This window comes from Amblyomma maculatum, chromosome 8 (genome assembly GCF_055883805.1).
Source record: "Amblyomma maculatum isolate TAMU_Amacu chromosome 8, ASM5588380v1, whole genome shotgun sequence".
Taxonomy (NCBI): Eukaryota; Metazoa; Arthropoda; class Arachnida; order Ixodida; family Ixodidae; genus Amblyomma; species Amblyomma maculatum.
The window spans coordinates 50,882,697-50,954,785 of NC_139351.1; the positions used below are offsets into that span (position 1 = coordinate 50,882,697).

Consider the following 72,089-nt stretch of genomic DNA (forward strand, 5'->3'; position numbering starts at 1 on the left):
GTTAATATAATAAGCCGTCGGCACGCAGAATTCTTGCCTACTCCGATGGCGAGAAAGTAACTAACTAGTTAGGCAATGCAAAAAGTTTATGCTCTAAAATAGGTTTCAATGAGCTAGGTCCCTAGCATGGTCCGTATGCGCAGCAAACATCACATTTCATTATTTATCGTCGTAACCATGAAAAGTCTCAGTGCGCCATCGCAATACGGTGACATGTGCACAATCATATTTTTTAAGAACCTGTAATTATTTGAATTTCTTGCCGCATTTTTAACTAGCATCATTCATCCCATCAAAACTCCAAAAGTTCCATACAACACTGAGCAATCTATTTGTGTTCATCAACTGATTTATATGCTGCTTTGGCGCACCACATCACTTCACAGTTCGTCAATCTCTAACGTAGATTCAAGAAAGCTGTTAACCATAAGTTTACCTATTTGTTTTGTATTGAATAAAATATACTTGGTGTTCTTTTTCCTTTTCTTTCTTTCTTTTCTTTTATCCGCAAGGTACAGTACAGAGGTTAAGAGAATTTCACAACAATGGAAAAAGAACATCAAGTATAATTTGAGAGAAAGGAAAACAGAAGTAATGGTATATATGAAGTGAGGAGGGGGGGGGGGGATTCATTGGGAGCTAGCAGAACCCAGTTAGAGGAAACTAAGAGGATCAAACGAGTGCGCATCGACAGGCCGAAAAGATAAGCGAGCACAGCGATGGGCGAACCAAAGATGCACAGTCAAGGAAAAAACGAAACGACCGATGGTTAATGCTTTGTTGTCAGTGTCGCCGCTTATTCGTGCAGCAGGTTCAAATTCCGCGCAAAACATTGTTCGCCTTCTGCACTTTTGTTTATGCGTTCAAGAAGCCACAGATTCACAAAACGACGCCTAATAATGGCCCTAGACAAAAACAATTCGGCCAAAAAAATTTTTCTCGCATAATCGGCCACAGTTTATGAGAAAATGGCCCTCAAAAAGTGTGTATTCACCATAGAAAAGCATTGCTTCCCACTACGTCACAGGCCGCTGAGCGAACTGCCATCTGGTATGGCTTAGACGAACTAGGGGACTTTATATGGAACTGGCGCGGTCCGCTGTGTCCCCACCTATATATCTTGCACCGTGACTGGAATGTAGGTTAAGAGGGGCACAGTCGTGGCGCACGATTGTGCCAGTCACGTGAAATTTTTTGTATTGTAGCTTGGAACAACGTACAAGTGAGGCTTTCTTTAGAGGAAATGAGGGTTTCAGAAGGTGGTCTAGAAATCTGCAAATAAATTTATTCTTTAAAGGAAATAGTCAACAAATAAAAGAATTATCTTAATTACTACTCAGTTACTTCCAATAAGTAAAAATTTCCCTGTCATGCGCGAGATCGCTGGCTGCTGTATACAGCAATTTCTGTAGCGCACCTCAAATGTTTTTTTTTTTTTTTTTTTGCCCATTGGCTAAAGTTGGCTTGGATACCCTGTATGATTGCCGAAATCGCCGCTGTCGGATCCGGCCGTGGCCACTGGCATCCTAGAAACACAATCTGCGTCTGTAGATGCCTCCCGCTTCTGAAAACCGCGGCGAAGTCAAATTCCTGTAACTGGAAGGAGCAGCGTGCGAGGCACCCACATCGTTCTCCATGGTTCTGCACCCAACAATATTTTCCATTCCTGCTTTCCTTCAAAACGCAAATTCTCAACAGTTTTTGAGGCGCAATTCTGCAGACGAATGCCTCATTTCGTTATTCTGTAACCGCCAGATTTTATATACGTATGCAGATAGATACATTGCGAGTGTACTCAACACACATATATATATACTGCAGGATTCACCCTTAGTGTCCAAGTTTGTTTGGCCACCAAATCCCCGTAACCTTCACAAAATATCAAAGCATTAGAAGATTGACCTTTCAAATACCAGAAAACACATTTGCACGAATTGTGCATGTTATTGAGAGAAAAGTAATTTGTATCCTGCGCTGGTTTCGGAATCCTTCGCCTGTCAACTTGCGAAAAAATTGCTGAAACTTCTCTCTTCAACGCATATTTCTGATTACATCTTCCCAGCAGAATACTCTCACAAACGCTCTAAAGCAGCAAGAAGACTTCAAAGACGCATACCAGATCAAAGCATCTGCATTCAAAAGACTCGTTTTATTATTGATATTTTATACGTGGAAAATGACAAGCTGTTCCCGCGCCTTTCACGCAGCGTGAAGGACGACCACGGTTGGCAAATTTGGGAAGACAAAAAAAAGGCCAGTTTTTCGGCGAAAGTTTGCCTACACAAAGTTAAAAGCTTGATATAATTAAAGCTTTAGGTTTGCGTTCCTCGCGCGCCGCAGTCTACCTTGGTATGAAAACGTAGGAAGAAGGCAGCGAAATGGGGAGAGAGAGTATGCAGTCGAATCAGAACAAGCAAGCAGCCCTAAGAACAAATAAAGGGAAACCTATCATAATAGATTATACGTGCATCATTGTAACCTAAAACATTTCGCCGAAGCACTGAAAAAATTCTAACTGATAAGTTTTACTCATTTTTAAAGTAATTCCGATGAGCAGTGCCCCCCCCCCCCCCCGTCCACCATTAAAATCATTGACTTACACTCCTATTTTTTTTTTGTTCGTTTGGCTTGTTTTTTCTCTTCCTGCAGTGAAAAATCTTAATTTTCGACAGTACATTGATTTATACTGTAATTGCCCACACAAAAACAGCTGCAACGCCACCAGAGCGGCGATGCGTAAAAACGGAAGCTTCGACATCCCACTAGCAAGACTAGGCCGTATGCTTGAACGTGAACGCTGCATACGCAGCCCTTGTGACGTGCATTCTTCGGAACTTGCTATGCGAATGCTGCGAAGCATTTCACGCTTACTTCTACTCTCGAGAAGAAAACACGTTTCTATTCTGAAAAATTACGTTTCCATGACAACAACGAGGTGCTTCTGCCAGGCTTTTTTTGCCTTGATGCCTGGTTTAGCATATGGAAGTTATCTGCCCTTGTCATCGAACCTTGCCAAAGGAAGGAGAAGACAGAAGGTAGTGCTGGCCACGGTGCAGTTGGTACAGATGCCGGTTACATTGCCACACTGTCTGAAGATTGAGCTTGAAATTCAATTTTCTTTTCATAACTCAGACGGTTACCATTAAGTGAGCAGTGAGGGCTAAAACATGAAAGCGTTATGGGTGTAGATCAGTGAGGCTTCCTTATTGGTGGTTTTGGCAAGCGGACACTACTTCGGTCATTATTCTGAGTAACGTAATGACACCGGATGCAGTAGCTGGTTTGGCAGTCGCAGCCAACGTAGCTCCTCCTATGAAACGGGAGCCTGGGTTCGGTTTACAGCAATTAACTTCCAAAGTGGCTCATGTTAGAGAGACTACAGTAAAATTCGTCGTAAATCTTGGCCATCTCAACTGTTTTAACGTGCCTAAAGTAATACTAATTTGGGGCATTTGCGGTACTAATAAATAAAGTGCCTTGCCATCGAGCGGTCCTTGGATCCTGAGTAGGCAGGCTACATCTTAGAAACATAGGCACTAGTCAATTCCAATAAATTTGTGGGAATAGATAATCACTAATTAGGAGCGGGATATAACGGGCGTGCATCTGAGATGGCAGTTTACAGGTGATCTCGGCGTTGACTCGCTGTTCATTGTGTTGTGTGACGTTGAGGTGACACCGCCGAGCTGGCAGGCATTGACAACGCGATGGTTTGCATTAGATATGGGACAGAGAGATTGAATTATAGCGTTCGAGGACCCTTGGATTCCGACTTACAATTTGGCCTAGCCGATGTGGCTCAGTGATTAAGGCGCTCGAGCGCTCTGCCCAAGAACGCGGCACCGAATCCCCGCCGCGGCGGCCGCTTTTCGACGGAGGCGAAATAGCAAGGCGCTCGTGGATTAAGTGATACCAGAGTACGTTAAGAGTCCCAGGTGGTCGAAATTTCCGAAGCCCTCCACTACGGCTTCTTTCAGAGCATGCGTCTCTTTCATATTTTAAACCCCATAAATCACAAAAAAGGAATCAATAATACAATCCAGCAAAGCACGACTAATGAGGATGTGTTGTATGATGCAGGTACAGAAAATAAAAGGATTAATTTTATACGACTAGCAAAGTTAATGCACGTTAAAGAGTATACGCCCGGAAATCAGAAAAACGGGAGCCATCAAGTTTTAGTCCCGCAATTAAAGATATTTGCATTCACCTTTGATTACATATGTTACTACATGCGTACAAAACAATAAAAACACATATTGCCGCATCTTTAGGTCTTTTCGAGAAGTGCATGTGTACATCGTGTTTATATTAAGTCCAAAAATTTAAGACTGCCAAAGGACAGCCTTCATTGAAATGAGCTTTTCACTGAGAGTTGAATCTGGCATGTGCCAGAGCAAAAGGCACGGACGCACTGCCATGTATCGATTCCCAAAATTTCGCCTGCCATCGCACTGTGAGTCAAAAATGCACATCTTGCTTTGAAACAGCAGCGCACATAACTCACGTGCGGCCACAAATGTGAACTCGAGAAAAGCGAATTTCCGAAAGTACTTGAAACTGATACACGACGATAAGTACCCCTTAGGCACTAATCTAAGGTCGGAATGCAAGAGCGGGCGGTACCGCGCCTATGTATCGCTGTTCAAGAACCTTTTTGCGCAAACCGGGTACTGTTTTGCTTGATTCCATATTTTAGCTATGGCCATTCTCGAAGTCAAGAATATTTGTGCACGTCAGTGCTCCTTAGAGGGCTGCTGAAACGTCTACGATAATGGCTGTTTAGCTTAGATGGGCATCCTCTGCGACAGGTTTGTGCTGAAAGCGATATTATTTTTCAATTCATTGTCACGGTGAAAACGGCGGTGATGGAAACGGGACTAGGTGACGCCTACTTGTTCTTGTTGTTGTTCTTGTCCAAATAACTTATGGCACATACCCACAGAGGGGGATCGGCCAAGAATTGGGTAGCAAAGAATTTTTTTTTTAATATACTTGTATTAAAAAAAATACCATAGTAAAGGAAACAAAACGTGAAATAAGTGAAATATAAAATGAAAAGTGGTAACACTCACGGGAGATTGACACTACAATTGTAGAACAAGTGATGTTTAAATATTTAGCAAGGCAAACGATTTGAGTCCAGTAAATAATTTTGCATGGCGGTAAACACAGACCTGTGACTGTGCCCAAGGATGGTGGCGCCAAATGATAACAATGTCGGGCTGCTAAAACTAAGGCCAAGCTGTTGCAATGGCCTTTCCATCAACTGTTTTCTCAGCGTAGTAAAGCGGCGGCAAAACAATAAAAAGTGATCTGATGTTTCTTGTTCACCGCAAAATGCGCAGACGGGAGACAGTGCCAAACCAGACCTGTAAAGATAGAAATTTAAAGGTGGGATACGGCATCGCAGCCTTGTTAGTGAAATTTCAAGTTGCCGTGAATGACATTTTTCTATTCCAAGAATAATTTAGATGCAGGTAGTCATCAGATCTTAAAAGATGTCCATTTTTCATATTTAATAAGACGTTTCTTCGAAACCTCGCTGCGGTGATGTACGCGGTCGCCGGAAGGATAGATAATACGGGGCCATTAAGGGACTCTTTTGCCAAATTGTCAGCATATTCATTTAAAGTCACATTGCTGTGGCCTGGTACCCATACCATATGTAAAATTTTCAAATGTCTAGGGATCAGGGAGACAAAGGTTTTTACTATTGCAGAATCCACCGACGAAGAGAGAGGTGAACACAAGGATAGAGAGTCGGAAATTACTGCCACTTTAGAAAAAGAGGAGTCTAATTTCCGTAAAGCGAGTACTACCGCCAGAAACTCCGCCTCAAAAATTGGGGTGAAGTCCGGAAGCCGGACAGAAAAAGACCAGTCTAAATGTGGACAATAAATACCCACACCCGCCTTTTCATTACTTTGAGATGCGTCAGTAGCTACAACTAAACTAGCAGAAAGACTTCTTAAATGATCTTCCAATAATCCGTTTAGAATAACGGATGATAAGTTTTTAGCATTATTCGGGAATATGTCGTCAAAGACAATTTTGGTCCAGCAAATTTTTGACCATAACAACCTGCGGAGTGTGAAATTTAGACCAATGGACACCGAAAAAGGAGGTCGGTAGACAGCAAAAAATAGACATAGATCGGTGAAACTCTGATTCATATATCCTTAAGTACGTCTGAACGGTTAGAATTTGTAATCTATATATCAAGGGTGGAATCCGGGCTTCAAGATAGAGCACATTGTTGACAACAAATTTTGGAAGTCCCAAACACAACCGAAGTGCTTCTCGCTCCAACAGAACAAGCGGTCGAATATTATAAGTTGCTGATCCAGAAAACAAGACTGAACCGAACTCTAAAATTGGATGCACATACATAGCATAAATCATTAAAAGGACATCTCTCCGCATTCCAGACCTGGGACGACTAATTCGGCGCAACATGCCCACGGCCCGAGCCCCTTTCGTAGCAATATGGTTAATGTGGGGCTGCCATGAAAGATTATCATCATAAGTGACCCCTAAATACTTTAATGATTTAACCTGTGGTATTATTTGCTGCTGATACATTACAGACAGACTTACAGAATCTTTTATGGTAAATACGAGGACTGCGCTTTTGTTGACATTTAATGTGAGACGCAAGCCACACAACCAATTCTTAATAGAGTTTAGGTACGTTTGCAAGTGGAGATAAAGGGATTGAATATCCGATGCAGTTGCAAAAAACGCAATATCATCCGCATATACGTAAGTGCGAACGTCATAATTAACTGGTATTGAGCTGAGTAGTATGTTGAAAAGGACTGGTGAAAGGACTGCTCCTTGCGGCACTCCCCTGGCTTGCTTATATCTGCCAGAATGGACGCTATTTAGTGCACAGTAAAACTCTCGGTTTTGGAGGAATTCAGATATCCAGGCTACTAAATAATGTAGAAACTGAAGAGATTTCAATTTTTGCAATAGAATGCTATGCTCAACGCTATCATAGGCCTTGGCTATATCTAGCGTTATCAAGGCAGCGTACATTTTTTTGCGTCGCGCTAAAAGAACTCGACTTTCGAGATCAGCATGCGCATTCCAGATGGAAGACTTTTGACGGAAACCAATTTGGCAAGGGCTGAGGATATTTTCTTTATTCATGAATTCCGAAACACGTATAAGTATGACTCTTTCAATTAATTTTACAATGTTTGATGTTAATGCAATTGGTCTAATATTATCAATGAACAAGGCACCGCCTTTATTCTTAAGTAAAGGAATTATTTTGGCAAGTTTCCATTCTGGGTGTATCCAAGCATGTTTGATGGAATAATTTACTAGCTCTAATAACGTCTGAGGTGACTCGTCAAAAAGAATTTTTAATATTTTTGAAGTTACTTTATCAGGACCGGGAGCAGCGGCTGGTAATCTCATAACTATAGGAGAAAGCTCAGAAACGGAAATTTGGGGATCATAATTAACTGGTTCCATTGGCATTACAGGTATCGAGCCCGAAGGAAGTGCAGACGAGAAACGCTTCTCCAGTCCTTTGGTAATTGTTTCAATTGTGTCTATTGATTGCTTCATGTGGAGTCAAAATAAAGGAATGTAGATTTTGTGCTTGCGGAATCTTTTTCCGCGAGCGTAAAAAACCAAAAAGAGCAGTTCGATTGCCAGATTTAGAGAGGAAATCAAAATGCTTAGCATCATACTCGTCCTTCGCTTTTGCAACTGTACGTTTAAAAGTAGCTGCAATGAACTTGTAATTTGCCAGTTTTTCGGGCACTGGTTGTGGAGCGCTTTTTCCATGCCGCCTTTCTACGTCTGTAATCTCGGGAGCAATAACAGCTGAAGTATTCCCCTTTGAGCTCCGTACCAAGATCTCAGACTTCTTACGGCAATCCTCAATCACCGAGCATAAGCGTTTTGATTTTTCTTCTTCATCCGTGTTAGTCAATGACTCAAGGTTAGAGCGTAACGTTGACTGAAAGTTATTATAGTTGATAAATGACTTCAACTGAGAAGTCGCTGGAGTTACAGGGTGATTAACCTCAAACGCAATCGGTATGTGGTCACTAGAGGTGCCACAATCAAGTGTCGACCAATTATTAACGAAGAGACTGGGAGAGGTAAAAGTTAAATCTAACACAGATTGACTGTGTTTTCTTATAAATGTGGCCGAACCCGAATTTCTACAGGAAAAGTTATTATTTTTTATCCAATCCCAAAGACGCTTGCCACAACTATCTGTCTTGTAGCCCCATGACACATGATGCGAATTAAAATCACCAGCCAGAAGAACTGAGTTTCGACAATTAACTAATAGCAGATCTAGAGGTTTTGTATCTTGTACACCGCTAGGGAAATAAGCATTCACTAAGGAAAACGGACAGTGCCTTGGAATTTCAGTCTAGGGCCAATAACTCACAATCTATAGAAGATAACTGGAAAGAAATCTTAGCCCTGTGACAGAATTTTGTACAGACAAATATAATTAAACCTCCTCCTTTTGATTGGCGATCTTGTCGGAATGAATGATAATTTTGTAAATAGAAATGCTTTTCGGCTGTTAGCCAAGTTTCTTGCAAAATAATTATGTGTGGATTATATTGAGAAGAAATGTAAACTAAATCTGTTGAAGCTGTTAGAATTGAACGACAGTTCCACTGGATAACAACTCTTAGTGCCCCTATGATTGTGAAATCTTGGCAGCCGCAACTGCCTGCCCCAAAATATTATCATTTGGCTTTAATGTATGCTGATGTTTCTTTGATTTTGGTTGGGATCGCGGAGAAGAATGATTGGACATGGGAGACCCACACCGTTTTAGAATTCTCACATCTGATTCTACCATCTCTGCGTCATCAATGTTTTCATCGTCATCTGGGAGAGCAGCCCTGTTAGGCGAAGCAACAGTGCTTTCAAGCAGTTGAGAGCTTTCAAAGGGCATATTTGCTATGAAAGGGGCTGTTCCTGATTGCAGGGCTTGCGTTAGCTGAACTGCCAGAACGTTAGAAAAACACTCTGTGACAGTAGCAACTATTCGGTCGACCATTTTATTCATTGGTGCTTCCACTGCAGTCATTATCGCCTTTGAGATTGATGCATCCAGAGGCACACCTTATCGGGCTGACACACCTGCATAACCGTGTAATCGGTCCTTAACCTCTATTACAGCGTCACGACGCGAACAGCGTTTTCTATCTATTACCTCTAGAATTTGCAGCTCCTGTTTTCGAGATGGACACTCCAAGGAGTTTGCAGCGTGGGCTCCACCGCAAAGGCAGCATTTGTCGTGTTGTTGTGAACATGATGACGAATGATGACCATCGCGACATTTGGAACACCGCACGGAGGACTTACAACCACGAGCACTGTGACCATATCGCCAGCAATTAGTGCACTGCAGTGGCTTAGAATAGAGAGGATCCACACGGAAGATCAATGGCCATGCTTTTATCTCTGACGGGCATGAAGTTCCCGCAAATGTGGCAATCACCGACTCTGTTGGTACCCGCGTATTATTAACCTCCCGGCTACAACGGTACACCGCTACCACACCAGCCGCCGAAAGAAGGTCGAGGGTCTCAGCTGGAGTTAATGAAGAGTCTACTCCTCGGACTAATCCCTTTGTGCATGCAAGATGAGTAGGGATAAAGCTGCTCACCTGAAGTGATCCAAATGAATTGCATTTAAGCAGATCCTTCACGCAATTGAGGTCTGGAGATCGGCACAGTATCCCGCCACGCCCAAACTGCCTCACTTCTGTGATCGAGTCATACAGGGTAGAGGCTGCCTGGAGAGCAGCTCGAACAGTCCCAGGGTTATTCATTTTAATAAATCCGCCATCCTTGGGCACCAGCGCCACAGGAATGTTTGGAACGCCAGATTGTTGGAACGTTTCCAGAGGTAGATCGTGAGGAGTAATGAAAGGCGACCAGGGGGAGCGCCCCTGGCCGGGAGACTGCGTAGACATCACTTTACAGTTACAATCTCTCTGCGAGCGTTATCAACACGGTGAAAAGCGCAAATGCGCAGGGGAAAACTGAAAAAAGAGGACTAGCCGCCCAATACTTAGCCGATTCACGCCTTCTGCTCGTAGCGGTGCCCTAATACTAAGCCTCTTCGCGTCGCTCTCGAGAGCGGCAATCACGGATGGCCTGCCTTCTTCTAGGACGTCTCATCGTCCTCTTCTCGATGCTCTCGAAAAGAAAACACCAGCTTCTGATTGAAGAGGCTTCTACACAAATTAAAAAACGCATAGACCTATGCTGTAAAGTGTGTATTTGCAAGCAGAAACAGGACAATGATTTCTTAGGGGCGTTTAGTGAGAGCAGCAGCTTGATATTCTTTCCATCGTCGTCTTTATAGCTTCAGATCATTCCGATTACTCTCTTATTAGGCCCTTGTACCTGCAAAATTCTGAGAGCATTGTATATTCCGCAGTGTAGACATTCGAAAGCCTAGGCGTCGCTGCTTCACACGGTACATGTCGCACCACTTGTCGAACGTACCCAGCGCTTCGCTGAATCCATCGAGTAGTAATAGATTTATTAAAACAAAGGAGTTTGGGACATGTATTCTCCTGGGCCCCCGCATGGCCTCACTACACTGATACGTTAATTTTCCAATGCTTAATGACATCGACAGCCTAGTCTATGACGATCTTCGGTCGAACTGCGTCATAAGAGTACAGCAGGGTCTCCCAGTCCTCCAAGGTGGTGAGGTGCTCCGGACCACTACAGGAGAGGATCTGCCGGACCTTGAAGCAGGCTGTGGTCGATGGTGGCGGTGGGTCGCTGTAAAGGGTGCAGGAGGGACCAATGGGGGTGTGGTGGTAGCGAGACGTACTATAAGGGGACAGGAGGATGCGCGTTTAGAGTCGTCGCCAGAGCATATGGTGGTTTCGCATAATGTGGATGTTTCTGCACCCCTTTTAAATTGACCGTTGACAAGTGAAACGGGCATTATTAGTTCGACGACTGACGAGAAGGTTCGTTGTTATCGCCGCCCTTTTACTACCACATGACGACTGCTAGAGGTGCTGCCTTTTGAGCTACGAGCTACCCTTAAACTGAACGCGTCAGTCCTGTTCCTTCCATCCTGGTGGACCCGCCTGCAGGTCACCCAGCCAGCCACCGACTTCAAAGCTCCTACCCGAACACATTTTGCTGCCGAACCCAGTTCGATCCCGGAAGGTCCCGACATCGACACTACGATACAGCAGCCTCGACAGCCTCTCATTTTCAGCGGCACCGCGGGTCAAGATACTGAAGACTGGCTGGACCAGTAGGCGAGGGTTGCCGCATTCAGCAATTAGGGCACCGTCTTCAAGCTTCAGAACGTATTCTTCTCTCTGAATGAAACAGCGCGGACGCCGTAGGAAAATCAAGAGTCCTCGCTAATGAAGTGGGAAAGCTTTACGAAAGAACTGTTGAAATAGTTGACGAGCGGGGTACGGAAAGAAAGATCAAAACTGCTCCATTAGGCCAACGCCCAACTCTCTAACAAGCCTCTGTCCTCGCTTACGTCGAGGAAATGAAGCTCCTCTTCCGCCGTGCTAACCCAAACACGACCGAGGAGGAGAAAATTAAACTGGTAATACGAGGCCTTAAAGAGTCACTTTTTGCAGGACTTGTCCGAAATCCGGCGGAACCTGTGAACAAATTTAACAGTGAAGTGTCAACTATTGAGAAAACGATGGACACCACGCCGTCATGCTCATGACACCAGATGGCCTCTTCTAGTTCAAGGTAACGCCCTTTGACTTTTGCTCCTCACCAGCCACGTTCCCGCGAGTGATGGATACTGTACTGGCTGATTTTAAGTGGCAGAGTATGTGTGGTCTACTTAGATGACGTCGCTGGCTTGTCTTCGAACTTTGAAGACCACCTGAAAACGCTGTAGACAGTGCTCGGCGTAATAACGTCGTCAATTTTAATTTTGAAATCAGAGAAACGTCACTACGCCTATGAGGAGCTGATGTTCCTAGGTCATATCGTAAACAAGGAGGCAGTTTGTCGAGATCCACAGAAAACCGCTGCGATGGCACAGTTTTAACCACCTGTTAATAAGAAAGCAGTGCTCTGATTCCTTGGGCTGTGCGCGTATTACTGACGATTTGTCAAAGACTTCGCACATCGCCAACCATTGACGCAACTTACAGAAGCAGACGTTCCGTTTGAATGGAACGACCACTAGCGGACGCCTTTGAGGAACTTAAGCGCCTCCTGCAGTCTCCTCCTCTCCTCGGGCACTTTGATGACAACGCTCAAACTGAAATTCATACCGACGCACGCCGCGTGGGCCTAGGCACAGTCCTTGTTTAGAAAAGTGACGGTATGGATAAAGTTATCGCGTATACTAACAGGTTTCTCTCAAAACCAGGAGCAATTTATTCGAGCACAGAGGAGTGCCTCCCGATAATTTGGCCCACGTCCAAGTTCCGTCCGTATCTATATGGTCGACCATTCAAGGTAAAGCGATCATGAAACACTGTGCGGGGTCTCTAGTTTGAAACACCACTCCCGCCCCTCCCGCATTCTTGCCCGATGAAGCCTACATTATGAAAACTTTGACGTGGCCGTAGTCTATACGCCGGGCCGAAATCGTTCCGACAGAAACTGCTTAGCCCGCGCTCTCGTTGACAATCCCCCGAAAGACGATGACGACGCCTTTTTCGGACCGGTAGCCGTCAACCGTTTTGGGTAGCAGCAGTGCTCGGACCCTGACTTGAAAGAACTAGCCCAATACCAGGAAGGCAAGAACGTTTTCCTTCCTGTGATGTTCAGGCATCATTTTTCATCGTTCGCGTTAGGCAATGACGTCCTTCTGGAGGCCTTTACACCCAACAGGACCGCGAAGCTTCTTGTTGTGCCTAAAACCCTTCGGCGGAAAATTCTGCAGGCTTTGCACGATTAGACGACAGCAGGGCATCTTGGGTTTGCGCGCATATTGCAACGTATCGAGGAGAGGTACTACTGGCCACGATTGCCTGCTAAGGTTGCTAATTACGTAAAAACATGTCGTGAGTGTCAGCGACGTAAGGTACCCCAGAATACACCTACCAGGCTACTAAGCCCCATAACACCCCCCGAATAGGCCGTTTTCGCAAATTGGGATAGGTCTCCTCGGCCCCTTTCCAGCTTCAGCGAGTTAGAAGCGGGTCATTGTAGCCACGGACTACCTTACTCGCTAAGCCGAAGCGAAAGCCCTTCCTAGTGGTACTGTGGCCGAAATCGCCAAGTTCGTTGAATGCATTCTACTGTGACATGGCGCCCCCGAAGTACTCATCATAGACAGGGGAACATCTTTTACGGCAGAGCTCATGCAGGCAATCTTGACCTACAGTCATACAAGTCAACTGGCCCAGACCAATGGACCTACAAATCGCATTAAAAAAAACGGTGGCGGACGCGATTTCAATGTACGTCAACACAATAACTGGGACACCATCCCGCCGTACGCGATATTCGCGTATAATACGGACATCTAGGCGACAACCAGAGCGACCCCTTCAGGTGGGCAGAGGAAGCCCGACGACTCGCCCGGATGCACATCAAAGGCCAGCAAAGCACCGACGCCCGACGCTACAACTTGCAACGATGCGACGCAGAGTACAAACCAGGAGATCAGATGTGGATTTGGACGCCGATACGCCATCGCGGACTGCGTGCAAAGCTCTTGCAGCGGTACTTCGGTTCAAACAAAGTCCTTTGGAGCAGCGGACAGCTTAATTATGAAGACATCCTCGACGGCATGACCACATCCAAGCGGCGCCGGGCGCGCCCAGAAATAGTCGAGATTCTGCGCCTGATTCGTTATTACCCGCGATTAAAGGTCCTAGTTATTTTAATTTCTGATATTTTGTTCGCTTTTCTGTGTTTACTTTCTAAGCATCGGGTCAACGCCTTTATAACGAGGAATAATGCCACTAACCAATCAAATGATTATTTGTTCTCTTTTGACAGCCGCCGGCATGCGGTCGTATCAATACGAGTCAAGTGCGTGGATAACTTGTGTATTCTTTGCTTGTTCACGCTCGTTGTCACAAGACAAGGCTTTATCATTTCCTTTTTGCGGCAGATGATTCGGTTATATCTCCCAGACAAAGACAAGTCCACTTGTCGAAACGTTGGCTCGACTTGCGAACTGAGGTGTACCCCTTTACACTTGTTCAGTGCTCCTTCATACCTTGTAAACCATCTTCTTCCTCTCATTCTACCTGGATCCTCTAATTATTTCAGCCACGCGCTTATATTTTCACAATGTTCCCGGTTATGATAGTCGCTGTTCGCGGTTTTATCTAGATGTTTCTACGCCGCTTTTAAATTGAGTGCTGAGGTGTAGAACGCGCATTCTTATCTCGATGAACGACGAGAATGTTTGTTTTTATTGCCGCCGCTGAGTGCTATTCTAGTCCTATATTCTTCTATCTCAGTGCTATACATTTGTGCTTACGGCCTGTGACTACCACGTGCCAATATACATTTATAATAAGAAACATGCTGACATGTCAGGATAAAATTACAGCTCCATTTTTTTATTCTGCTTTACACTTCACCATTCTGGTGGACTAACCTCTAGTGTCCTTGTGGTTTGTGCAGCCCATCAGACAGCCATGAGTTTCTAGATATAGCTACCCAAGTAGCACGCCGTCACTTGACCGCCATAAGCTCAATATTGGGGGAACCGGTTCTAATATTGGGGCAATAAGGGGGTTTTTTGTATTAGTTTTATATAAGCCACGCAAATTACTCAAGACTGATATTTATTCTGTTCAGAGTGGCATTGATACTTACACACGTGAAAGATGTTGACGTCAAGCTCGACGATCCCTTACGCGTCAACTACGCAGAAATGAAGTCATGAAGTCGGCACGCCAATTTCGAAAATGCATACAGCAACAGCATGTATGCAGATTGAATTAATTACTGGTATTTTTTCTGGATTACTCATTACTGTGCCGTTTTGGTTTCTTCATGAAAAGAAATTTATGCAGGGAACTGTTTCTTGAAATTCTTCTTAGCTAAATAGAAAATCAAAGTTTCTGAAACATAATTTAGTAATAGTCTGCACGTGCCGTTATTTCCATTCCTTGCATGCGCTACTTATTTCGATATCTGTAAGGAATTTATTTAATTTTCGATAAGCCCAGCGGCAGCTTTTAACACAGTTATTTAAAAATCATGGAGAGAGGGTACAGTTCCAGACGAGTGGAAGTGCATTCGTTTAGTTCCACTCCTAAAACCTAGCAAATCGTCTCTGGACTTGACAGCATACCGTCCAATTGCACTGGCTAGTTGCGTTGGTAAAGGACTGGAAATAATTCTGCTTACACGTATTGAGTGGTACCTGGAGCGCTACTGCGTATATCCAGATATAATTTCAGGGTTTCGACGTGAACGCTCTTCAACTGAAAACGTAGTGGACCTGGTATCATCTGTACAACGGCCAAAAATTTTGAAGCGCTTACTCGCGGCGTTGTTCCTGGATATAAAGAGCGCATATGACAACGTCACCCACCAGGCCATTTTGGACGCTCTGGAAGCTGCCGAGCGTGGCGGTCGTGTTTTTGTCTAGATACGCAGTTATTGATCCAACAGATCTCACGTAATGCAAACTAAGGATGACCCAACATCTCATTTCACTTCCCGTGGAGTCCCACAGGGCGGAGTACTAAGCCCAACGCTTTTCAATCTTACTCTTGTCGAGCTTGTCGACTTAATACCACAATCGGCGCAACTTTCAATACATGCAGACGACATCTGTATCTGGGCATCAGGAGTTACGCGCCCACAGGTGAGAGCGAGGCTTCAAAACGCGGCAAGTATAGTTGCGGCCTACCTCCACCTGCTAGGTCTACAGATATCAACTGAAAAGTGTGCGCTAGTGGCATTTACACGCAAGACCATGTCACCTTACACCGTACGCATTGATGGTAAAGCAATACCCTACGAAAGCAGCCATCCCTTTCTGGGAGTGATCACCGACCAAAATCTTTCGTAGACTCCCCATATTTCATTCATAAAAAAGAGGCTGACAGCAGTTACTCACGTACTTGCCTTTATTGGGGGAAAGTCATGGGGAGCGTCAATGCGGTCGATGCTCCAACTAGGCCGTGCATTATTTATGGGATTTCTTCGGTACAGCATACCTGCACTTGGAAATATCAGGAAAACCAACTTAAGGAAATCTATAGACGTTCAAGCTCCAGCTCTGCGAACCTGCCTGGGATTGCCGAAATGTGCCTCTATGGCTGCTACTATTTTAATTGACCAGGAGCATCCCATATCTACCTACCTAACAATTGGCTCCCTGAGGGCATATTTCCGACACATCTCTCGGGTTCTCTGTCATCATTGGGCCAGATATCCCTATTACCAGGCCGCGTACATCGTTTACAGAGACCGTTGATGCGCATCGCGCGATTTTGCCGTCCCAGTTTACATCCGCATCTAGACCGTCCTCTCCACTATGGAGCCTGCATAAACCACACGTGCTTCTTTCAATACCCGGCATCAGGAAGAAGGTTGAGCTATCGCCGACAGAACTGAAAGAAATTACTCTTGAATACTTCCATGAGCACCGTACAACTCGTTTGCACGTCTACAGCGATGGTTCAGTGAATCCCGTGAGCTCTTTCGGCTCCATGGTCATACCCTCAATTAATACAGAAATAAAAGTTAGGACAATTCACCAGACTTCTTCAACAACTGCAGAGCTAACGACTGTTCGTGTCGCTATTAGCGATATCAGCAGAGCCCCCAGCGGTGGTCTATTTTCACAAATTCAAAAGCAGCACTACGAGCCATAAAAGCGGCTCTTCTCCGTGGAGCCCATGAACAACTCGTTGCGGAAATACGACAAGTACACCACTGTGCAATTATTGGTGGACATGACATGATCTTCTAATGACTTCCAGGACACAGCGGCATAGCGGGCAATCTTCGGGCGGACGAGGTCGCACGAACAGCCCACCAAGACGGCGATTGTGTGTTGATTCCTCTTTCCAGGGCAGACGCAGCGGGTAGGCTTCGCGCACATGCGCGGGAACACACACTCTCCTTGTGGAATTCTGGCCAGTTTGTGAACTGCCGCTTAAAGTTCCTGACCCTGACCTGAAGCTCCAGCTTCCACCTAGCCTAACCCGACGCGAAGAAACTTTGCTGTGCCGCCTGTGGGTTTTTGTAGCATTTACAAACTCGTATTCTTTTATGATAGGCATGGCACACAGCCATGCATGTACAAACTGTGGATGCGACGAGACTATAGGCCACATTCTTTGTGAGTACCCTATATACAGTGAGGAAAGATAGCGTCTGTGCCGTACGCTGGAGCATCTAGATGGGCGCCCATTGACTGAAATTAAGGTTTAGGTCCCTGGCCACGGTGATCGTCTGCGGTGAAGGCCTCCCAGGCACTGCTCCGCTTTACGAAAAGCACAGGCCTAATCGAAAGACTATGAGTTTGCTGTTACGTTAAGTGGTATGCCTGTGACGTGATGCGATGCGGCATGTCTGTAATGTGACTGCACTAACTTCAACCATCCTTTTCTCACAACTTTTATGTCCACTCACCCCCTTCCCCCAGTGAAAGGTAGCAAACCGGTTGCTTTTACGGGTTAACCTTCCTGCCCTTCCTCCTCATCTGCCTCCTTCTCCTCCTTACTTCTACAATTCGAAATTCACACCAGAAAAGAAAAAAAAAACTTTGGAGTTTAGCAATCAAGCCACAGGTACCAAGCCAACTGATATAACTCGGCGAACATAACTTTACTGCCTTCTTTTATATTGCAGATAAGGACTAGCGTACTCAGGCGTCCTATATCAAATCAAATCAAATCGTTTATTTTCACCAGGTGCTTGCTGGTTGGAGCACCTGGGCTAAAAGCTGCTCGAGGCAGCTTGACGAGGCCCAGGTGACCATTACAAAAAAAATACAAATAAAAACAAAATCAAGGTAGAGCGTGATAACCATGAAAAGAATTCGTTAAAAACACAACTGGAACAACGAAAACCGACGTGTTCACACGTGCGATGCACATGCGTTCAAACAACCAAGATATAATTATAAATAAACAATTCCAGATACATAATCGCTGATACCAGATGAAATGTGAAACGCTCGTCAGTTATGCAGTGTTTAAAACTCTATAGCACATATGGAAGTTAAAGAAAAACCATCATGTTATAAAATACAAGTGCAGAATACAAGAGAAATACAAATGCAGCAAATGTGTTGAAACAGATCAACGCAGAGTACATTCTCATGTCAGTTTTATTCTACATGTTAATAACTTGGCCCCTTAACTGGTTTAGCGTTGGCTTTGTATCATAGATGTGCCTATTTAGAAGTGTTGGGAGGTTATGTTTTAGTGACTGGTTTTTATAATTAGTGCGGAAACGCGGGATGAATCAAATTTCAGAGTTTCTTGTTGAAATGATGCTTTCGTGATGTTTTAATAACGCGGTGGCAATCAAAAATTCGTGGAAGGAGCCTCGTGAAAGATGATATGAGCGTAATATACGAAATTCGTACAAGCACGACACAGGGATGATATTACAGGTCGCGAATAAGGGACTGGAGTGAGAGAGGTGTTCATGGTTTGCAATGCAATGGATGATTTTTTTTTTTTTTTGTAGGATAAATATTTTCTGCATGTTAAAATTTGTTGTGGTTCCCCAGACAAGGTGGCAGTAGGAGACGTGCGAAGCAAATAATGCATGATATAGTTGGAGCTTAATGTGCATTGGAAGAATTGCGCGGCCACGTGAGACAGCGCCAACTGCCTTGGAAATTTTGTTGCATATGTCTACAACATGCACGTCCCAGTTTAGACTACTGCTAAATGTGACACCTAATATTTTATGTGACTCAACTATTTCTATATTCAGGCCTTCTATAGTTGATAGGGTGGTCTAAATGATATGATTTGTTTTTGGCTCTAAAAATTATTATCTTCGTCTTTGATGGATTGACTTGTAGACCGTTTGACCTTGACCATGAGGAGGTTTTGGCACTTCTCTCTTAACACATTTGCATCTGGACCGGGTATGAGTATAAAACAGTCGTCGGCGTAAATGATAAATTTAATTGATGGGTCAATGTTTACAATATCGTTGATAAAGACATTAGATAACAGCGGTCCTAGTAGGCTTCCTTGCGGAACACCTTTAGTGACTGCTAGAACGTTCGATCAGTGATTTCCCAAGCTTACCATTAAAAAAGGTTTTATCAAAATTATCCAACACAGTTTCTTTAAGAAATATGAGCGCTGTTTCGGTTGATTTTCCAGGTCTAAAACCATGTAAATCATCGCTAAAGACATTGCTTAGCACAAAATATTTCATGAGACGTGTGAACATAAGCTTTTCCGGGCTGCAAACTGTATTTTCATCCTGTGTCTCAGGCTGTGCTGTTGCACCTATGCTGACGAAATTATTAATGAAGTAATCTGCAAGCGACTTGCTGGCGAGTTCTTTACCGTCAACGATGATCTTATTTGGGGCTTAGTTGAAGTTGCTGCGGCCCAATACTTTGTTCACTACTTTCCATGCTAAATGAGGTTGATCTCTAGATATACCGCGAATAGACGACGACAATACGTATGCTTTGCACGTCTAATCTCGGCATTGAGTTTATTTCGTGTCGCTTTGAAATCCTTCAAAGCCTCTGGCGAACGCGTGGTCAGGAATTAATGGTACAAGCGGTTTTTACGCCTTATCATTATCATGTGACAACGCGTGATCCAGGGCTTTTTTATTTTCTTAGAGCGTGTACCTCTCTTGAAAGGGAAATGTTGTTCATATAAGCGCACAAATGTTTCAATAAAAACGGAATATGCATCGACTGCGCATTTTTTGTTTAAAATAAAGAACCAGTCATGCGCACTAATTTCGTTTTTAAATGACTCCATTGAATCAGCTGTGATACACTGAAATATGAAAGAATCGTAATAATCTCGTTTGTTGTTTTGGAATGAAACGCAAACACGGGGCAGTGGTCGCTTACATCACATGCCATTGTACCGGCACGGTGGATAGTTGTTTCAATGTTAGTGATAATAAGATCTAGTGCTGATGTACTTAACAACGTGACGCGAGTGCCTGTACAGATTATGTTGGTAAAACCAGTAGTAGTGAAATCGAAAGCTGCGTTACTGGTTTCTAAAATATCAATGTAAAAATCCCCAGAACATGTTAGTTTCATTTTGGTTTCAGATACATATTCCAAAAATTATTCGAAAAACTCAAGAAAGCATGACACGTTGCCACTAGGAGGGCGGTAGACAAAAGAGAGCATTTCATCCTTGCTTTGTACTACCAACATTTCATTAGTCTGCAGTCACTTTGCTATATTCAGGCAAAATGTCATAATTCTTAGACACAGCTGTATAGATTGCAGTACCTCCACATCTTCGATCTGTACGGTTAAGAAAAAAACCTCTTTACCCATGCATGTAAAGGGTATTACAGCCCTCGCAGTACCATGTTTCAGTAAACACAATTGTATTAAATTTAAAACTCAATTGGTTTAAAAAGCTACTGACGGCGTCATTCTTGCGTATTGCCGAGCGAGTGTTAATATGTAGGACAGATCCACTCTGCAAAGATGGCCGGAAAACGGATTCAGGTAGTGTAAATGCTTGATAGTCCATGGCTAATGTGTTTTTTTTTTCGCAAGTCAGTTATCTTAGAAAGCTCGTGTTTTCTGGCAATCTGTATTATCTTTGAGGTCTCTGTCTAATTTGCGAAGATTTTTCCATTGAACGACCATACTGATTTCCATTTATGCTCTGGTTTCCTCTCGCTGGCCAATCCGAGCAGCCGTTTAAGTGCAGAACAAAGATGCTCATTTACATATATAGGTGCTGAGCCATTGTCAGAGTCATTGTATATCTGGGATCGTGAGCCTTGCTTTTTTTGCTTTCCTAAGTGCCTCATCGCGCTTTGTGCGTGATTTAAATTGCACTATTACGTTTGACTTGTCTGGGTTGCGAGTTGGCACTCGGTGGCAAACTTCAATATCATCAGGTGTGATTGGGAATTCGATTGCGCTGCCTATTTTGGATACAATGTCCAGAACACTTTCGTTTTGATGCATTCGATACCTTGGAATTCAATGTTCAAGTTCCTCGGGTATTGTTCGAAATCCACAATTATTTTTTCGTATTCCTCTGCCTTACTTTCGAAATGATCACACATTGCACGAAATGTTTGGTTTTCTTTCTGCAGGGCTGTGTTTTTAGCAACTTCAGCATCTAACTTCGTTTTCAATTCTTCAATTGTGGAATTCGCAAATTCCATGCTTTGGGTAAAGTTTCTTTCTTCATTTCGCACCTCGCGTAGTTCAGTGCGAAGGTCTCGCTCGGATGCCTCACGTAACAACTTCAGCTCTCGACGGAGCTTTTCTTTAAACTTCGCGATATCTGCTTTTAAAGTTTTGCCAGGTTCTTATCCATTGAGATGACACTCATAAGCACACACTCACACGTCAAACTTGGCAGCAGCGACGACAGGACTACGGCTAAGGAAACAATGCACACAAGACACTGACCTGCGAAAAAAAGCAGGACGGCTTATCAGCGGTTGTTCCAGGCATCGTCGCCGCTACCAAGTGACCCATACCCATTATTATAAAATCACGGCTATATGCCGTATATACGCCGCGAAAAACGATGCGAAATTCAATGTTCTTTTAACACACTGCTTTCATATCATGTTCGTGGTCCTTCGTTTTTATTCAGATATAACGATTATCAATGCCACTTAACGCTTTTAAGGGAATATAAAATGAATTTCTTGGAAACATATTTTTCCTGGTACCTTCAGTTAGTATAGATATGCTGGTATCTTCTCTATCCATTAACCTTTATTGAACTTGATCTAGTATTGAAATGCAAAGAGAGCGAAGCTATGGACAACATGAAATCAAAGCCGTTTTTGAAAGAATGAAAAAGAGATTCCTTGAGAGCTCTGCAACGGGATGACATTTGTTAAAAAAATGAATCTGAGCGCATTACGCGAGTAGGTTGCTCGTTGGAAATGGCATGTCCTGTGATGACAGGTTGCAGTGACTGCGGCACAAAATTAATCCTTGCTGCGCTAATTCTCAGGCGTCACGCTCTTATTTTTGGTTTTTCCCTCTCAAATATTACTTTCACGCTTTTAACAATGAATATCCTTTTCGTGTCAGCAACCGCTATAGCGGAAGAATGTATATACCGGACAAATAAATATTATTGAACGATTTCAGTTGCGAGGATTCATGAATGTTTGATGCCATATTTCACGGTGTTGGTGACCAGAATTAGATTACGTCTAATCTCTAAGGCCTCCTCCTTCCTCCAGGGTGCTTGCTGAGAAATTCAATGTAAATTGTATTCCGATTTCAGTAAACGAGTTTATTGTCGAGGCTGGATCGCCATGAAAACAGGTTTAGATGCCATTCCGAATAGCTTTATGAGTCGACAGCACTTGTTTCTGGAAAGGTTTCTGGAAGGTACCACTTGGTTTCACAGGCTGGAACGCCATAAAATCTGCTCTGCGGAAAAGAAGCAGTTTATTGTACAGACTGTACCGCCATAAAACCGAGTTTCAGGAAGTATTTTCGGAGCCGGTTTATTGCACAGGCTGACAGTCATAAAATCTGGTTGCAGGAAAGATCTCTTAAAATGTTCCTTCTTATTACACACAGAGAATCTCCATGAAACCAGATTTCGCTGTCATTCCGAATATATTCATGCGTCGGCGTCACTAAAAGGTTTCTTGGAAGGTAAAGGCTTTTTGTGCAGGCTGAACTGCCATGAAACGGGGTTTCAGGAAAGCTTTCTGGAAAGGTACCGGCATATGTACAAGCTGCACAGAATGAAGCCGGGCTTCAGAAGAGGTTTCTAGAAAGGTACCTCTTTATTATACAGGCTGGACCACCGTGAAACCAGATTTGTTGAAGGCTACCGGTTTTGTACTGGCTGGACAGCCATGAAACTGGGTTGTATGAAACGTTTCTGGAAAGGTACCGGTTTATTGTACAGGCTGGACTGCTAGAGAACCGAGTTTTGGAAAGGTTTAAGGAAAGGTACCAGTTCCTTGCACAGGCTGGACTAAATGAAAACCGTGTTAAGGAAGGTTTCTGGCTATCGGCTTTATGCACTGGCCGGATCACCTAGAACCGGATTTTCGAAAAGGTTTCTGGAAAGGTACCGGTTTATTTTACAGGTTGGACGGCACAAAATAGGGCTTAGCTGTCATTCCGAATATCCTTGAGTCGGCGGCCCTTTCTTTCTGGAAAAAGCGGCCCGTAGCTCAAAACAAAATGTTTCGAGCTATAACATACCATGGGTACATTTAAGGAACAAATTGTAAAAAGAAAAAATGTATGCAGGACTAGAGCGGAAATGGTGAAACCAACTTACAGGATGGTTTTGAAGTAACTGCCTCATTACTTCATTTCTACAATTATCATCATCCCTATCTCTAATACCATCGTTACAAAACGGACATAATCATTGTAATCGCTACTATACCGTCATTGTCATTAGCACTGACTGCATCATCGTCGTCTGCGTTACTATTACTTTCAAGCCAGACGAGGAGAATTGCGATTGGATTCTCACGAAACCGGTGTGGCCGGACAACAACTGTCAAGGCCTCGCAGGGCCGCATTATTCAGCCAGCTTTGAGACACGAGCTGCTTTAGTTTTTTGTCCTCGGGAGCTTTGTCATGTAATAGAGCAAAAACAAGCCCTTCGTGGCTGAGTCGTTCGCGCGCTCGCCTTGGAGTAGGGGAGATAGTGTTTCGATTCCCGATGAACGCAGATGTTTTTTTTTTCAGTAGCATTTTATGGAAGTCATCCACATCTCATCGAAGGCACTTGGACTTGACAAATGGTTTCAAAGCACACGTAGGCAAGCACTGCTATTAAAATCCATTAGCAAGAAGCTCGTTCTGCACAAATCATACACGGGGGCGTATTTTGTAAAGTAGATCTTGTGGAAAATTTGGTGCAGCCCATCAGGGTCTGCTGCTGCAGAGGCGTTCATGCCTTGATGCACAAGGCGGAGCTGTTCTAAAGTTATGCGACCGCAAAGGCTGTTTGGCGCTCTTCAGGTAAGCAGGCAATGCCTCAGCAATGTCGTGGAGTGCTACACTGAACTTATAGGTTTCTGAAGCTTGTGCCATAAACAAGTTCGTGTAGTGGTCTCATAAAGCAAACGCTGATGCCTTCAGGTCGATCAGACGGCGCACCACTCGGCAATTTCACAAAACCACAAGTAGGCTGTCTGAACTCCAGGCATTTCCATCACTACCTTACGACTTCTCCAACCTTTTCTAAAAGTGGGCAACCTTTTTCTGCAGAAAAAGGTTGCCTGTGTCGTCAGTTTCTATCAGCTACGCTATGAAGCCGCTGCCAGTGTTAACGATTCAATATACAGGTTTTCGAAAGCTGTGCTGTTTTTATTAAGGAGAATGCCTTTATAGGCTCATGACTGTACGTCCGTGTGTGCGTGTGTCCTCTAGAATGTCACACGTCTCGAAAGTAAGTAAGTAAGTAAGTGCTTTATTTTCCGTTTGCAAAGTAGAGTTGTGAACGGACAGGTTCGAGGAAAAGAGCTGCGGAAACAGCTTGACAGGTCCTAAAACCCGTTTGTTGGCAGCAGCAGCCGTGCGGAATGGCAATGCTTTCAATACAATAAAGCACAAGCATGAAGAAAGAAACAAAAAAAAAAGGGGAATCTGCAAAGCTACATAGGTTAGTATTAAAAAAAGATACAGCCGCATGAAAATATTCTCACTCAGTCACAAAAGAAGTACAATTGGCAAGGAACATATATAGTGCTGATTTACAATGACTAACCCAATGGTTGACGATATAAATACACACTATATATTAGTGGCAAAAATAATTGAGTAGAGTAGATAATGAAACATGTAAAACATCAATATTTTCCGAAACATGTAAACATCAATTCCACGGGATACCACAAGATTTTGGCGCCATTAACTGGTGATGCCATCGGCCATGGCCATGGCCGGAGGTGACTTCAATATGAAGTCATCATGACGTCACATCCAGTCATTGAGTAAGATGAAGTCCAGAGTCAAAAATTATATCTCGAACTGATGTCATCACGACGTCACATCCGGTCGTGACCACCAGGCGATTCACCCATACACGAGGCTGATCCCGCCCGGCGCCTGTGCTGTGCCTTTCGTTTGGCGCTTTCTCGAATGCCGTGCCACAGAGCATACAGAAGCAGACGCAGTAAACATCACGCTATTAAGGTTTGCTTTCCCCGTAGCGGTGGATAAATATTCCGTCTCTTGATATGCACTGTACTGTACCTTATGAATCAGAAATTTATTTTCATGTTAGGTAGAGTTCCGCTACTTTAATACGCTTCAAAGCGCTTCTTGAAAGGGCCAATAAAAAGCACATGACTGCATTCCTAGGAATAAAGATGGAGTTTGGAAGGAATGCAAGTTTTTATGCTTCACTGGCTGCTTACTATCCAGACTGCTGTTCTTTTAGCAGAACGTAGATGTGATTTCTTTCCTTTTGTCCTTGCTTACCAAACGAAAGAAAAAAACGAGAATATTGTTGCCAAGAATATTTCCCGGCAGTGTGTCCTTTTACGAGTTCAGTATTGCGCCTGTAGAATGTCAAGGTTTTAGTTGCAGCGATTCACTGACGTCAGCCGCATACTGCTAAACTGTATATCTACATCTTCTGCGCATGTGGATAGGAAGCTGCATACTGGAGTTGCGTTCGACTGCGTGCAAATTTGTTGAAGACCTCGCCTTCTAGAAAACGGGTCCGCAAGCCATGGTCTCGCCCGACGAGGGAAAAATCCAGTCTTTCTTAAAAACACTGGTTTATTCCTAATAAAATAAAAAGAATTCAACAAAAAAAGAACATCGAGTGCCACTGCGCCCTGCCGGCCGAGGACCGCAACAATGGACCACAAATAATAAAACAGAACGAAGGTCAAGGCTTTTCCACGGCAAGACTAAACACGCTGCGGTGCAGACCGGGTGAGCGATAGGGCCAAACCGCAATCGGTGATGCAAGAAACATTGCTTTTCTGTGGCAGAAACTAGCGCAAATGCGCCTGCGCTATTCCTGCAGGAACTTCTCTCTTCGTCTGGCAAGTCTTCATTCCGTCGTTCGTGCACATCCCCCTCTCCAGAGTCTACGTCACGACAGTAAGGTCTAGGGATAGATCGGCGGCGCCAAGCGTAAGCATACGCAAGAAAGGCGAACTGGAACGACTCGGCTTGACTGTGCGCGTTTTCAGCCTGCGTTTGCTGTGTTCCTAATCCGTGCTGCATAGGCACTTGCAAGCAAAGTATCTACAATGTTTGGGTGTTGTTGTGCATCAAACTGTCGCTCTAACTACACCAATGAATTCAAAGCGCAAGTGTATAAATTTCCGTCGGACTCGGCTCAAAATGCTGCGTGGATAAAGGCTGTGCCTTTGAAAGACTTCACACTGATGGAGTGCACTGTGGTAACAAGGCGTTCTTGTTTGCTTCTTAATGCTCGTGATGCTATTCACCACTATCTAATTTAGCACATGATAATAATGCGTAGGCTTGCTGATATCGAGTACACAATTCGGACAGCGCAGCTATATAATCGAGTAGCATTCGACCTGTTTTGAGTGCAGAACAAAATTGTTTCAATCGTACTTGCCGTACGAAATGACTGGTTTAAAGACGATTTATCAGCTCGCTGGGTTAATATACTGATGGAAATAGCTCCTTCCAACTTAATCAGCCCTTTTAAATTTATGCTACATCTTTGTGACCAGCACTTCCGTGAAAGCGACCTCGCATTCACGTCAATCTACAGCGATTGTCATCAAGGTCATGATATCAATTTTGATTGGCTTGCAAGAACACTGTTGCATTAGAGGAAGTCACCAGATGGGTAAGGACGAGGGTGCCTGTTTGGCACACAATGAAGGACTTGAAGTATGCCTTTATCGAGACTTGACGCAGCTTGTGGCCACCGCTCTTTTGGCACAGGAGCTGCCACTTTCAGCAAGGAACAAGAATTCGTAGCTGTCTCCTCGGCATCAGACTCTGGACTGCGTCTTCGTGCTCCACATAACATAGCGTGTTGCGAAAGAACACCGTTGTGCCATCTATGGCTCTGTGCTGCTTTTATAAACTAGTGTTCTCCGAACGGAGCAGCCCGATAGCACCGCTTGTGAAAAATGTGGCTGCGAAGAGACAACGCTGTGTTGTGCTATGAACAGCCTCGTTTCTCGCCTTGCAACAGAGGATAAGATTCTCGGTGCGACTTCCCTCAAGACAAGGCACTGTTTTGTTACTGCGATTGGCTTGAGAGACAAATTTTGACCATGTCTCTAGCCGGTATTCCCCTTTATAATCTCTTTATAGGCACCCGAAACACCGTTCTGAGTAATATCTCTGCCTGCCATTCTCATCTTTATCTATTTGGTGCCTGTCTTAATGTTTATCCAAGTAACTCTGAATGAAGGTGAAAATTTTCTCGCAACTTCATTTCTGCCATTAAAACAAATACCAGGTGGACTGTAGCAAACTTCTCATATACATGGAACGGCTGGCAATATTAGATAACGAAGGTAGCACAAATATAACTCTCTGCATCGCAGAACTAAAAATTTCTAGAGGTCGCGCTGCATAACAAAAAAAAAACAACGCGACCGCGCAGCGTGAAGCTGACTTTCAGGACGATATCTCTACGATGACGTCACATACCTTTGCGCAGGCCTTGTAGTAGTCCACGTGGTGTTGGCACATTCCGCTGGCCCATGACGCTCGCTAGCCTGCCACCGTGCAAAAGCCGCCAGCCTTGCGTCCGACGCACTTATCTGCACTAGCTGCTCCGCCAACAACTTGCTGCCTCTCGAACGGGCAGTTCGCCCATGCGCTCTCGCAAATATGAAAAAGCACGCGCGGTTTCAAAACGCTAAAAGAGGTTGCGGGGCCCTACAAAGTGCACTGAACACGGACGTAAGGAAAGGCGGCAGAGAAGGCATTTCCTTTCCCAGTAGTTACAGTGCACACTTATGCAACGCTTTATGCAAACGTTCCATATAGTTGGTGATGAAAGGTTTGGAGAGAATAGCTTGGCTCTACAAGGCAAGAGAATTACTTCTTTTTTACTCCGTTATATGCTTATTCGGTATTTCGAGTGCAGGCTTGGGATGCATAGATGACTGAAATCGGTAACCCGAAAATAACGGTTCATAAGCTCTCCGTGCTCTTATGATTAAGTTTTCCATAATATTGCTACATGAGTGCCGCTGCCTAATTCGGTTTCGTATTACTCAGTATGTACATGGTGTCCACATAGTATGTAGACACTGCCAAGTACGGCGTGGTGCAGAGTGGTGGCAACACCTCAAGAAAAAGATATTCTTTTTCACACTACTATGAAATACGTGAGATAACTAATAACATTAGATGAAAGCGGCTGCTAGTGCTATAGGTGGCATTTTAGAGTGGTGTCGTAGGATGATGACGATAGACCGGGATGTTTTTGGCGAATGCAGCCGCCGCGCTATGTCACGAGGGCTCCCTGGTCTTCAAGGTCTGAGTGTTACTCGGCTGCCTCTCATCCTTCCGCGTTGGCAGTTCAGTACTGCTTAACGCGATATAAGATGAGGTAGGCATATACCACATGTTAGAAAACTGCTTTCTGCCTACAAAATTTACATTCGGCTGAGAAGGATTCTGGCTCGATATTGTGAAGCTGAACTGATGTAATAAATTACATGGCTTGTAATTGGCGTAAAGTACACTTCACATTTACATAATCCCTTTGGTTGGCCAGCACCTTTATACTGATAAGAGCAAGCCGTGTAATACGTCAACGTAATCGGGCCGACAGAGGACAAGTTTAGCTCGTGTATTACGGGACGAAACAGACAGGAATTTCACACGTGACATCAACCACTGTGTGATATAAATTGTATCGTCTAGATGTTAGTACTGAACAGAGGTTTTGGCGATTTAAATATGAGAGCTATTTAAATATGAGAGCGATTTAAATATGAGGCTTTGACAATACGGGTTGCACAGGTTAAAGTATCGGCAGTAGAAAACGTTCAATTTGCATGCAGCAAGGCTCAAAACAAGGGAATTTATAAAATAGCAAGAAGGGTTTTTCATCTCTCTGAATAATCAATGTTTTTTTTTTCAAGGAAGATAGGGCGTATATTGCGAGACTATAGGTAGTTAATTCTGGCTGATACATTTCCTTGCCCACCACAACAGTTTATTGAAACGAACAATGGCTTCTCCATTCGCTTGTCAGTGTGTGCAATTATTTCTGGAGATACAACTGCATGCGAGTGACCACCAACACATATACACAAAATAAGTGTCATTCCATATTCAAAACTGCGCCCCTGTAGAGTAATGACAGTGACTAATCACACTCGTGCTGGATGGCACATGCGGGACCCCTGTTGAGTTGGAACCATAAACATCATCTCATGTTAGGCGCGAGCGCCGAAATTTTTCGCCACATTTCGTACATAACACTAATAATTAATTTTTGCACAAGGACGCTGTTGTGCGTTGTGTGTTGTTTGTTATATAGCATAAGCACCGAAGGGTGAGATCTGCCATCGATGAAGCAGATCTATTAAATATAGTCTCCGGCGCCCATCTCTCGCGCTGAAGCTGTGCCCTGCGGCTGGCAATTCGACCCTGCTGTGCCCGAATTACTGGCAGCGCTAGACGTTCAAACCATCTATTAAATCCACATTTCACTTGGTGGAGGTCAATCTGAGGTTCCCTGTACCCATCTCGCCCTGGAACTTCGCAGCAGAACGTTGACTACCTCAATGACGGAGCCGACTTCATTGCACCTACTTTCTTCTTTTTCTTTTTCTTATTTACACATAGTTTAAGAAAGGTGGCATCTTTATGTAACATAAAAACGCATGATATATTAACAAGTGCATTTTCTCTGATGGGTAAGCTAGGCTAATAAGGAATATATTCAGAATAAAAGGTTGGAAAATGCCTTTTTCGCCATTCTTCTAGCTTTGCGCAGGAGCATATATGATTGTAATCATTTCTAGCAAAGCTTGCATGTTGGTGTCTCCTGTTTTGTAACAATATAACCATGTATGAGATGTGTATGTCCAATACAATAGCAACATAAAATGACTTCATGGAACTTTTCTTGCTAGGTGCAGATAATGAAGGGGAGAATGGTTTTGCTAGGTGCAGATAATGAAGGGGAGAATGAGGGTGCTCGTTATAATACATGGAGGAAAGAAGCCAAGTCAGCGAGGCCAAGGAAAGCATTGGTGATTGTACTTTGTCTTTTTTTAAATTTTTTACTTCGGCAATCACATAAATTAGTAATGTAATCTTTTTAGGGGCAAGATAATTAAACACAAAGTGGAAATAAAAACAACGTACCGATGGTGGGAACCGAACCCACGACCTCCACAAATCGCGTCCGGTGCTTTTCCAACTGAGCTACATCGGCCGCTGCCCCACCTGCTACTTCTTGGGTGTTAATGTTGCCTGTATACGAACCTTGAGAGTGTTCACCAGCGCCACCCTCAACCGTAGCGGTGGATGTGGAAAGTCCTGTGTTACCGCCAGCGTCATGTAGAACGTGTTCTAGAGCGAGGGCAAAAGCTGTGCTAGCACCCTCTTACGCTACCTATGGCTTCAAGACTGCCAGAAACGAAACCCCCGTAAGCTACAAGCAGATAAATGTAGGGGAAATGAGGGTGCTCGTTATAATGCATGAAGAGAAAAAAGCCAACAGTCGGCGAGGCCGAGGAAAACATTGGGGACTGTATTTTGTCTTTTGTTTTAATTTTTTACTTCGGTAATTACATAAATTAATATTGTAATTTGTTTGGGGGCAAGATAAATAAACACAAAGTAGAAGGAAAAACAAAGTGCCGGTGGTGGGAACCGAACCAAAAAAAAATACAAAGCACAATCTCTAATGCTTTCCTTGGCCTCGTCGACTGTTGGCTTCTTTCCTTCAGGTTTTGCTAGGTGTAGCTTAATATATTTCTCATTATTTCTTTTAGACTGTCGTTAATCGCATGGCCTATAGACTGTTAATGCATGGGTGAGCAGTCGCAGACGGCCATGTTGCTATGAAACTGTGAGCGCGATCTCCGTTGGATCAGCTTCGGCGGTAGCATGGCTCGCTCTCTTCTTATCAAAACAATGAGGTGCGTTCCTTGTGCGCACAGCTCTGGCATCCCAGAGACATTTGTCTGGGCCCGCAAATTTCGCTGTCGCAGGCGTGGCCCAGCCAACAATGTACCTGCGAGCCCACGTGTAACCTGTACTCCAAGCGACATGGCCTGGACGCCAACAAATGCGGTGAGCTCTACCACACTCGGTACATCGTAAAAAAATGCCGCTGCGAAATAGATTGCCAACTTCTGACCCAGCATAACAGAGGCTCCTTCGCCTGCTTAGCGTTACGGCCACTCGAAAAGAAGGAGGCGGACTGATTACAGATAACGATCCAGCTCCTTTTTACGACTGAAACAGTGGGGCACGTCCACCTACAAACACAACATTGCCCCAAATCATTCATAGAACCGCGGTGTGAACCAGGACGTCGGCGGCACCCAAAAGGTCGGCTGGAGAGAGAGAGCCTCCTAAGAATTCAAGTCAAGCGCCTCTAAGGTAGCAGAGTTTAACGGGCTGGTAGGGAAATTATTTCTTGAGGTCGTTACCTAAACAAAGACAATGCTATTCTTAAACAGCAAAATGCAAAAATAGGTCACGATCCCGGCCACTGGAGACACTAGCCCTGCACCCATACCTTCGTCGGGCGTACATGCTTACTGCTGATCCAAAGCGAACCCATCCCCTAAACTATAAAGCAGGCGATTCTCTCTTGGAAAACGTAACATTAGTCGACAGCATTAGCAAATTTAGAGAAACCCAACACAGACAAACATCCTTCCTCAGATACACTGTGCAACGGCATCTATCGCAGGAAAATTATGTAAACACTTGCGGGAACTTATCTCTAGTAGATAGCAGCGGGCAGCAGAGAGGAGCCTCCTTCTCCTAAAATTTACTAATCCGCTGATTTTAAAGCGGCATCAAAGTGACATCAACATGGTTGCACAACAAAATTATGCCATCTGGCAGTCAGACTGTCGAGGATGTGGCTACAAATGATCTGTACACCAACAATTCTTATACAATAGAACCGGATTTAATTACATTGCAAGAGCGCGAATTGAAAACAAACTTACTGGATGTCAATCACTCTCATCGCGAGGTGACGCTAATGGGGTCACGGCTTTAGTTGAACGAAACATTTCGGTTGCCGAGCACGTCACCCCAATAAAAAAATGTCGCACATGTGGTCGTCGAATTCATTCCACATAAAAGCACAACCACAACCCCTTTATACTCAATGTATATAGAGATGCACAAAGTTAAGGAAAAAGAAATTTGGCCGATTCTTTCAGGCGACCTTGAAGCTTGCAGGCGATCACCCCGTAAAATTTACTGGCGACTTTAGTGCCGAACACAAGTCGGGGTATGTAGGCATATGAGTATAATAAAGGCGAAAATCGATGCTCAATCAGCCACAATGTGGGCTGTTAGTTTGGTTAGTTAGTTATATGTGGTATATGCGCATAAGCAACTGTGGCAGTGATGTACCAAGCACGTGGTTAGATAATTTCTTATGTAGTGGGGCCTAGACTTGTGATACTTATATTTGATTTGAAATGCTGGCTTTTAGAAGAAACGTACAAACGAGAGAAAACTAGACATCCTTATTCGCCTAAAAGCGATGCAGGATGAAACGGAATGTGTTCAAAGTGAAAACAACAAAGTATAGCTTCCTAGATTCATCAAGCAGTTGGCATGAGATTAAAATGTATTTGACTATGAGCTATCAGAGCACATTTCACTCACAGGTTTGACTTTTTGCCAAGAGGAGGGTATAGGGGATACGTATGTGGCCTATGCTTAGGCGACACAAAATGCCAGCTTGATTTCCATTCTCCTACAATTGATTTTCCAGAATGCAGCTTATTTTCCCAAGCAGCCTGCCACCTAGTGTTTAGTTAATCGCGCGTACTAACATTACACAATCCTTGTGTGCCAAGTCCATACGTTTTATTTACATGGTTCTTCCTTTCGAAGCACGCACGTCTGCTCTCATTGCCACTAATGACATGGAACCTCGCAGAACTTTATATTATGTTTTTAATTTGAACATTAATGTGCTGTGCACTGCGTTTCGTAACAGTCGTTCGTCTGCAATTTTTTTTAGTTTATTGCGGTAACGACATATAAAGACTACGTGTAGATGATGCCAATTTTAATTTTCCTTCTTTATTTTTTCCACATCGGCACAAACAGCGTAATACTCTAGTATAAACACCGGCGCACACGAGGGCAATAGTATTCTTCTTTGTGTTACGCCTTGTATCACTGCACTTCCAAAAGAGTTATTAGTTTCGAATGATCTGTGTAAATATATGCTTATTTCGGTACAAGGTTTTCCTTCTTTATTTTTTCCACATCGGCACAAACAGCGTAATACTCTAGTATAAACACCGGCGCACACGAGGGCAATAGTATTCTTCTTTCTGTTACACCTTGTATCACTGCACTTCCAAAAAAGTTATTTATATGCTTACTTCGGTGCAAGGTAACATGTAATATGTGCTGATGTGGAGTGTAATATTTTTTAAATTGTGTCTGTGTAAAGCCAGAAACTGCGGAGTGTACCACGGAGGGAGTTGTTCAGGCATTTCATTCATTTGTAGTGTACTAATCAGCATCCGGTCTGGACGAGTCTTCAGCTGGAGTGAAGAATGCTGGAAAACGTATCAACAACCTTAGATATGCGGATGATACCACTTTATTGGCAGAAAGTGAAGTGGAACTCAAGAGACTTCTGATGCGCGTACAAGAAGAGAGTGAGAAGTTTGGGCTTAAACTGAACATTAAAAAGACGAAGATCATGGCGTCTTGCCCTATCAAGTCCTGGAGCATCAATGGACAAGAAGTGGAAGCTGTGACAGATTTTCTGTTCTTGGGCGCCAAGATTACCTCGGAAGGAGACTGCAGCCATGAAATTAGGAGACGCCTGCTTCTGGGAAAGAGAGCAATGGTTAGCCTTGACCGCCTAGTAAAGAGCAGAGACATTAGTATACCAACCAAGATCCGTATAACCCGTGCTATGGTCTTTCCAGTTGTGATGTATGGATGCGAGAGTTGGACTGTGAAAAAGGCTGACCGCCGAAGAATTGACGCGTTTGAATTGTGCTGCTGGCGAAGACTCTTAAGAGTTCCATGGACTGCCAGAAGATCAAATCAGTCGATATTGTCGACCATAAACCCTGACTGCTCATTGGAGGGTCAAATTCTAAAGTTAAAGCTCAGCTACTTTGGTCATCTGATGAGAAGAGAGGAGTCGCTGGAGAAAGATTTGATGTTGGGAAAGGTTGAGGGTCGCCGGAGAAGGGGTGGGCAGCGAACGCGACGGTTAGATGGCATTCTCGAGGCATTGCAGATGAAGCTATGTGATGTTAAGAAGATAGTGAGAGACCGGAAAGCGTGGCGTGACATGGTCCATAGGGTCACGAAGAGTCGGACACGACTGAACGCCTGAACTGAACTGAACTGAATCAGCATCGTTATGGTCATTGGCATTCCCCGCGTGCTAGTGTGCCCGATGACAAAGAAGATGGCCGCTGCCTTGGTAGTTATCTATGCCTGACGCTCCACTGCAAATTTAGCCCTTTCTGGGCGTCCTGGATAAACGCACCCCTACAAGGATGGAGGTGGCTCCCATCCAACCTGAAACGTCGAAGCCACACATTTCCCGCTGCGCTCAACATGCCGGACCACCTCGACTTCACCGTCAATGTTCTGGAGTTTTACGGCAGGGCGACCTATGCGTCTTCAGTAGCACGGCCACCAAAATGTCGACGATTGGTTGTCGGCATATAAGTGCGTCAGCAGCTACAAGAAATGGGACAACACCACCAAGCTAATTAACATAATCTTTTATCTAACTGATGTGGCGAACTTGTGGTTTTGCAACCATGAGGCTGACCTGACATTTTGGTCTACATTTAAGAAGAATTTTGCGGAAGTGTTGAGCCGTCCTGCAGTTCACAGGGTCCGGAAAGAACAGCGCTTGCGTGAGAGCGCTCAGCATGCCTAAAAAACCAACAGTGATATTGAAGACATCGTTGACCGGTGCAAACATATCAACCTAGTAACATCCGGAAAGGCATTGCTGACTACGCGTATCAGATGCTCTTGGCGAAAATTCCTGCGACCGTCAATGCCGTTAACATTGCCAGATCTATGACGAGCTCAGTCAGATGAGCGCTTCTATTAAGCGATCCGGTGTTTGCAATGACGACATCTCCACACTAGCCTTAGCTGGTTCTACTCCTTTGATTCAACAAATCAAAGCCTTTATTCGCGCGTAAGTCTCCCGCAAGCTGTCCATACCTTAATGACAAGATACTGGCCACATAATTCCTCAGATGGCTCTTCTTTGGCGCTTGTCATACGGCGTATAGTACAAGACTACGTCGCTGATATCCTGCCGATAAGCCTCGTGCTGGCGCACGTATTGACACCTTTTATGTACGCCATAGTGATGGCGAGGCTGCTATTCAAATCCGCATGCAATTCCTACAAGCCAGTCCCTTCTTTCCAACCGCCAATTTTTATAGACGCAGAATTCCATATCCCTAAATCCAAGGACACATCAACGCCTGCGAACCCTTGGCTAACGGCGGACAACCGGCCAACATGCTACGCTTGCGAGCTGCCGAGCCATGTCGCACGCCTTTGCAGTCAACGTCTTCTACCTTCTCGGCCTGATCTCCTGACCTACCCCTACAATGCTGAGCAACCCTCACCTAAAACTCCACCCGGTACTGACTTTGTATCCCACTACCATCAAGCGTATACCACTCGCCAATCATCTTCCCTTTGCCACCGTTCACCGTCTCCGCTTCTACAACGTCCTGTCGGCGTAATTAATGGAAACAGTCGCAGTTCCCCGGGTCAGGAAATGCGCCTGGTTCCGTGCTCTCCTGCTAACGTAATACAATTGATTCTCGAAGCCGTCACAGTGATCCCGTTTGTCAAAGCGGCTGCTTCCCTATCCGCCATCAATGAATCTTTTTGCCGTAAACTGTTCAAGGTGACCACTACGCATTCCGACTATTCGCTTCGGAGCACGTCATCACAGTACATTCATCTCTCAGCGCTTGCACGGTCAGCGTTCTCATCGAAGATGTTTTATATACCAATAAGTGTATTGTATTTCTCCCTGCTCACAGGATATTATCATGGGCTATGATTTCCTTCCCAATCATTGCGCCATTATTGACTTCGCCTGCGCGAAAATCGTCTTTTTCTCCCTTTGTGACACCACATTGTGACATCCCTACCCGGTCTGCAAAACCCCCTGTAACTAATGAAACAAATATTTCTCCATTTTCAGCTGTCCTCGTTCAATTCTTCTGTGAAAGCGTTACTACTTCGACTTTCTTGAGCCTTCCAACTCCACTTCACGCCATCCTTGACTTCTGCTACCATTTGCAGTTCTCAAGATCGAAGATCACCTTAGTGCAATGCACATCTCGAACCCATTTTCTTGTTTAATCATCCTGCTACGCGGGGAATGTCTCGACCAAATTGAAGAACTTGATCCTGCTCTTGCAATACTCTTCCTGACACGCCTACTCCATTGAATGTTAACTCAGCTCTTGCGATATAGCGACCACTTCGACACCACACAATGCTTTTCCACAGACTATTGACGCAGACGTTCCAATCGCGCAATGCGATCAACTCGCTGCCCTCCTACAGAGCTTCACTTCTTCCTTCGACATTCCTCAAACTGCTATGTGTATATACCGGTCGTTTCGCAACAAATCGACACCCGTACAATCACGACTTTGTACCACCGTCCCTATCGCGTGTCTCAGAGCGCCAAATCAATGATGATATCGTGAACGACAAGCTTCGCTGTATGTTCATGGAACTATTGACAGTCACTGGGCTTCTCCGGTTGTTTTGGGCACTAAGAAAGATGGTTCCATTCTGTTTTTCGTCAACTGCCATAGTATACCAAAGATTACGATCAAAGACGTCTATCCTCTGCCCCGAATAGTCGACGTCCAACCTGCCCAATGGACATGCTTCTTTCCTATGCCCTGACGTTTCTCAATCGACGCCACTCTCGGACGCCACCAAATACGCAGAATATCGTCAACTCGTACTCGCTTGCACCGGAAAAGCAGCGGCCCTACACCTGAGTGAATTGCACATGCCTCTGACCTCTGGGAGACCCTATTGTTTAGCCTCGATCTGGGGACAAAGGTCAAGCTCTTCTAGGTGGCTAAAAATACCGCTGTCTGCCTAATACATTGCAGCGGTCGTTTAAACAAACGGCAGCCTTTCGGATAAATCCTGTTTATCCGCTGTTATAAAGATTCATTACCACCCCCGCCATGCTAATAGCATATCTGCAGAGCCGCACTGAAAGGACAATACAAATATTAACACATTTAGGCTTCTGTTTGTTCCCAAATATTTTCTATAGCTATGCAGATAGATACATTGCGGCTGTACTTTACATATACATATATACTGCCGGATCCAACCTTAGTCTCCAAGTTTGTGTCGAAGAATCACGTTTGGTTAGAGGTCCGACTATCGTAACTCAAAATAGCGGCCAGCAAATACCCCGTAACCTTCACAGGAAATCAAAGCTTTGGAAAATTGACCTTTCAAATACCAGAAACACATTTGCACGAATTATGCATGCTGTTCGTATCCTACGCTGGTTGTCGAATGCTTCGCTTGTCAACTTGCCACGAAATTGCTGAAACTTTACTCTTCAACGCAAATTCCTGATGACGTCTTCCCAGCAGAATAATCTCACAAAAGCGCTAAAGCAGCTAGAAGACGTTGATTACGCATACCAGAGCAAAGCATCTGTATCCAATTGTAAAGCATGAAAGGCTCGTTTTAATATTGATATTTTGTAACGTGAAAAATTACTTTGCATCGTCTTCATCACAGAAAACTTCAACGTCAGTGTAACTGACTACCGAAGAGAAATAATGATCAAAACAAGTCCTTCCGCGCCTTTCACGCAGCGTGAAGGACGGCCACGGTTGTTAAATTTCAAAAAGGACATAAAATGGCTAATTTTTTGGCGACGGTTTCCAAACACCGTGATAAAATATTGATATAATTAAAGCTTTAAGTTTCCGTTGCTCGCGCGCCGCGGTCTACTTTGGTGTGAAAATATAGGAAAAGGCAGCGAAATGGGCAGACAGTACGCAGTTGAATCAGAACGAACTAGCAGCCCAGAGAACAAATAAAGGAAAACCTCTCATATCAGAATATACGTGTGTCTAGAACTTAAGGGCAATATTATGATTCATGATAGCAATCTGAATAACTACAGGCCCAACATTGTGGCTCACTAAAACATTTCCAGTCAAGAAGCAAGCATTGTAACCCAAAACACTTCGCCTAAGCTCTGGAAAAACACTAAGTGATTATTTTTACTCATCTTTAAAGTAATGCCAATGAGCAGCGCCCCCCCCCCCCTCATTAAAATCGTCGACTTACACCCCTATTTTTGTTTTAATTTGGTTTGTTTTTTCTCTTCCTGCAATGCAAAAACTTAATTTACGACAGTACGTTACTTGATACTGGTTTACACACGTCGTGCTATAGGCGGTGTGAGCCGAGCAACATTTTCATGATTTTTTGTAATTGCACACACGAAAACAGCGGTTATCATTCCCCTGTTGCGTACATATTGCAACGCCGCCTGAGCGGCAGATCCGAAACAACGGAATCTTCGACATGATGGCCACCAGGTGTCGGAGCTGTGCGGACGTGAGTCGCATGGGCGCCGCAGTTTTTACAACTTTTTGGGTGGTCCCTTTTGCGCCACGGTTCTGAAACGAGTACCGAAAGATTCGCGAAGTCAAGCGGCACCTGCCGATACCACTTTCGAATTTAGCGAGCGAACGTTGGGCAATTTCGGCCCTTTCTCGACCGCGCCGACGCGGGCACGACGCAGCCGGCACCTTCGCCAGCCTTTCCGCCCATGGCTAGGGCTAACTCCGACGCCATGCCGACCGACATGCATCTCTCCGGCCCTGGAGCAGGCCATGTAGTCGAAGAAACCACCATAATCGAAGCTACACTCTTCGACAGGAGCTGGAAAATGCTTTCTCTGCAGAAGAAATTCGGACCCAAGCCGTAGATTGTTCACCAAGTTGCCGCAGGAGCCTCAGGAGGAACGCCATTGCCGCCGCTTTTCTCTCTGCCAGCGACACAGCAAGCCTCAAATATAGGGGCTGACCCAGCTAATGAAAAGGATGCGACATCCAAAAACGCCAGCAAAGCAATGCCCCGACCGCCGCCCAAGACGAGGAAGGGCCCTATACCACGGTTGCCAGCTGGAGAGTACAAGATTGTGTTCCGTCCCCGCTGCCCAGTCAAGCTCACGGATTTTGGCGTGGCTCAGCTACTGCACGCGGTTTGCACTGCAAAGAAGATTCCGGGACCTGTGGCGGCCGAAAACGACCACCTGCAGATTCACCCGGAGAACAACACCTTCATTAAGCACGCCGAAACGAGACGCGTGCCCGAACCTACGCAGCACTTAAGAGCATCAGCGTCGGAGAAAAAGCGTACGAGATGAACGCGTACGTTCCACCACCAGACGCCTCAAGGCGAGGAATCGTCTTTAATGCTTACAGCTATGAAACGGGCGAGGAGATTTATGCCGAGTTCCGGAAACGCAACTCCAACCTCAATGTAATCGGCGGACGCCGGCTGGGCAAATAAAGACACATGATCGTAACTATAGCAGGAACGGAGCTACCCAAGTGGATCCGTTACCTGGTGTGCGACCTTCGACTTTTTCCGTTCCACGACCGTGTGGAGGCATGCTATAACTGTCGGAAGACGGGGCATAGGACGGATGTGTGCCCGCTTCCTCGCCGTAATCTGTGTCGTCGTTGTGGCGCAGAGCATTCACCGCCGCCAGAAGGAGCCCAGCCTACATGCACCCCTAAGTGCATCATATGCACTGGGGGACACAATACTGGTAGCAGAAACTGCAAGTACCGCATTATTAAGCGCAAGTATGGCAGCAGCGCCGACACCGGCAAGCAAGGGATCAGCGCCGACACCGGGAAACAAGGCCCGGATGGTCGAGCAGAAGAGCGAGGCAGGGCCAGATTCCGGAACCATCACCAACAACAGAACGGGTACAGGGGCCGTTCATCCTTCTTCCCTCCCCTTGGTTAACGATCGTGGACGGTCTTCGTCAGAGAACCGCAAGACTTGGAGGAAGAGGAGTTCCAGCAGGGGAGAAGCCCATCCGTTGGACGCAAGTCCGTCGGGTGGAAACAGGACCAGGAAATAGAAGCCCTTTGTAAACAGGTGAGGGAGATGTCTAGTACCATACTAGATCTGCAGTCCCAGATTAAGGAACGCAGCAAGGCAAAGAAAAAAGCGAGCGAGAAAGCGGTGGCATTCGCGCCAGCAGTTATGCCAGATCCGATAACGAACGCAGCCCACCCGATGGGAACGCAGAGTAGTGACACGGGTGCTGCTGCTGGTGAAACGCAAAACCAAAACGCAATGAATACCGACACGGCGAACACGCTCAAAAGGCAGGCCCCTCCCGAGAACAAGAAGGATGTTAATCAGAACGAGCCGAAGAGGAGGCAGGTACCTTCAGTGGAGGGCAGGTCCACATTGAAGGCTAGGTCAGACCTCTTAACGCAGCTGAAGAAGCGCATGGATGCTCAGGATGCTAGAATCATCACCCTCGAAAATCGAATGGAGGATCACCGCCCTAGCGACCAAAATGGAGCAGTTAATTGTGTACATGGACGGAAGATTCGATGAGCTCACGCAGCTCATATGTAAGAAATTAGGAATTCAAAATGGCGCGCATCAATAAACGCGAAAAAATCACAGTTTGGCATTGGAACTGCAGGGGGTTCGGAAGGAAGAGGGGACACCTGCACCTTCGCATCGAAAATGTCGAGGCGAAGCCCGATATAATAGCACTTCAGGAGAATAGGGGATTAGTTTCACTAACCGACTACAAGGCACATCATGAGTTAGGCGTGGCGTAGAAGCGCGATTTGTTCACCGCAATCCTAGTTCATAGGGATATCACAACGATCCAGCATGAGATAGATGAAGCTAAGGCAGATTACACCTTAGTAGAAGTGGTACCCAAGAAAAAGGGGGAACAAAACTTATACATACTTAATGTACACAGTTCTCAAGGACAAGAGCGCGTGCGTCCCGGACCTCCTCAGGCGAGTGGCAAAGCTTGTGGGTAAGGCGCAGCTTGTCGTTGTTGGCGACTTTAACGCGCGCTGTCCAGCGTGGGAATATCTCAAAGGCGACCCGAAAAGAACGGAATTATGGGAAATCATTCAAGACCTAGGTCTAACCATCTTGAACGACACACAACAACCGACCCATATAGGCAATAGCGTTAGTAAAGACACGAGCCCTGACCTCACATTGACGAGGAACTTTTGGAGGGCTGAATGGCTGAATACGGGAGTACCATTTGGCAGCGACCACTATGTGGTCTCAGTTACCTTTTACACGGCGCAGCACAATCGCAAAAGAGCTCCGGCAAGAATAACCGACTGGGATAGATTCCGAAAAATGAGGGAAGCGCAGACAGGCGGTGCAATTTCCGATTTGGATGCCTGGATAAGCGATCTTAAGCAAGACGCTGAGCGGGCCACCGGTGAGGTGGACACTACCGAAGAACACCCCGCGGCAGGCAAACGGCTCATGCACTTGTGGGAGGGGAACGCGTCTTGTTTGGCCAGGTGGAAGTCGACCAAGCACAATAGGAAGCTCAGACTCCGCATTTCCAAATTGGAAAGGGAGATTGAAGATCACGCCAATGAACTCAACAGGCAACAGTGGTGGCAGATATGTGACGGCTTAAATGGGCAACTGGGAAATAAGAAATCGTGGCTTCTGTTGCGGCACTTTCCAGGCCCGACAACGTCCACGGCTCCGATGCGCTTGAACCAGGTAATACATCAGTACGATGGGACGGGCGAAAGATACTAGAGGACTTGAAGGGTAAATACCTCAACACGACACTAGATGGGAAGGCATCCGCTCGATATATTGGGGCGGAGAATGAGGCACTAGACGCGGATATCGCCACCACGGAGGTGATAGCTGCGATGTAGAAATTCCGGACGACCTCGGAGGCGGGGCCGGACGGAATAACTAACAAAATCCTCAGAAATCTGCATGACGATTCGGTCCAGGCTTTAACAGAATATGTGAAGAAGTGCTGGAAGGGGGGAAACCTTCCGCCGGCATAGAGACATGCAAGAGTCACTTTTATACCGAAACCCGGCAAAAAGCTCCACATCGAAAACCTTCCCTTACGTCGTGCCTGGCTAAGCTCTTGGAGCACGTGTTTTTAACGCGTTTGCAGAACTATGTAGAAACCCATCGCCTGATGCCGCACACAATGATCGGATTTAGGCCGCATCTTTCCACGCAGGACGTGATGCTTCAACTCTCTAGAGAAATCATATACTTTGGAAACGGTCACGGCACGCGGGCCATTTGAAGAAAGCGTTTGATAACGTCTCCCACGAAGCTATACTGTCCAACCTCTCGGAAATAAACGTAGGGCGACACACCTACGACTATATAAGAGATTTTTTGTCCAACAGGACTGCGGAGGTTACCATAGGGGAACTCAAGTCGGAACGCATACCGCTGGGAAACAGAGGCACGCCGCAGGGGTCAGTGTTATCCCCTTTTCTATTCAACGCTGCGCTGATCACGCTCCCTAAAAAGCTTGACGCTATACACGGTATTAGACACACCCTATACGCTGATGACGTCACGATCTGGACGAGTCAAGGATCAGACGGGCAAATCGAAGAAGCCCTACAAGAGGCGGCCGACGTCGTAGACGCCCAAGCCCGTTGGGCAGGACTGGAATGCTCCCCACAGAAGTCGGAGCTGTTGGTGATCCGTAACAACGGAAGGGTTTGCAAAACAAAGCCGAACAAGATACACCTAGAAATCCAGGGAAACAAAATACCGGAGGTAGAAACGATACGGGTGCTTGGAATGTTTGTACAATCTAACAGGTGCAACAAGGCAATCCTGGAAAGGTTGTCGACCTCGATCCAACAGACCATACAGCTAATTAAGCGCGTGGCGACTAGGCGACATGGCATGGGAGCGCGCGATGCATGTCGTCTCGTTCAGGCTTTTGGCCTCAGTCGGCTCGTGTATGCAACCCCCTATTTGGACCTCAAAAAGGCTGATAGTGAAAGATTGAATTGCCTGATAAGGCAGGCATACAAAGCGGCTCTTGGTCTCCCCAGAAACACGTCCATAGCGAGACTTCTATCATTGGGGGTCCACAACACCCTCGAAGAGCTCCATTGAGGCACAATTAACATCGCAAGAGCAACGGCTCAGGCAAACTGAGGCGGGGCTGTGTATCCTGAGAAGCTTAGGCATAAGGGGCGAGGACCCTTCAAGTCAGGTGATCTTGCCGGTAGAGATGCGTCAACGCATTCAGGTCAAACCACTCCCCAAGAACGTGCAAGCGGATCGCCACGAACGTCGGAGGAGGGCCAGGGCGAAGACGTTAGGCAAAAAGTATCAAGGGGATGATCGTGCCGTGTATGTCGATGCGGCAAAATACAACATTACAGGAGAGGAGGCTTTAGCTGTGAGCGCGGTGAGCATCTCCTGCAGGGTAGCAGCTATGGCGGTCACGGGCCGAGTAGAAGAGGTAGAGCAGGCCTCAATAGCCCTAGGAATTGTTCAAAACGGAACTAGCACAATTCTCAGTGATTCCAAAACGGCCCTTCGCAACATCGCCAGGTGTCGTATCTCCGCCACTGCATTTGAAATTCTTAGTGTGTTGTCAAAAGATAGGAACGTGATGGACCTCGTATGGGTACCGGCTTACTCGGGCGTCCCGGGGAACGAGGCCGCTCATCAATATGCTCGAGGTTTTGTCAGCCGAGCTGGTGAGGGGATCTCTGACGCGGAGTGCCTGACGAAGTGAGAGACTGGATATCTACCAGGACATTACCACTTACTACAAAGAGCTCAGGGCGAGCCTGCCTCCTCCGCACCCTTCGCTCAGCCGAGACCAGGCTACTACGTAGCGGCGGCTGCAAACGCGGTCGCAGCCAACCCCGTGGACTTACGCCAAGATCTTTCCCGATATAGTAAATCCGTACTGCCAACTGTGCGGCGAGCCCGCCACTTTACACCATATAATCTGGGACTGCGTGGAGGATCCACCTCCAGCAGATCTAGTACCATCTCCCTCGCTGGAACACTAGGAAGCTTTTCTCGCCAGCCGGGACCCAGACGTCCAGTCCCGGGCCTCGGTAAGAGCACAAGAAGTCGCTGACAGACTTGGACTGCCAGCCACCTTGAGCAGCTGAATGCAGCCCAAGGCAAATACCAATCGCTGACAAATAAAGTTTTTTCTCTCTCGACATCCCACTAAGCAAGCCTAGGCTGCTTGCTTGGAACGTGAACTATGCATACGCAGCCCTTGTGACATGTGAGCGAACGCAGCACGCGTAGCACAACAGTGCAATCACGTAAAACTGATTCCGCAGCATTCTTTCATATGCAATTATCGTGCCCTAATGCAGACGTGCATTCTTCGGAACTTGCTATGTGAATGCTGCGAAGAATTTCACGCTTACTTCTACTCTCGAGAAGAAAATTAATTTCTATTCTGAAAACTGTCTCCATGACAACAACCAGGTGCTTCTGTCAGGCTTTTGTCTGATGCCTGGTTTTGCATATGGAAGTTTTATACCATTGCAATCGAACCTTGCCAAAGGAAGGAGAGGACAGAAGGTAGTGCTGGCCAGGGTGCAGTTGGTACAGATTTAGGTTACACTGCCATTCTGTCTGAACAATCAGCTTGCAATACAATTTTCTTTTCATTACTCAGACGGTTGTCATTAAGTGAGTAGTGTTAAGACATTTAAGTGTTATTGGTGTAGATCAGTGAGCATCTCGGCTTTGGCTTCCTTATTGGTAGTTTTGGCAAGCGGACACTACTTTGGTCATTATGCTGAGCAGCGTGATGACACCAGATGCAGTAGCTGGTTTGGAATGCCAACTTAGCTCCTCCTCTGAAATGGGAGCCTGGGTTTAGTTTATAGAATTTAACTTCCGAAGTGGCTCATGTTAGAGAGGCTGCAGTGAAAGTGGCTGTAAATCTTGGCCATCTCAGCAGTTTTAACGTGCCTCAAACAATATTCCTTTGGGGCATTTGAGGTATTAATAAATAAAGCGCCTTGCAATTGAGCGGTAGTTGGATCCTGATTAGGAACGACACATTGGCTCTAGTACGGCTTCATTACTGTGGTGTTTTATATGTCGCGAGGTCTTTCACAGAATCCTATAGACTAGAACTCAATTCCAATACATTTGTGGGAACAGATAATCACTAATTAGGAGCGCAAAAAGATGGCGGTGCCTCTGAGGTGGCAGTTGACAGGTGATATCGGCGTTGACTCGCTGTTCATTGTGTTGTGTGACGTTGAGGTGACACCGCCGAGCTGGTAGGCATTGCCAACTGAGTGGTTTGCATTAGACATGGGACAGAGAGATCGAGTTATAGCGTTTGAGGACCCTTGGAGTCCGACCTACAATTTGGCCAAGCCGAAGTGGCAAATGATTAGGGCACTCGAGCGCTCTGCCCAAGAACGCGACATCGAATCCCGGCCGTGGCGGCCGCTTTTCGACGGAGGGGAAAAAGCAAGGCGCGCGTGGACTGTGTTGTATGATGCAGGTACAGAAGATAAAAGGATTAATTTCATGTCACTGGAAAAGTGAATGCACGGTAAAGAGGTTAGGCCCGGATATAAAAAATTGGAGTCATCACCTTTTTTTAGAATCCCACACCAAAAGATATTTGCATTCACCTTTGATTACATATGTTACTAGGCGCGTACAAAACAATAAAAACACAAATTGTCCCATCTTTAGGTCTTTTCGAGAAGTGCATGTGTACATCGTGTTTGAAATAGCACGTCAGCACTGAGGTGCTATTTTGCAAAATATTGTCCAAATATTTAAGACTGCCAAAGGACAGCCTGCATTCAAACGAGCTGTTCACTCAGAGTTAAATTGAGACGACGGATGAGATCTTTTAAAGCATCTACATATACATCGCACATCCATTATATATCGCAAATGAATTTTAGGCCCTATACACCATTGTTTTAGCGATATTACAGAGCGAATACATTTTTTGGCCTTATACACCACTGTTTCTTATCCCTTCATGAAGGCCCTATACGCCACTGTTTCTTATCCCTTCATGAAACATCACAACTATCCCATTACATAAACTTGAGTACACCGTTAACCTTGAGTTTGGCACTCTTTGGCCTGAGTTGCCCTTCCGCCATTAAAATCCATCATAATCATCATCATCACTCATAGTTGAATCTCGCATGTGCCAGAGCAAAAGGCATGGATGCACTGCCATGTATCGACTCCCAAAATTTCGCCGGCCGTCGCACTGCGAGTCAATAATACACATCTTGCTTTCAAACAGCAGCACACATAGCTCACGTGCGCCACAATTGTGAACTAAAGAAAAGCGAATTTCCGAAAGTACTTGCAACTGATTCACGACGGTAAGCACCCATTCGTCACGAATCAAAGGTCGTAAGGCGAGAGCTGGTGATACCGCGACTATGTATCGCTGCTAAACACACTTCTTCCGCAAAGCGGATACTGTTTTGCTTGATGGCCTGCGAAAACTAAATAGCCATACATATTTTAGCCATAGTCATTAACGAATTCAAATGTACTCATGGGTAAAATCACACCGAATAAAGACTTAACAAAAGCTTCAATTAAATGCGCCGAAATCGGCTTTAGCAGCGCCGGGTTTCCAGATGGCTGAAAGCAAAATCAATTCATCAAACCATAGCCATACGTGTCGTTTTTGCCAGGTCAAGAATATTTGTGCACGTCGGTGCTCGTTACAGGGCTGCTGAGAAGTCTAGGATAATTGTTGTTTAGCCTAGATGAGCTCTCTTGTGTTGAGGTAATAGTGGCTATGTGCGACAGGCTTGCGCTGAAAGCGATATCATTTTTCGATTCTGCCAACCACTGCGTAAAAACATTCGTGTGAACACAGGCTGTGGATACAAGAGGCTAAAATGAATTTCAATATTAGACGCAATATTAGACGCAATAGCGGCGGTTTCACAGTAACGTATAAGATAGGCCGTGAAGACCACAATCAAGCGATTTCCATCCCAGCACCTCGGAAAAGGACTTAGGAGGTCAGTGCCTACTGACTGAACGACGCTGTCGATGTTTTCACAGGGTGTAGCAAGCCAGATGGATCTGTGGTGAGTCGATTGTGGCGTTGACATTGCTTCCGAGTGGCAACGTATCGTTAAATTGTCGAGCGGGTTCTGGGCAGACGAAAGCTTTCTTCGGCACTGTGGAGGGCTCAAGCAGATCATCGTGCAAGACACGCAGTGCATCAGTGCAAAGAGTCTTGGGAACAACGAGCAGGTATCGCTGGCGGACAGGGGAATAACTCCCGTTTAGAGGTCATCACGCCCTCAAAACGGCTTGTAGATCCGCTGACTTGGGCGGCGAAAAGAAGTTCTGCAAACGTTCGTCCTTTTGCTATTCAATTTGAGACTATCAATTCGGGGAACGCCGGCTAGAGGGCTGATAATAAATTGTCGAAATCGTCGCTGTCGGATTCCGTCGTGGCCATGGCAACCTAGAAAGACAATCTCCGTCTGCATGACGCCTCCCGCTTTTCTCAACCACGGCGAAATCATAGTCCTGTATCTGGAAGGCCCAGCGTGCAAAGCGACCACGTAGGTCTGGAAGGTGCAATGTGCTTAGTACAATGTTCTCTGGGGCTCAGTTCTACTGCCATGCGGCTTCACCACTTTATCAAACGAGATTCCTGCAGAATAATTTGGAACTATTTACGTCGTTAGCAACTGGTATTTCGCACTAGGAACGACTTTGAGGTATAGCATTGTCTTATCTCGGGAAATTTTTCTCAGCTTTAAATGAAGAGCGGCTCATAGCGGTGGTCATTGTGTTCATAGAGCGATAGCGAAAAGTGCCGCGCGAAAGCGGTTGTGCAAGTCCATTGTGCAGTGCTATGTGATAACACTAGGCAGTTCAGATTGAAGATGAATCTGAAGGAGAATATTGCATAGGGCCTAGAGAAGGGTCTTAAAGGAGCTGAAATGCGAGAATGGGTGGACCGAAAAGAAATGGAGGTTCTAGAACGGCGTAACGGTAGAACATACACCTTGCATGCAAGAGGACCGGAGTTCAAATCCCAGTGCCACGCAATTCTCCCCGGATAAAAAAAAATAAATCTGCGTGTCGATGGAAATGCATAAACAGGTTTTGGTCGACTACCAAAAAGCCTTCTTAGAGTTGCCGTGACCGGATTGTTTAGATCTTCAGAGGCACAATCATTTGAATAACACTTTAAGTTGGGCTAGTTAGTAACTGCTTACTGCACCATTTTCTTGCGGTAAAAAAATAGTTCAGAAGTAAAGCTCAATCAAATGTTCAATACTCATTCCATGTCGCCCGATGTCCTCGCCGTTGTCATGATGTGACAATAAATCTATTTATATGCATTTTTGTTGACTAGATTCGCACTTTCAAGTGCAATTCTGAGGAGCCATTTTGCCGGTACAGCCACGTCACCATCGATGTCATTGTCTGTGTAAAGAGCAAAATGACTGGAGCCACTAAAAGGCACGAGCCCAGGATAATTTAGAGAAATAAGAGAAAGTGGAGCCAGGTGCCCTGAACCGCCAGCTCGTGGCTCTCATTTCTAGTTTCCTGGAGGAAACTCTTCTTGGAAACTGCCAAAAACAGAGAACTTGATAATTCTGCTCACACATTTACATACCTACAGCATCTCTTATATTATTGTCCCAATGTATGGCAAAAACGTTTGAAATGTTCCGCTCAAATTTGGAACTAGGAAGTATCGTAATCGTCCTTAGAATGTTTTTTCTAATTATAATTTATAGCAATATTGCGTCAAGTTTGTTGTAATTTGGCGATCGGCCAGGCCAGCACCTAAAGCGGACCGAAAGGAGGCAGCACCAACATGAAAATAATAGAATGCACTTTGACCTTTGCCTCGGTATAACGTTGCCATCGACCCTCAGTCCACAGCGAATCCTCATGGCTGCAATAATTGCGACAATCGTTGTCGCAAAGGTGACACCAGCACTGTATCCGCCTTATAATTGTAGATGAGACGAAATGTATTATACGAGAATTAGACATTATAATCCGGACTCGCGTCAGCACGTGCAACAGCTGTTGGAATTGTCTCTGGGGCTTCAGTCGGTAGTATATCTGAAAGTAATTTGAAAACTAAAAATGCGTGCAATAATATAATATCATGACAGCTGTCGTTTTTATCTCTACAGTAACCTCACTATATATAGCAGTATGAATTTTGCCTTAACCACCGATAATTGCCGCCGGACTGTTGTGCTAAGCTCAGATGAAGGGTGCGGCGTTTTCGGCAGTAAAGCTACCGATTACATTATTTTTGCTGTGAGTATCAAGGCGACTGTAAACCGAACATGTTTTTCTCTTTAGAGCGAAAACATGTCTCATTTTTATCGCTTTATTTAAACAGCATTACATGAGCAGCAGAGGCGTTTCACTAAAATATTACCGTTTATCTAGCTAATGCCTTCCTGTGAATAGCACTCAGGAGTGGCGCCTCCGCGGACTCAATTTAAATTGGCATACGAGTTTCTGTAGAACTTTTTATATATCTGGAAGCTTTCCACAGAGGATGTTTTTATATTTCGCAAAATGTATTACACTTTGCTAATTGCAATTTAAAATATATTTTCTTTTCTTTGTCATATCGAGAGCAAGGAAAGAGCATTGAGAGCCATTATCTGCCATGCATAAAAGACATGCTGAATATCAAGGTGCATTAACTCAGGAACTACAGAGCTTAAGCAATCATTATACACCGTCGCGCAGCTAGCTGTTTACTGGTAAAACAGATGCATAGAACAATATCGCATGTAATCGACATCTGTATATTCCGTATAATAGATATTTATATTATATATGGAAAACAAGTCTGCAAGACCATCTTCATGTATGGGCTACTTAATTTTAAACGGTCATCTAAAAATTTGGAAAGCCAGATTGAAGCTAGCAAATGCATTTCGCGAACCCATAAAGTAATTCGTGTGACAAATTCTGCACTTCTTGTACCGAGATGTTCATCATCATCAGCCTGACTATACCCACTGCAGGGCGAAGGCCTCTCCCATATTTCTCCACTTAACCCGTGCTAGCTGCATCCACTTGGCCTCCGCGAACTTCTTAACCTCATCCACCCACCTAACTTTCTGCCGCCCCCTGCCTGCTACGCTTTCCTTCTCTTGGAATCCAGTTTGTTACCGTTATCCTCTCTTCGCACTACATGTCCTGCCCATGTCCATTTCTTCTTCTTAATTTCCACTAGAATGTCGGTAACTCGAGTTATTTATCTGACCCACTCTGCACGCTTTCTATCTCTTAATGTTACCCCTACCATTTTTCGTTCCATAGCCCTCTGGGTTGTCCTCAACTTAAGTAGAACTCTCTTGGTTAGCCTCCACGTTTCAGTCCCATAGGTGAGTACATACCGAGATGTTAAGTCGCAATAAATAAACGTGAGACTGACATTCGTAACGCCTTAAACAATGACTCAACCAGAAAATCAAAACGTAGTCGAGTGAAAAGTTGTCTGGCTACCCCGGCCACGTAATGTCCAGCACCAAATTTAAGTCTTGAACCAATATGGTGTGTTACAGATCGCTCCGAGGAGATATTTTCCTATTATTCGAGCTTTCACTAGTTATATTGTGCATATAAATGGTATCATAGATGTTTGCTAATTCATTTCAAATTACAAGTTTCGCAAACGCGTGGCCCATTTCCTCGGTCTTTGTGCTCGGACACACTGACAGCAAAAAAATGCTGATTCTCCGTAACCTCGGCAAATGAGTAATGCTTGAAGGGAACATGCAACTGATAAATAAATAAAGGTGTTTTAAATAATAGACAACACATTTTAGATTTTTGTCAAGCATATCCAAGTGAGCCTCCTGTTTTATTCAAAGACCTCTATAACGTCATTATGGAATTATAGATTGTCTTCCCAGTGTGCTCCATTTTGAATACACTCTAGCAATTAGCACGCTTACTACCAGTTATTTTTGTGATCTTAACGTAAGATGTCGGTTAGCACAAAGCCCTTTAAAATCACACACAAAGGCCACTTATGTCGCTTTGCAGTCTACATTACTGATTGGCCATCAAATACACTATGAAATAACAGCTATTTCTATTTCAACACAGCGCGAAGTTGTTTTTCACTCGGTGCCGAATTACCGAGCGACAAACAATACAAGCCACTCTTTCTTATTTTCTCAACCTACAGACTACATTCCTGGTACCCTCATCAAGCGAATGGACTACAGTGCAAGTCATCGGTAAACAATAATTTTCAGTTTCACTTCTCTGATAACGAAATTAATGGCACCTAATCACATGATATACAAAAGCCACCAGCGTATTAACACAGATCGAATCGTTCAGTTGTACTTGTCAGTTTGAAGTCATAAAAGCGAACATTATCTCTCTCTCTCTCTCTCTCTCTCTCTCTCTCTCTCTCTATATATATATATATATATATATATATATATATATATATATATATATATATATATATATATATATGCAGAAAAGTGCAAAAGCATAAGCCTAGGAGCACTGAGACATATTTACCGTGGTGATATAATGGGTGTGAAAGCTAATTTGAAGCACGGGATAGTGTCCGCCGGGGTGGCGCAGTGGGTACGGCGCTCGGCTACTGTTCCCAAGGGCGCGGGATCGAAACCCGGCCTTGGCGACCGCTTTTCGATGGAGGCGAAAAGCAAGGCGCCCGTGTGCTGTGCGATGTCAGTGCACGTTAAAGAACCCCAGGTGGTCTAAATTTCTAGAGTCCTCTACTACGGTGTCTCTCATAGACTGAGTCGCTTTGGAACGTTAAACCCCACAAACCAAACCGAAGCTGGAGATAACAGCTCAATTATTTGAAGTAAACAAGGGAAACCAGTTTCTTGCAACTCCCAGCAAACTTTGTCACAGACTTCATTATTTCACTTTGTTTTTCAGCTAATTATTTAGTTATTTAGCGCTAATGTTCATAATATAGAAAATGTTGACTTTAGATAACAAACGTGATTTGGAATGGTGAACATTTTTCCGAGCTTGAAAGGAAGCCCGCGCAGCGGAAAATGATACCAACGGACTAATGCATTCGAGTGAGACGATTGTGGTGCGAACAGCCGTATTATGAGCGAACAAATGGTCGTGGCTCGACAGTCTCGTTGCAGCGGAAGGGTAATATGTTGGCGATAGCACAAGCGAGCTCGCCGCGCTCGTTGAAACCATGATGTGATTCTCACCTGATACGTGATGACTGCAGCATGATTCCTGTCACGTAATTTGGCTTGGATTTCGCGGATTTTTTATCCAGCTTGGCGAAAAAGATACATGGGAGATATTGACAATAATGTACAGAGGTTTTCTCAAGGTGCCTTCAACATAGAAGTTCGCATTTATTGTCTGAAGTCTATATGTTGTAATTCAGATACGTTTTCGTAATTCAATTCTTAATTGACTGGGAAGCACAACATTGCTTTTGATGCGCAAAAATGACTGACAGCTGTATTTAGCTGGGTTGCTTGCAGCAGGTAAAATCATTTTAACGTTCGCTTCGTTAGCTTGGCTACCGGGTATATTTTACGTATAACGCAGTCGGTGCCACGTTGAAAGGGCAGTATTTAGCAGCTACTGTTGCAGCAAACAAAAGCTATTTCACATCTTTCGCTGATGCAATTGGGCTTAGAAATTGAGGTTCCTTTTCTGAGAGACAACCACAAGCTGCTCAAACACAAAAGCTTTCTATCTCTGAGGCCTCAAAGAAAACTTATTGCTTATAAACGAGTAGTTTAATGAAGGGGGCAGCACGTCGCGGTTTAGGTAAATGCAGAGAGGCAATGAACCACGTGCCTGAACTGCTATCCCACTAGTAAATCTTTATGATCTCAGTAAGTAAACAGTGAATGAACCATGTGCTCCGCTGTGGTAGTGTAGTGGTTAAAATGCCCGACTACAGTGCCGGAGTACCAAGGTGAGATCAGGACTGTCGGCGGCTACTTTTCGATGGAGGCGAAGCGACGAGGCGTGTACTGCGCAATGTCAATGCGCGTTATAGATTCAGGTGGTCTGAATTAATATGGAGCCCTCCACTACGACACCCCTTTCTATCTCTCCGCTTTCCGTCCCACCTTCTCCTTTTTCCTTAAGGCGTGGTCGCTTGTTCACAGAACACGTGCGACAAATACTGCGCTTTTCCCTTCTCGTGAACCAATTATGGTTGGTTAATGATTGGTTGGTACACAGGAAGGGAAAGGCGCAGTATCTGTCACACTTGCTCTGTGGACACCTGAACCGCGCCGTAAGGGAAGGGATGAAGGTGGGACTGAAAGTATAAAGAGAAAAAATGGAGCCGTAGTGGAGGGCTACGGAGTAATTTCGACCACCTGGGGATCTTTAACGTGCGCTGACATCGCACAGCACGCGGACGCCACTTCGTTTCGCCTCCATCGAAACGCAGCCGCCGAGGTCGGGTTCGAACCCGGGTACTCCGGCACAGTAGTCGGGCGTCTTACCACTGCGCCACCCCGGCGGGCCGAACCAATTATCCCTGAAGCCTCTCAATTTTACATGGTCCGTTCTATCTTTAGCATGTGCCACAGAACTGAGATGAGCCACAGTAATTTAACGTTTCAAAGCATGATGTTCTTGTTTTCAGAGGCGTCATTTTTTATTGACGCAGTCAGGATGCCGCAAATGCAACTGATCTTAAGCTATGAAACCGCCTTACCCGCGTAACCGCTAAAATTATCTCGAAATAGCAGGCCTGCAGAGCGAGGATCAGACCGGTGAATGGGAAACAGGAAATCAATTTGGATGGATCGAAGATGCTATGAAAATTGCTGTATTGTGCGTGGTTGATGTGCCTTGCCGAACATCTTGCCGATGCAGAATTTTGTTAATATTCTTGCGGAGCCAAGATCCAATTAGGTTTTCGCTTTTATAATCAATTTTTTACCGAAACATTCTATGGCAGCACGAAGAGACGTATTCAGGAGTGCAGCATTAGGTATAGTAAGAGAGCCATTTTAAACTGCACTTACTGTTTTCTGAAAGCTGATACACAGGGAACAGCGTTAAAAAACAGCACGGCGGTGTAACATTACAGTGTGCGATTGCTACGGAAAATGAAGTCAAAAGTGCTTGTATTTCGAATTTCTAAGTCACTTTCTAACAAATTGCGTGGCAGTTACTAACTACAATGCGTAAACTATCCGGCTTGTAATGGCGCTTACTTCCAATCTAATCCTGGAGCCAGCTGAAAGCGGTGCTTGATTATCGCAATATAGAGCATCCTGTCGATTGAGCGCGACCCTAAAAGCTTTATAGATGGAGAGTAGGTCCACAGATAGACGCTAGATAGTCGCTTAATATATGTCGTTTTAGAAGTGCTGCAAGTAATCAAAGTCATGAGCCGAAAAATGGCTTTCCAGCAATGATTACCAAGGTTCGGCAAACTTTCATGCAAAAAAAGAACATTTTGGCACCCATCTGCTGGTGAAAACGCAAAGGTTTTGAAAAAGGAGAGACCACACTGTTTCACAGCCACTGGAAAGCACTGATCACCGTCTGTAAATGGGGCCGCGCTTACAAAGTATTCGAGGAGAGTTATGGTTTGAATAATTGCAGTCTGGTAGAAATGGTGAAGCGGTTAGCCAGTGCTTATCTGTTTGAAAATAAATGTCGTTTGTTTCCGTAAAGCATACACACGGCAGTGCTCGCGGGCACATGCTATGGAGTTTAATAACGGAAGTATCTAATTTATTATCCCTAATAAGGGAGAAGGCAGCAAGAATAATATAGTGAAAAAATCCGGAGGAGAATGCGCATAAATGAATAGTTGAATAGAGAGAGGAATACGGCACTGGTCCGATTTGTGTACAATGCTACAGCACATTATCAATAATAATAAAATATAGCGTACAGATGACACAAAGCATGATGCACTACGTTTTGAAAAGAGACGAAGCGAGCTTCAAGTCCTCTCAGCGGAAGCAGCAAACGTTGGCCTGCAATTAGCATTTTTATGAATACACCGCTATGGTTTTATAGTGACAGCGGATCTGCAGCAGTGCCGCTAGCGGTATAGGAATTCACCGTGGAAAAAGTCCAGATATCTGAGTTCACTGACTGTGAAAATAATATTTTCTTGGCCTGCTCCATGCGTTTTATGGCAAATAAACAATTTTAGAAGACGAAGCGAATGCTGAACCGAATGTTGGGCGAAAGCATTAGCTGCAGGTGACCGAGCGTTCTTCTTCCTCTTCTTCTTCTGCTTCTTCTTCGTCTGTGTTTCGTCTTCATCTGTTTCGTCTACTTTGTCTTCTTAGTGTTCTTCCTCTTCGTCTTCTTTTTCTTCATCTTCGTCTTCGAAGCTGTTCAAGGTCATTGTGACTGCAGCCACGGACTACGCGAATTCTCGAGTGTGCATATTAAGGACTTAATTTTTGAGCTGGACCATCCAGACTTCGAGCATAGGTCCATCACGTTTTATTGGTTTTCCAAAACAAAACTTCTTTAGTTACTTCAGACTCCTGAAGAGCTATAAGGCGAAAGCCTTTTGAGCTGGTTCTGTACAGTTTGATAGAACCCCGCCGATCACTGTGCGGGAAAGCGGCTTCTTCCGCGCCGAACTCGAGGTAAGTAGCTCATTCGGCGGTGATTACGCGCGCTCATTGCGGCGATCAGGCGGCACCATGGCATGCGCCACACTCTCTCCTCGAGGCCAGGAGGAAGGCGTCATTGTTGCGGCCTTATGTTGCCATGGGGACGGTCGGAACCTTTGAGACAAAAGAAAGCCTTAGATGGCTCATGCTCGCCGCTATGATCGTGTCCGTCCGTCCTTAAGGTTATCATTAAATGAGAAATAAAATGTCAAAATTGCGTGAAATAGCGCGGACGTCGACATAGCCTTGGGCAAAGTTTGACGTCACATACACTAGAAGTCATCTCCAGCCATGCCTAATAACCAGAACTAACATCACGATGACGTCCTATACAACCATGACGCCGCGACTGGTCATGACGTCACCAGGCGATTCATCCATAAACGAGAGGTCGGCTAGTTCGTGCGCCTACTTCCGGACAGCCGTAGAGCCGCCTGATTGCGATGGGATGGACGAGAGGCTCCAAACATATAAGGAAATTTTAGAACACTACAGACTTAGCAGAAGATCCCTGCCACCACCGGACCGAACGCTAAATAACAAGGAGGCCATCGCTTGGCGGCGCCTGCAAGCAGGGAATTTCCCAAATCCCGTCTGGCTTTTCCACACGCAAGTGGAGGAAAAGGCGGACGACAAGTGCGAAACCTGCGGAGAGAGAGGTACTCTGGATCATATAATCTGGCAATGCCTTGATTCCCCTGACGCCAAGGAAAACATGAATAGTAGAGAAGCTTGGGAACTGCTACTGCGGAGCGAGTCCCCTGCCAACCGGCAGCAAGCTATCCGCCTGGCTTCTGAAACCGCGAAAAAAACACTGTCGCTTCGCCTGTCGTTAGTCGAGGAGGTCCCGGCCTCCGTCCCATAGGCCTGCGTGCCGGGGGCGGGGAGTAAGGGGCCTCCTAAATCGGTGGAAAAAAAAAATTCCTAACAACAACAACAAGATGCATAAACGAAGCTTACCCCGCCGGGCATCCTATCCGTCCATCATTCTGCGCTTCTTCGAATGCCACACCATGCAGCCTACAAAAGCAGATGAAGTACAAGCAAGCAAGCATCAGTGATGTTTCAAATTGGTTTACAGGAAAGAAAAGGTGCATTATCTCTCACAATGCTCCTCGGACACCTTAACCATGTCGTAAGGAAAAGGAGGAAAGTGGGAGTGAAAAAAAAGTGAAAGAGGTGCCATACTGGAGAGCTTTGAACCACCGCGCGATAGAGGCTTTAGCCTCATCGCAGATTAGTGGTCAACAGTGCCGCTAGGAGGTTTCAAAGGTCAGAGAGAACCCCGCCAATATCCCGCGGAATATCGCGGGCACAATTTGCGGGAAGCTTGTGCAAACGAATCCCACCCACACGACGTTTTCGCCATGAGCCAAATACGTTTTTCACCTTAAATATCAATGTAGGGCAACTCAATATATTAATAGGCAAAATCAATTGCTGGGTTGTATCACACAAATTTTGGTGACGGGTTAAGCCCATTTTGTACGTTTGTCAGGTAAGTTTTGATGTTGGTGCTAAATTTTCGAATTGGACAACGTCAATTTCAAAGGCCTGCTGCAAATATTTTTGGAGTGGACCAAGTCCAGTTTGCAGAGAAGGCCAAGTAGGTTTTCAACGAGCCGAAGATGGACCAGTCACATTATGAAACTGGTCCTAATACTTTTTGGCTGTGAGCCATCTGAGTGTTTCCATATTCGGCGATGTGTCACACAAATTTAAGCTGATCTTAATTTTTAAGTGTACCAATTTTATTTAGAGAATTGGTGAAGTCTGTCTTCCACTCGAGCGTACCAAGTTACACCATCAAAATTGGATAAAATCAGCGAATAGGTTTTGAGCATGTTTGCGGCATGCCATTGTTATAATCAAAATTTGTTTCGCTTGTTCAATTACCACCTCCCACACCTTTACGGCGAGTCGCTGGGAGCTTTCACTGGAAGGAAGAGAAATTGAACAGTGTAAAACAAAGGCCTGTAAAATTATGTAGGCTAAGTGTAGACAAAAAACGTAAATAAAAGGACCCCTGTATCAATTGAAAGGTCCGAATGAAAACGCGGAAAAAAAATCGTCTTCCAAACAGCGTTTAATTATTTAGCCACCTTTAAAGGCTGGATTTGGGTGTAATGCACAATTAGTATGGACAGAAAGTTATTTGAACAGCATTCAGAATATCACTTGCTCCGAAATCAAGAAACGCATGGTTAGGGGTTCATATCTGTTGAAAGTAATTTTTTATACGTTTAATAAACTTAGGCCTTGGAAGGGGCGAGGAATTTATCTCTACACATGTTTCGTGGCCAAATGGACAGACACGGTAAGAATTAAGAAAACCATTGGGGCACTACACAGCATATAATGTTGCTGAACTTACATCCTGCAGCTAGCAGAGGTCTTTATGATGAAGGCCTATTGGTAGTTGCAATTCTATGTAATTCTGTACAGCACATTATTTTAGTGTGACTCTGTTTCAAGATACCTGATACCGAATTCACTCACCTGCATAATTGCTCCGGCAAGGCCTGCAGTTTCAGTCTGTGCGATAGTGATCCCTCCCTGCTGTGGCATATCGTTAGGACGCGGCGCAGTTATTGGTAAGGGACAACAGTGACTTCCGGCTATAAAAAACTATGTCCGGCTCCTTGCCATACGTGCGTAATTAAGCTAAATGAGTAAACAAAAAAGACAAATATATCAGAAAACACAATCGCTTTAAGAACTTCAGCAAATGACATATACTCGAAATTCAACAGCCTCTTTGTTTGTGGCCTAAATATTGATGACCGATAGATCAATTAAGAAAACATTGGTTTTCTTTCAATTTATTTATTTATTTACCTACGGCGCCAAGCGGCATAATATATGCCGGTTGTATAACGTCATAATCCTCGGTTTATTACTTCCCATGCATGCTCTAATACTTATTTGCAGTTCCAGTCCTGTATTAATGTTAACTTTTGTATTTTAAACTATGTACCATTGTTCCTTTTGATACACTGTAACCCCTCCCCCTCACACAATGTTCCATGTTTGGAACCTGTGAGGTATTTGTATAAATAAATAAATAAATATGAGGAGGGTATATATTAAGTACAACAAGCAAATTACCGATTAGATATCAGCCATTATTATACATCAATCACTAAATCAATTTTCTCTTAATGTTCAGAACTTTACTGTAAAAAAGCTGAATAAATGTCTCGAATATACACAGACAAAATTAAATAAAGTGACATGGTATTATCCAAAGACAGCTTGCAACAGCGAAGAAGGAAAGCTATAATAAGATTATTAATATTAAACATCGGACAAATAGAACCGCCATTTTGTATTTATGAAGCAACATAGCGCTCGCCAACATTTGCTGAGGTCTGGGAATGATAATGCATAGATATGACTTCCTGAGAGATGTAGTGAGAATTCGCAAGTACCCATATCTAAAGTTTAACGTGACTTTTTTAAAAAATGCATTTTGCCGCCGAAAACATATAGCAGCCATCGCATCACTATACGAGGTTTCTCCGTCGCCGTTATGACAGCGACTTCGTACAATAGGCGCCAGGATAGGCAGTTATTGCAAAAGCTGGAAACTACACTTGCTCTCCATCAATTCCGCGAGTCATCCGATGCATTGTGTGCTGCGTTGGAGTTGCAGGGTACTCTTCGTTTCAGGAAAACATTGTTAATAGATGGAATAGCACTTAATAAAAACTATTCGAAGTAAACGTATGCGCTGTATTTTGTATTCGGTTACTCTTTACTTGCACCATTTTTTACGTTTCTCACCCAGACACTGTTACAAAATGATTTCTGTACAAACTTCCAGGAGCTCCTCTAAACCTACTGCTCTAGAGAAGAGCCTTGATTGCCGTTTTGTTTTTCTTCCCAAAGGTTTGCTACTTTGTAAATGGCGATGCTGACTGCGGTCTCGGTTGCCTCTGCTACAGCAACCCCGACACGCCAAATGACGAAGTGAAAGGCGTGTGCGCAGGGAATTATGAGCAGCAGCCTGCCCAACAGCACTACGGTACGACGCAAGGAACAAGTTATGGGTATATAGGAGGAAGCGGGCCTTCTTATGGACCAATGGGACAAGGAGGTATGGGGCAAGGAGTTTTAAGCTCTTTAGGGTATGGGTTGAGCGGAATAGGAAGAAATTCACCAGCACTAATGCCAAGTCTAGGGCCTTCATCCCTGCAAAATCAGCCTGGAACGACTCCTGACATTACCACAAAGCCGGAAAGTGGGCCGGTTTTAACTGCTAAAACTCCAGACGCAGCGCCAAAGCCAGGAAGCCCGCAAGGTCAGCCGTCAAAACCCTCTATCACCCCATCAAAATCTGGATCCCCTTCACAGCCTTCTGGAATCAGCAGGCCGCCTCCTCCACCAGCATCGAAACCGAGACCGCTACCAACGCTCCGATCACGACCACAATCCCGACCACGGGCACTATCATTGCCCCGACCACAACTACGTAGAGGCTGACATATTAAATGCCTCCCGTTGCCTTCATATTTAGATGCCAAACCAAAAATCTATTTTAAGATTTCACTCAATAAAATGACAAACGCAGTTTCGATTTCATGTATTTCCAAAAACAAGAAGGGCAGCGAAAGGCTACAGGAAAACCTGAACACACTAGAAAAGCATCAAAGGCACTCAAATTCAAATCATTGTAAATATTCAATGCACTATACTCGAAAAAGTGCAAAATATATACAGGTAAAACTTTAAAAGTGACCGATACAAAATGAGATCGCACTTTTAAATTGTATACGCTTACCCACTGATGGCATAACATTTGTTTGCCTGGAGCATATTGAAAATAAGGAACGTGCCTGACATCAGGACCTCAATAGCGTTTTGTAAGGAGCTTCCATGTGTGTGAGGTTGGCGAGAGAGCTAAGAATTCGGCTTGTATTGTTTTTATTTTCGCAAAATGGGAGCCATGTCCTCGGCAAATTAAACTGCAAATTCAGTGTTCTGTGGTCACAGAGGGGAGAAGCAGATTAAAATCACCAGTTAAAATAATTTCAATGCGCTCTGGCCTTATTCGGCAACAGTCGAAATCCTTCCGCTACAGCTGAGAAAAAAATAAGCGGAGCAGACCACTTACTCCCTTCTCATAGTTTCCACGCGTTACACAACTCATACAGGAATCTATGGTACGTGGAAGCTAGTGATAGGCGCTAATCAGCTTTCTGGTGTTCTAATTGATCACCGACCGGGAAGTCTTGATTGGAGGTAGAACGAAATAAGATAATTTATTAAAATACGGGTGCAATTGCACATTCACACGCACAGACTTTCGCGAATGTACACGCACAAACACTCATCACCAACAAAAATGGATAAGTAATTTAGCCATGGCATTACATCATTTTACAGCGCAAGAACAAATTAACTGCGCACCTCAGTCAAAAGAAGACCCCAAAGCTGTGATGCAGTGGTTAAAGCGCTCGCCTGATATGCCGAAGATGCGGGATAGAATTACGGCCGCGGCCCAGTGTGCAGTGCGATGGCAGTGCCCGAAAAAGAACTCCAGGTCGTCGAAGTTTCCGAGAACCTCTCATTACGGTTCTCCCATATTTTACTCGCTTTGGGAAATTATACCATACAAAAATACAAACCAACCTCTAAATGAAGAATTATGCCCATCGTTTACGCTTTCAAATAAAAATCTACGACGGTTAATTGTGATGTGAGTACAGGTGTGCGAATATCGAAAATTTTCGAATATCGAACCGAATAATCTTCACTCTGATTTGCCGATGCAGTGAAATAGTATAAGTTCAAATGAAACACGGCCCTTAGTGTCTAAGTACGTTTCCAAACACACACATGTAGTTATAATTGTTGACAACGTAGTATTTAGTCGAAGAGGTTCAAAAGCGCGGCTCAGTGGAAGTCCCGCAATATGCTGCTGCGATTATTATGCACATTCAGTGCAGACCCGCGGTCCGTTCTCATACCGTACGTTGCAATTCTCAAACATATGGCCTCGAAGTCTTAGTTGTAGCATAACATGGAGGAAGAAGAAAACTAGGAGGGAGCGCGCGCAGCCTCCGCAAGCCAACCTCCTCTGACGTCGCTCCCTTCTCTCTCTTGCGTGCAATGATTCTTGTGAATTTAGCCAACATCATTGCCAGACTCAAAAGCAGCAAGGTACATGGTATATTTTAGTGACATTGGATGTCCTCCTGAAAGTCTACCGGAGTGGTCTGCCAAAAGTTGTGCGTCTCGTCATAACACATAAGTTATATTGTTTACAATTGTTGAATTGTACTTCCTATTTATAGGCACACTGGTGGGAACTGCAGGTGGCCTTTTCACCTTTGGTTTCGTCAGGGAGACTACAAATTCGGCATAACATTGCATGCCTGGGGAACCGGCTTCAGCGTAACAATGTGTATTTGAGGTCTGCATTTTATAAATGAATCTAAGGATTTTCGTCTCGAACAATACATGCACATGACCTAACAAACAAATGTTTAGTTTCTCGAGGAGTGCGCATAACAGGATACTTGCCGTTGGAGCGAAAGCCCCGAGAGGTATATTCGTGTAGTTCTTGCCTTCCGGCACGCAGCATTTCATATGGCAGTACTTTTCGACAAGAACACAACGGATAACAGGACGAAGCGATGATCAGCGCTTCGTCCCCTCGTCCTTCTTGTTCTCGCGTTTTCGTCTTTGTACGCCGAGCCCCGAAAGCATATTATATGGCGCAGCTGAGGGGAACCAGCCATACTTCACGAAATGCACGGGTGCACTGTGCGACGGCGGCAGCCCCCGCGGGATCAGCCCGTCTAAAGGCCCGTTCACACTTTGCGACTAGCAGCGGTCGCGCGACCGTTTTGGTCGCGAAGCGACAGTCGCAAATGGTCGCATCGGTCGAAAAGCGACTGCCGCGGGCCGATCGGGCACTGCTCGAACTTCAAGTCGCGCGACTGCTAGTCGCAAACCATTTCACCAATCAGCGAGGTTCCGGAGTACTCGATCGAGCACCTTCTCAATGCAATTAAAGATAGCCCTACCTTTTCAACAAACGGCACCCAGAATTCAAAGGCAGAAAGAAGGAATATATGGCCTGGGAGGAGATTGGAAAGATATACAGAATATCCGGTAAGTACCATGAACTTCTGAGAAATGGGTTTTTCACGCAGGCGCAACATTTTATATTGACACCACGGTGATTGACACCATCTATTCATCGTCGGGGGGGGGGGGGGGGGGTGGAGGGCCCTCTCTTCCTGAGTAAACGCATCTCAAGCGACTTTAGGATTATACTATCCTAGCCTCTGTACTGTGATGATCGCTTCCCTAAACTAGGCAATATTCTCGCATTGTACTCATTATCAGGGCTACCGAGCCATTGGCATTGTCAGCCATGACACCTCTTGGTGTTCCCTGTTGCCGCTAAATAGCTTGATTAGCTACGGGCCGGCGATTATTTCCCGAATATACACAATTTCCCTATACCTTCGTCTGGACACGCCTGCAAACTCGCCAACAAAAAGATGCAGTCTGTGGGAATCGATAACCAGACACTGAACTGCCCACCCATGCATAGTTGATTCATACCTGTATCCATTTTCGGATCCACGATTAGCCTCTGGCTAAATGCCTTTTCAAGGATCACTGCCTTGTCGTGGCGGAGGGGCTTGCGAAACTCTGTGTGGGCCACCCAAGATAGACAGGTCACGGCAGAGAGGTCTGACAAAATGTGATTCACTAGAGAAGGTAATGGCAACCCACTCCAGTATTTCCTGCAAAGAAAACCCTATGGCCAGTCACAATACCATTAAAAATATGGCGCCGGAAGATGAGCCCCCAGGCTGGAAGGCGTCCCACATGTTACTGGGGATGAACAAAGGGCGACTTCTAGTAGCTCCAGGACGAATGAAGCGGCTGGGCTCAAGCCAGAAGGACGCTCAGATGTGGATGTTTTGGGAAGCGACCGGAAAGTACGATGTTGCAAGGAGATATATCACACAGCAACATGGAATGTAAGATCTATGACGCAAGGTAAATGGACAAATTACAAATAGCTGAGGAAAGGAGGATGGCAAATTTTATGGGGGAAAGAGAAAGATACAAGGTTCTAAAGCGGATTTTCAGAAAATAGCAAGGAGAGATAAGAATGCCTTCCTGAACAAAGATGTCAAAGGAAGCTTCTGTGCTAAGCTGGGCGTGATAAAGGACAAACGAGGCAAGGACCTTACTGAAGCCTGAGAGATAAAGAAGAGGTGGCAGGAATACACAGAACTGTACAAGAACGACCCGAATGTGCAAACCCAACATAAGACGGTTGTGATTACTCATCTCGAGCCGGGCATCCTGAAGAGTGAAGTTGAATGGGCCTTAGCCAGCCTTGCTAAGATCCGCACTAAGCTTGCTAAGATCCTTGCTAAGCCATCCTTGCTAAGATCCGCACTTCGCGTGCTAGCAAGGTGATGTTGAAAATCCTACAAGGTAGGCTGCAGCAGTATGTGGATCGGGAGCTTCCGGACATGCAAGCTGGGTTTCGCAAGGGCAGAGGAACTAGAGACCAAATTGCCAACCTTCGCTGGATCATGGAAAAAGCAAGAGAGTTCCAGAAACTCATCTACTTCTGCTTTATCGATTATGCGAAAGCGTTTGACTGCGTCAATCACAGCAGACTGTGGCAAGCTCTCCAAGAGATGGGAGTTCCAATTCACTTCATCTGTCTCCTCAGGAATCTGTACGAAGGACAAGAGGTCACAGTCAGAACTGAGCATGGTCTTACTGATTGGTTTCCGATTGAGAAAGGAGTGAGGCAAGGCTGCATACTGTCGCCCTGTCTATTTAACCTATATGCAGAGTGCATCATGAGGAAGGCCGGTCTGGACGAGTCTTCAGCTGGAGTGAAGATTGCTGGAAAACGTATCAACAACCTTAGATATGCGCATGATACCACTTTAATGGCAGAAAGTGAAGTGGAACTCGAGAGACTTCTGATGCGCGTACAAGAAGAGAGTGAGAGGTTTGGGCTTAAACTGAACATTAAAAAGACAAAGATCATGGTGTCTTGCCCTATCAAGTCCGGGAGCATCAATGGACAAGAAGTGGAAGCTGTGACAGATTTTCTCTTCTTGGGCTCCACGATTACCTCGGATGGAGACTGCAGCCATGAAATTAGGAGACGCCTACTTCTGGGAAAAAGAGCATGGTTAGCCTTGACCGCCTAGTCTCTAACTCTTGCTATGGTCTTTCCAGTTGTGCAGAGGGTATAGGCCAACAAATGCCTGATTATAAGGGCCAGGAAAACCCGGAGCTAGATAGCCCGATAACGGTTACCGAAGTCCGGGCAGAAATAAATAGACTGAGAACAAAGACTGCTGCAGGTCCGGACAGAGTCAACAATCGAATGCTAAGAAACTTGGACGACGCGTCGATCCGACACCTCGCAGCATTCATGCAGGAGTGTTGGGAGGCCGGTCGGCTGCCGACGACATGGAAGGCCGCAAACCTCGTATTCCTCCCGAAGCCGGCGAAGCGGCCGGGTTTGAACACTTGCGTCCGATCTCGCTCACGTCTTGCGTGGTGAAACTAATGGAGCATGTTGTTCAGGCCCGGCTGAACCGGTTTTTGGAGGATCGTTGGTCTAGACGTGTCAAAAGCTTTTGACAACGCGAAGCACTCGGCTATTCTGCAGAATCTCAGTGCATTAGATGTTGGAGTTCGCACGTACAACTACATACGCGACTTCCTCAGCGATAGAACGGCAACTATCAGTATGGGGGGACACACAGTAGAAGGTATTCGACTGGGAAATAAAGCCACACCACAGGGATCGGTGTTGTCCCCGACGCTGTTTAATATCGCCATGATTGGTCTCCCCCAAAAACTAGACGAAATCCAAGGGCTACACCATACATTATATGCAGATGACCTGACTCTGTGGATGTGCAGGGGCAGTGACGGTGAAATTGCACAGACACTCCAGCGGGCAATCGAAGTTATAGAAAGATACTTAGAACCAATCGGGCTCAGATGTTCGGCCGAGAAATCGGAAGCGCTCGTTCTCACGTCAATGCGATCGCCCCATCGTCGGCGTATAAAGCAGGATAACCCGAAAATAACACTCAGTGTCAACGGTAACGTTATACCAACGGTGGAAACCATTAGAGTTTTGGGATTACGAATTCAGGCCAACGGCAGGAACTCGGAAACGATACAGAGGCTAGACGCTAGCACCAGTCAAACCTGTAGACTCCTGAAGCGGATGGCAAACAAACATGCGGGAATGAAAGAAGCTAACCTCCTTAGGCTAGTCCAGTCATTTATAATCAGTAGGATAGTCTACGTGGCGCCGTATTTACGGCTTCACAAGGCAGAAAAGGAGAAATTTGACGTTCTCATTCGTAAAGGGATAAAAACGGCACTAGGTTTACCACCCAATACATCGACAAACAAGATTATGAGACTAGGGGTCTCCAATACCCTCGAAGAGCTCATTGAAGCTGCAAGGACTTCACAATACTAGAGACTGTGGCGCAGTCGTACTAGTCGGAGCATTTCGGAAAAACTGGGGTATCAGCCGCAAGCATGCTCCAGACGTACAGAAAAAGTACCTAGACAGGTTAGGGACAAATTAAAAATACCTCTACTCCCCAAAAACATGCAGCCCGTTTACCATGAGAGCCGGAGGAGTGATAGAGCAACAGCGCTACAAGCCCGTTTTGAGGGAAGACAGGACGTCTTATATACAGATGCCGCACAATGCGCTAACGGTAGGGGACGTGTTTCAGTTGCAACTAGAGAACACGGGGGCTCGGTAGTTTGCTGCAGCACCCGAAATTCGACCGCAACGGAGGCGGAAGAGGTGGCCATCGCGCTAGCTCTAACACAACAGGTCAAAATTATAGTTACAGACTCGAAATCAGCGATTAGAAACTTTGACGCGGGCCGCATTTCGGCCATAGCAGCAAGAGTGTTGGCCAGTGGTTCACCACCGGCAGAGCAGGTCGCGCTCATTTGGACACCGGCGCACCAGGGGTTGAGGGGGAACGAGAAAGCGCACGTACTGGCCCGAGGATTAGCTACATTCCGGGATCCCAGTGACGACTTATGCGCAACCCCGTACCCCTTGCGCGATGAGGAGGCCCTGCAGTTCGACGATGACCTTAACACCTACCAAGATGTATTAAATCATTACAAATTAGGCAGATCAGTACTACCAAAAGGGTGTACGCAACTCACCAAAAGCGAGGAGGTTATGTGGCGTAAGCTACAGACTGGAGTATTCCCGAGCCCCCAGCTTTACAGCAAGTGGCACCCGGAAATTTTTAGCCCCAGGTGCAAACGTTGCGATGGCATAGCGGACATGATCCATATGATATGGACGTGTCCTAGATTTGGAGAACCTGACCGAACAGATGAGTCCTGGGAGGCACTACTTCTCAAGCAGGACGAAAAAGGGCAACGAGAAGTCATCCGTCTTGCCCTGGCCGCTGCTAAGATCCAAGGGATCCAGGTCGACGGCTGAGGGGGAGGACATGGTTGGGACAGAGCTTCGCCTCGGATCCTCACCAACCTTTTGACGGGTGCAATAAATGTTATTCCTCTCTCTCTCTCTCTCTCTCTCTCCAGTTGTGATGTATGGATGCGAGAGTTGGACTGTGAAAAAGGCTGACCGCCGAAGAATTGACGCGTTTGAATTGTGGTGCTGGCGAAGACTCTTGAGAGTTCCTTGGACTGCCAGAAGATCAAATTAGTCAATATTGTCGACCATAAACCCTGACTGCTCATTGGAGGGTCACATTCTAAAGTTAAAGCTCAGCTACTTTGGTCATCTAATGAGAATAGAGGAGTCGCTGGAGAAAGATTTGCTGTTGGGAGAAGGGGTAGGCAGCGAACGCGATGGTTAGATGGCATCCTCGAGGCACTGCAGATTAAGTTATGTGATGTTAGGAAGATAGTGAGAGACCGGAAAGCGTGGCGTGACATGGTTTATAGGGTCACGAAGAATCGGACACGACTGAACGACTGATCTGAACTGAAGGCTCGTTAAGCGTCTGATGCAATCCCTTGTCTACTTTGTAATAAAGAAAGATGGTTTGGCTTGTGGGGTGACTCAGGCTATGAGAGACGCCGTAGGGGACGACTCCGGAAATTTCGACCACCTGGGGTTCTTTAACCTACGCGGACATTTAACAGCACACGGACGCCACTTCGTTTCATGTCCTGGAAGAATTGAATTTAACAGAGCTGCTTGAAATGCGCAGGCAATCAACAATAAACCAGTGACAAATATACTTGCCTTCAATATATCCTTGAGAGCTTATGCCTCTCAGTAGGCGCTCAATAGAAACGGCTATATTCTCCAGGTGACATGTCGATTAGTGTCAAACATGCATTTTGTCCCGCCCAGTTAGGAGTGAAAACCGAGCAGAAATAAGGTACATCGAAGTAGTTTGCCTTTTGAAGAAGAGATGTCAATATTGACTATGATTGACTATGTGGACTATGCAGTCCACGTAGCAACGCATTTTCAGATCGGTGCGGGACCTGCTTTCAGGAACCTACTTCGAACGATTGTATGAACCCTGAATTCATTCTCTGCTGGAGCCTTCTCGAGGCGACCTAAAAGCCGCAGTATCGATGTCGACAAAAAAAAATTCAGATTAAGTTCCACCCCGCCGGGGTGGCGCAGTGGTTACGACGCTCGACTACTGTTCCCAAGGACGCGGGATCGAATCCCGGCCTCGGCGGCAGCTTTTCGGTGGAGGCGAAAAGCAAGGCGTCCGTGTGCTGTGCGATGTCAGTGCACGTTAAAGAACCCCAGGTGGTCGAAATTTCCGGAGTCCTCCACTACGGCGTCTCTCATAGCCTGAGTTGCTTTGGGACGTTAAACCCCACAAACCAACCAAACCAACCAATCAGATTAAGTTCCGAGCAGTAAAAAAGCATGCGACAGAATAAACTATGTCCTGCTTGGTGGGAATTACTTGGAATGTGTCTGTCCCTATAATGGTGGATGGTAAATGCGCTGCTGGCGCTGTACACAGAATTGACCGCAACTGTAGAGTTAGAAGCCCTCAAGACAGAACCTGCAATAACAGAATGTGTCCTGAGACAGCGAGGCAGTCCATCCTAACTTCTCTTGAAGCTAGTTCCGAGCAACTTCGAGATTTACCTACAGATGTGCAGAGAAGGAGGATTTGACTTGTGCTATGTGAATGAAGTGCGCGGACCTCTTTTTGCATTTGAACCCGTGGCGCACAAGAGAGAAGCGCTACAACAGCTCCTTAACTACTGCTTGTAAGCTTGCCTATGAATGTCTTGAGGTGGACTAAATTGCTTCACGATATTCAGAACGTACCAGCGTTAGAAAACAGTTGTTTGTATATGCCAAATACAGAGCGGGAGTTCTAGGTCAAGAGGAAGGCTACACTGATTTATCGAGTGGTCAATGCAGCATTATTTAGGCAAGCTTCAAATGCCGCAACTGCAAAGCAGCAGGAATGGAGCGACTGAGAGTAGGAGGAATCCTACCGCGTGCGAAATTCGCGCCGTTTTCCTTGAAGTAAACAACAAAGTAGTTTCAACTGGTCCAACGGTGCAATTGAATTTCCTAATTTTAGACACTTATTTCCTTTTTTATTGGGAAGGCTCTTTTCATTTGAACACAATCATAATTGCGAGTTGCAAAGAGGGTGTCAGGGGATCCAAGTGAGCGCGACGAATGAGCCGAAGCAAAATGGCCGAACCCAGTAGCACTCGCGGAGCAAGGCGCTGGAAGGAAGGAAGAGAAATGCCTAGTTTTATATAAAAAGGAAACATGACCCGTTGAGGTGGTACAGTAAGTTGTTCAGATGCTCGACAACTGTGCCGGAGTTAACGGGTTCGATCCCGAACCCCAGCGCTTCTGTTTCGATGGAGGCGAACCGGAGTGTGCGATCTCTGAACCACAGGTGGCCGAAATTACTCCGGGTGCCCTTCACTACGGCGTCTCTCATAGTCGCTTTGGGACGTTACAACCTACAAACCAACTCAAAGCAGAACGTTACCTATTCTGTTTTTACTTCGACTAATGAGCAAGTGGCGTCATCGAAAGCGAATATTTTTTTCTGTAACAAGCCTGGTAGTGAAGCTGGTGTTCAGATGTCTGCAAGCGTTCAACATTTGAAGAGCCGTTATAATTGCTCTCACTAGCACGGGGCTAGTAAAAGGCATGGTACCGCCCCTTGTGGGCGAGAGAGGCGCTCTGCTTCAGCCGTTCTGCTGAGGCGCGCCTCCGTTCGCGCAACTGGATCAGCATTCTAGTTCACTATATTTGAAGAGCAGAGGAGTGAGTATTGATTATTGCGGCGTACTTCTAGTGCCCTTAGAGATCAGTTGGAAGCTTACATCGCCAACGCTGCCGTAGGTTATCCAGTACCATGGAGTGCTTCACATTATAAAAAGCTGCTCTACTCTTTTGCTTGCTAGGCTACTTGTACCACTGTCTCTTGCATCTTGCAAAATTTGGTCGAGAATTCATGGTGAAATAAAACGTTTATTCTTCTCGACCAAGATGTAATTCCTATATTACTGGTAGGAGAGTGAAGACGTTAGCTGCACTTGCAAAAATATGAGACAGAGAAGGTGTGCGGGTGTGAATAAACTAGGTCAACAGACCGACATTCCGCAATACCACAGCTGCATAAGTGTTAGGTTTTTAACTGCTGCTCACACATGAGTGCAAAGGTTGCTCTCAAAGCTACCTATTATCATGCAATTGAAATTATTTATGTTCAGTTCTGTGTATTTCGTTATACTTTGAATGATCAGCCCTCAAGTAAGCTTGCAGTTTGTTGCCAGGGTTAAAACCCTTTAAAATTTTCAGTGCAATAAATGACTGCTCTCCCGACATCTGAACTTTATTCTTCTGCCTCATCGTGAACTCTTGACGCTGTTTGTCAAAATATTTCCATGGATTTGTGCATGGACATATCCACACTTTTGGAAAATACTTTTCATACGAAACATTACTGTGAACAAGCGAATGGGTTCTGTCAAATTCGCTGGTCTCAAATAGAAATTCCCACCTTAATTGGTATGCACTGTTTTCTGGAGAAGCCTTTCAGACAATGGTCTTCCATGGTGCATTCAAGAATATCTGCGTATTCAGCACATGAAGTTTTCGCAAGCACTCGCAGATTATGACTAGCAGCTTACCGGTATCGCTCAAGAGGAAAGTATACTACAGTTGCACCTTACCTGTACTCACCTATGGGACAGAAACGTGGAGGCTAATCAAGAGGGTTCTACTTGAAGTAGAGGGCTATGGAACGAAAAAAAGAGATAGGAAGCGTGCAGAGTGGGTCAGAGAAATTAGTCAAGTTACCGACATTCTAGTGGAAATCAAGTAGAAATGGGCATGGGCAGGACATTTAGTGCGAAGAGAGGATAACTGATGGTCGCTTTGGATAACAAACTGGATTCCAAGGGAAGGAAAGCATAGCAGGAGGGGGCAGAAAATTAGGTACCTTATGCCTTACTAGTGGGTGGCTGATCCTTGCCCTGATGAGGCTGGGACAGTAGGTGACTGCCGCTTGCGGTGGGGGCTAGCCTGCCACCGAATTTTATCTGTTCTAGGCCATCATTGCACCCGCCGCTGCTTCGTTGGTGGACGAGGCTTTACATTGCATCTACCCGAATCTTATTTTCAACTTCCGATACGCTCTAAAGCAGGCCCTCAACAGCGATTTGGAGAAAATACTGAAGGTATCAATAGGGGGAAAAATTATCGACTGAGATTTTACACAATTTGCCACGCTTTGTGAAGTTTGGCATCTTGCGAGCGTCAAAGTCTGCAAATGCACCTATCAACAATTAGGCAAATATAAAACTTGGCATTCGCGATTATGAAAGTCGTACCTTGCCCACTGCCATCACGTCTGCTGCGAGAGAGTTTTCGAGTCAGCTTGGATTCATTCATGTGTGGTATGAACCAGGTGACAGAGTTCAGGTCAATGGGAAGAAAAGGTATAAATATTTTTACAGAATCTCATAAGACATTTTTATTTATTTTGGCTGTTTTCATTGCCT

At 45.3% G+C, this 72,089-nt stretch overlaps 1 long non-coding RNA gene across 1 annotated transcript; it reads left to right on the top strand.

Moving 5' to 3' along the window:
• The first annotated feature begins 49,543 nt into the window (after nt 1-49,543).
• Nucleotides 49,544-60,605, top strand: LOC146181145 (uncharacterized). The gene is made up of 3 exons (XR_014700417.1): nt 49,544-49,686; nt 51,584-51,635; nt 59,925-60,605. It is a non-coding gene; the product is annotated as an uncharacterized LOC146181145 (long non-coding RNA).
• Nucleotides 60,606-72,089: the final 11,484 nt, after the last annotated feature.